This window comes from Aythya ferina (genome assembly GCF_964211825.1).
Source record: "Aythya ferina genome assembly, chromosome: 35".
Taxonomy (NCBI): Eukaryota; Metazoa; Chordata; class Aves; order Anseriformes; family Anatidae; genus Aythya; species Aythya ferina.
Window position 1 is genome coordinate 321,689 of NC_140332.1, and position 52,159 is coordinate 373,847.

The 52,159-nt window shown below is 61.5% G+C and overlaps 6 protein-coding genes across 7 annotated transcripts in view; 3 read left to right on the forward strand and 3 right to left on the reverse strand.

Annotated features, from left to right (window-relative positions):
* The window catches only part of AXL (AXL receptor tyrosine kinase), a 7,218-nt gene extending 4,943 nt beyond the window's left edge, over window positions 1–2,275 (reverse strand). The window contains exons 1-2 of the mRNA XM_084502020.1: window positions 2,122–2,275; window positions 5–169 (exon numbers count right to left, since the gene is read on the reverse strand). Of these exons, the coding sequence (XP_084358146.1) occupies window positions 5–169; window positions 2,122–2,194 (238 nt within the window). The 5' untranslated portion in view covers window positions 2,195–2,275. The remainder of the gene's footprint in view (window positions 1–4; window positions 170–2,121) is intronic.
* Window positions 2,276–7,925: 5,650 nt separating this feature from the next.
* LOC311425953 (uncharacterized protein) lies at window positions 7,926–20,867 on the forward strand. Its single transcript, XM_084502021.1, has 18 exons — window positions 7,926–8,433; window positions 8,531–8,693; window positions 9,603–9,752; window positions 9,842–10,002; window positions 10,086–10,262; window positions 11,218–11,359; window positions 11,435–11,622; window positions 12,673–12,814; window positions 12,896–13,074; window positions 14,522–14,782; window positions 15,269–15,487; window positions 16,860–17,172; window positions 17,251–17,411; window positions 17,525–17,704; window positions 17,792–17,933; window positions 18,013–18,200; window positions 19,882–20,023; window positions 20,127–20,867. The coding sequence occupies exons 1-18, from the start codon at window positions 8,260–8,262 to the stop codon at window positions 20,306–20,308; spliced, it is 3,264 nt and encodes a 1,087-aa protein (XP_084358147.1). The 5' UTR covers window positions 7,926–8,259; the 3' UTR covers window positions 20,309–20,867.
* A 1,489-nt stretch (window positions 20,868–22,356) lies between these two features.
* On the reverse strand, window positions 22,357–27,277 carry RAB4B (RAB4B, member RAS oncogene family). The gene is made up of 8 exons (XM_084501943.1): window positions 27,128–27,277; window positions 26,191–26,271; window positions 25,829–25,943; window positions 24,857–24,919; window positions 24,584–24,738; window positions 24,388–24,483; window positions 23,250–23,365; window positions 22,357–22,712 (listed from the first exon to the last, which is right to left on the reverse strand). The coding sequence occupies exons 1-7, from the start codon at window positions 27,141–27,143 to the stop codon at window positions 23,250–23,252; spliced, it is 642 nt and encodes a 213-aa protein (XP_084358069.1). The 5' UTR covers window positions 27,144–27,277; the 3' UTR covers window positions 22,357–22,712.
* A 785-nt stretch (window positions 27,278–28,062) lies between these two features.
* On the reverse strand, window positions 28,063–32,959 carry SNRPA (small nuclear ribonucleoprotein polypeptide A). 2 transcript variants are annotated; one of them, XM_084501889.1, is made up of 7 exons: window positions 32,940–32,959; window positions 31,821–31,900; window positions 30,856–31,028; window positions 29,228–29,377; window positions 29,012–29,140; window positions 28,682–28,770; window positions 28,063–28,571 (listed from the first exon to the last, which is right to left on the reverse strand). In XM_084501889.1, the coding sequence occupies exons 1-7, from the start codon at window positions 32,942–32,944 to the stop codon at window positions 28,412–28,414; spliced, it is 786 nt and encodes a 261-aa protein (XP_084358015.1). In that variant the 5' UTR covers window positions 32,945–32,959; the 3' UTR covers window positions 28,063–28,411. The 2 variants fall into 2 exon arrangements, with proteins under 2 accessions (XP_084358015.1, XP_084358014.1); XM_084501888.1 differs by lacking the exons at window positions 29,012–29,140; window positions 32,940–32,959.
* A 25-nt stretch (window positions 32,960–32,984) lies between these two features.
* On the forward strand, window positions 32,985–36,789 carry LOC311425954 (actin maturation protease-like; the record flags this gene model as incomplete). Its single annotated transcript, XM_084502022.1, has 7 exons — window positions 32,985–33,209; window positions 34,172–34,240; window positions 34,328–34,458; window positions 34,542–34,671; window positions 34,783–34,853; window positions 34,965–35,252; window positions 36,770–36,789. The coding sequence occupies exons 3-7, from the start codon at window positions 34,350–34,352 to the stop codon at window positions 36,787–36,789; spliced, it is 618 nt and encodes a 205-aa protein (XP_084358148.1). The 5' UTR covers window positions 32,985–33,209; window positions 34,172–34,240; window positions 34,328–34,349.
* A 62-nt stretch (window positions 36,790–36,851) lies between these two features.
* Window positions 36,852–46,819, forward strand: COQ8B (coenzyme Q8B). Its single transcript, XM_084501941.1, has 14 exons — window positions 36,852–37,035; window positions 37,273–37,377; window positions 38,083–38,143; window positions 38,862–38,927; window positions 40,335–40,433; window positions 41,085–41,170; window positions 41,250–41,390; window positions 41,487–41,568; window positions 41,659–41,752; window positions 42,903–43,044; window positions 44,151–44,258; window positions 45,186–45,251; window positions 45,333–45,419; window positions 46,451–46,819. The coding sequence occupies exons 1-14, from the start codon at window positions 37,021–37,023 to the stop codon at window positions 46,727–46,729; spliced, it is 1,431 nt and encodes a 476-aa protein (XP_084358067.1). The 5' UTR covers window positions 36,852–37,020; the 3' UTR covers window positions 46,730–46,819.
* The last annotated feature ends 5,340 nt before the right edge of the window (window positions 46,820–52,159 follow it).

The following is a 52,159-nucleotide window of genomic DNA, read 5'->3' on the forward strand; positions in this document are numbered from 1 at the left end:
TCGCTCAGCGGCACCTGCGCCTGGTCGCTGTCGGCCAGCTCGAGGGGCCGCCCGTCGCGCCGCCACCCCATTTCGGGGGGCTCGCCCCCCCCCCGAGCCCGGCACCGCAGCCGCACCGCTTTGCCCAGCGAGGAGGTGACGTTGGAGGGGTTCTCCAGGAACACCAAGCCTGGGGGGGGGGCATAAAGGGGGGGGGGGGGGTGGGAATGTCCCCCCCCCCCCCCTTTGGAAAGGGACCCCCTGCTTTAAAAAGGGACCCCCCCCAAAAAAAAAAAGGGAGTCCTGTGTTAAAAAGGGGACCCCCCTAATGCAAGGAGGGACGCCCCCCCCCCCCCCCCCGCCAAAAAGGGAGCCCCCCCAAAAAAGGGACGCCCTACTTTAAAAAGGGGCACCCCCCCAAAAAAAAAAGGGACCCCTACTTCATAAAGGGACCCCGCCCCCCAAAAAAAAGGACAACCCCCCCTTATAAAAGGGACCCCTACTTCATAAAGGGACCCCCCCCAAAAAAAGGGGCCTCCCCCCCCCAAAAGGGACACCCCCCCCTCCAAAAGGGACCCCTACGTCAAGAAGGGACCCCCCCCCAAAAAGGGACAACCTCCCCCTGAAAAAGGGACACCCCCCCCATCAAAAAAAGGACCCCTACTCCAAAAAAGGGACCCCCCCCCTGAAAAAGGGACCCCCCCCTCAAAAAGGGACCCCCCCCCCTCCAAAAGGGACCCCCCCTTAAAATTTGAACCCCCCTCCCTCAAAAGGGGACCCCCCCCAAAAATAAGCGACCCCCCCCCCCCCTCTCCCCAAGCCCTGATGGCAACGGGGGGGGGGGGCACCGGAGACACCACCTGGGTGCCGGGGGGGGGGTTTGGAGGGGGGGGGGGGGGGGGCGTGGGAAGGGAAGTGGGGGTCACGGCCCCGGCCCCGCCGCCCCTCCCCTGGGAGCTTTGAGGCATCCCCGGCATCTGGGACCCCCCCCGGGACCCCCCCCCCCCACTCCTCGTGTGTCCCCCCCCCCCCCCCCCCTCTATGGGGCGCCAGGGTGGGGCCGTAACCAGCCCCAGATGTTTGGCCCTGGGACATGGGCGGTGCCCCCCCCCCAAAAAAAAACACCCCCCCCACACCCTGTGACCCCCCCCACACCCTGTGACCCCCCCACACCCACCCTGTGACCCCCCCCCCCCCCCAAATTCCCACTTCCCAGCCTGGGGGAAACTGAGGCACGGAGGGGGTTGGGGGGGGATCCCCAAGCGCCCCCCCCCCAAAAAAAATAAAAAAAAAAATAAAAAAAAATAATTTCACAAAATTTTTCCCCAAAAAGCACCCCCCCCCCACCCAAGCTGTGTGCCCCCCCCTCCTGTGGTTGTCCCCAAAATAATGGGGACACCCCAAAAAAGGGGGGGGGGCCCAAGGGGTTGTCCCCAAAAGGACCCTTCTAAAGCCCCCCCCCCAAAAAAAAACTTCCCCCCAAAGTGACCCCACCAAAGAGCCCCCTCCAAAGAGCCCCCCCCAAAAGGGTTCCCCCAAAACCCCCCCTCCCAAGGACCCCCCCCAAAAAGACCTCCCCCAAGGCCCCCCCCCCAGAAAGGGACCCCCCCAAACCCCCTCTATGGGGGGGGGTCTCCCAAAAGAGCCCCCCCCAGGGCCCCCCCCCCAGGGGCATCCCCAAAGATTCTCCCCCCAAAACACCCCCCCGGGGCCCCCCCCCCTTAAAAAAGTCCCCCCCCATAAAATAATCCCCCCCCAAAAAACAAAAAATCCCCCCAAACCGAAAAATCCCCCCCAACAAAACAAAAAATCCCCCCCCCCAAAAAAAAAAACAACAAAAACCACCAAAAACCACCCAAACAAACCCAAAACCTCCCCCTTCGAGCCACTTTCCCCGTTTTCTCCGAGTTTTGCCCCAAAATGACCCCCCCCTAAAAAAAAATAACTCCCCCTCCAAAAGAAAAAATCCCCCCCCCTCAAAAAAAAAAAAAAAACAAAAACACCAAAAAACCACCCAAACAAACCCAAAACCGCCCCTTTCGAGCGACTTTTCCCGTTTTCTCCGAGTTTTGCCCCAAAATGACCCCCCCCTAAAAAAAAATAAGTGTCCCCCCCCCCCCGGTGCCCCCCCCCCCAATTTACCGCTCGGGGCCGGGTCGGTGCCGAGGGCGGCGGCCGCCAGCAGCGCCAGCAGCGCGGGGCTGAGTCGCGACATCGCGGCCGCTATCGCGACAGGGACCCCGCGAGCGGCACCGGCACCGGCACCGGGACGCGGGGGGGGGGGGTTCCTGGGGGAGGGAGGGGGGGGGCGGGGGGGGGCAGGGGTTAAGGGGGAGGAGGAGGAGGAGGGGGAGGAGGAAGAAAGTTGGGGCTGGGACGGCTCCGGCCGCGCCCGGGGGGGGGGCCCAGGAAGGGGGGGGGTGGGAGGGGGGGGGGGAACTGGGAGGGGGGAATCCGAACTGGGAGTGGGTAAACTGGGAGAGGGAGGGGGTAACTGGGATGGTGGGGGGGTAACTGGGAACGGGTAAACTGGGAGAGGATGGGTCCGGACTGGGAGAGGGGGGGGAAACTGGGAGGGGGGGAGTCCGAACTGGGAGTGGGTAAACTGGGAGAGGGAGCGGGCAAACTGGGAGGGGGAGGGGGTAACTGGGATGGTGGGGGGGTAACTGGGAGGGGGAGGGGGTAACTGGGAACGGGTAAACTGGGAGAGGATGGGTCCGGACTGGGAGCGGGGGGGGGGAAACTGGGAGGGGGGGAGTCCGAACTGGGAGGGGGAGCGGGCGAACTGGGAGAGTTTGGGTCCGAACTGGGAGAGTTTGGGTCCAAACTGGGAGACGGAGGGGGTAACTGGGAGAGTTTGAGTCCAAACTGGGAGAGGGAGGGGGTAACTGGGAGGGGGGAATCCGAACTGGGAGTGGGTAAACTGGGAGAGGGAGGGGGTAACTGGGAGATGGGGAGTCTGAACTGGGAGGGGGAGCGGGCGAACTGGGAGAGTTTGGGTCCAAACTGGGAGAGGGAGGGGGTAAACTGGGAGGGGGGAATCCGAACTGGGAGAGGTTGGGTCCGGACTGGCAGCGGGGGGGGGCGAACTGGGAGAGTTCGGGTCCAAAATGGGAGAGGGAGGGGGGAATCCGAACTGGGAGTGGGTAAACTGGGAGATGGGGAGTCTGAACTGGGAGCGGGAGGGGGTAAACTGGGAGCTGAAGGGGTGAACTGGGAGTGGGAGGGGGTGAATTGGGAGTGGGAGTGGGTAACTGGGAGGGGGGGAGTCCGAACTGGGAGTGGGTAAACTGGGAGAGGGAGGGGGTAAACTGGGAGCAGGAGGGGCGAACTGGGAGAGGGAGGGGGTGAATTGGGAGAGGGAGGGGGCAAACTGGGAGGGGGGGAGTCCAAACTGGGAGCTGGAGGGGGTAAACTGGGAGAGGGGGGGAGTCTGAACTGGGAGAGGGAGGGGGTAAACTGGGAGAGGCTGGGTCTGAACTGGGAGAGGTTTGGTCCGAACTGGGAGTGGGAGGGGGCAAACTGGGAGCTGGAGGGGGTAAACTGGGAGGGAGGGGGGTGAACTGGGTGCGGAGGGGGGGCAAACTGGGAGAGGGGGAGTCTGAACTGGGAGCGGGGGGGCCCAAACTGGGAACAAGGGCCCCAAACTGGGAACAGGGCCCCCCATACTGGGAGCAGGGCCCCCAAACCAGTCCAGGAGGCACCGGGGGGGGGCCCTGGGCACTTCCTGCCCCCTCTCATACCGAAAGGGGAAGGGGCCGTGCCCCCCCCCGGGGATTTTTGACCCCCCCCCAGGGGATTTTTGGGCCCCCCCCCGGGCTCCAGTTCCCCCCCGGGGCCCGATCCGGGGTGCTCAGAGCCCCCCCCCCAGGCAGGGCCCCCCCCCAGCTCCCGTGCACCCTGTGCAAGGCTTTGCACGCCCCGTGCACCACCAGCACGCCCCGTGCAAGGTTAATGCACCCCGTGCAAGGCTTGCACACTCGATGCAACACCAACGTGCCTTGTGCAAGCTCATTGCACCCCGTGCAAGGCTTGCACACTCCATGCAACACCAGCACACCCCGTGCAACCTCATTGCACCCCGTGCAAGGCTTGCACGCCCCGTGCAACACCAGCACACCCCATGCAACACAATCAGCCCCCGTGCAAGCTCATTGCACCCCAGTCAAGGCTTGCACGCTCAATGCACCACCAGCATGACCCGTGCAAGCTCAGTGCACCCCGTGCAAGCCTTGCACACTCAATGCACCACCGGCACACCCCGTGCAAGCTCGGTGCACCCCAATCAAGCTTTGCACACCCTGTGTACCACTGGCATGTCCCATGCAAGCTCAGAGCACCCCGTGCAACTCTTGCACACTCGATGCACCACTGGCACACCCCGTGCAAGCTCAGAGCACCCCGTGCAAACCTTGCACACCCTGTGCACCACCAGCATTCCCTGTGCAACCTCAATGCACCCCATGCAACTCTTGCACACCCTGTGCACCACCGGCACACCCCGTGCAAGCCTTGCACACCCTGTGCACCACCAACATGCCTTGTACAACCTCATTGCACCCCGTGCAACTCTTGCACGCTCAATGCACCACCAACACGCCCTGTGCAAGCTCGGTGCACCCCAATCAAGCCTTGCACACTCAATGAACCACCAGCATGCCCCGTGCAAGCTCGGTGCACCCCAATCAAGCCTTGCACACCCTGTGAAACCTCAATGCACCCCGTGCAACTCTTGCACACTCGATGCACCACTGGCACACCCCGTGCAAGCTCAGAGCACCCCGTGCAAACCTTGCACACCCTGTGCACCACCAGCACACCCTGTGCAACCTCAGTGCACCCCGTGCAACTCTTGCACACTCGATGCACCACTGGCACACCCCGTGCAAGCTCAGAGCACCCCGTGCAAACCTTGCACACCCTGTGCACCACCAACATGCCTTGTACAACCTCAATGCACCCCGTGCAACTCTTGCACGCTCAATGCACCACCAGCACGCCCCGTGCAAGCTCAGAGCACCCCGTGCAAGCCTTGCACACCATGTGCACCACCAGCACGCCTCGTGCAAGCTCAATGCACCCCAATCAAGCCTTGCACACCCTGTGCAACCTCAATGCACCCCGTGCAACTCTTGCACACTCAATGCACCACCGGCACGCCCCGTGCAAGGCCGCCGGGCCCCGTGTGACACCAGCAGCCCCCGTGCGACGCCGCGGCTTGCGCAACGGGCGGAGGCGGCGCGGGGGGAGCGCGGCTGCGCCGAGGCATTTCCTGCCACCCCCTCGCCAAGCAGCGCGGGTGCCCCCCCCCTCCAATTTGTCACCCTCCCCCCCCCCCCTTTTGGCACCGGGCGGTGGGTGCCATGCGGAAGACCCGTTTTTGCCGGGATCCACCCCAAAATCTGGCCGTGGTGCTGCTGTGGAGGGGGGGGGGCTCGGCACCGCGTGGCGCAGGGGCGCAGCGATGGGATGGGGACACGGGGAGGGGGACACGGGGAGGGGGACACGGGGATGGGGACACGGGGAGGGGGACATGGGGATGCAGCCACTTGGGGACGGGGGTCCCGGAGCCCCCCAGGGACCCCCCACCCTCCTTGCTGTCCCCCCCCCCCTCGCCTAGGAACTGGCTGCGCTCCCGGTGACGCCGGCGGCACCGAGCCAGCGGGGCCGGGGATGGGGCCAGGGCTCCTGGTGCCACCGGGACGGGGACAAGGGGACGGGATGGGGGACAAGGGGACGGGGAGGGGGACACGGGGTGGGTGAGAGAGGGCGCGGGCCGCGGTGACGGCAGCGTTGGCAGCGGCCCCGGGGGGTGACATCAGGCGGCGGCGGTGGCGTGCGCCAACCCAGCTGCGCCGGGAACGCCGGAGCTGAGGCCCCGAGGTGGGGACGCGGCGCTGGGGACACCGGGATGGGGTCACCGGGATGGGGTCACTGGGATGGGGTCACCGGGATGGGGTCACTGGGATAGGGTCACTGGGATGGGGTCACCGGGATGGGGTCACTGGGATGGGGTCACCGCAATGGGGTCACCGCAATGGGGTCACGGTGATGGGGTCACCAAATTGGGGACGTCGTGTTGGGGACACCACCCCGCGCGATGCCGTGCCGTCATCCGGAGATTTGGGGTCCCCTCGCTTTAGGGGTTTGGGGTCCCTTTTCTTAAGGGGATATTGGGGACAGGGGGGCCCGTCCCCTTTGTCACCTCTACGGGGGTGTTGGGGTCCCCTCCTGGGTGGCCTTGGGGACACCGGGGGATGGGGACAGGGACAGGGGTTTGGGGACATGGAGAGGGGTTTGGGGACATGGAGAGGGGTTTGGGGACATGGAAAGAGGTTTGGGGATATGCAATGGGGTGTGGGGGACACACAAGGACTTGGGGACACAAAGAGGGGCTTGGGGACAGGCACAGGGGCTTGGGGACATAAAGAGGGGTTTTGGGAAAAGAAGAGGGGCTTGGGGACATGGAGAGGGATTTGGGGACATGGAGAGGGGTTTGGGGTCACACAGGGGCTTGGGGACATAAAGAGGGACTTGGGGACATGGAGAGGGGTTTGGGGACATGCAATGGGGTGTGGGGGACACACCTGGAGACTTGGGGACACACAGAGGATCTTGGGGACATGGAGAGGTGTTTGGGGACACGGAGAGGGGCTTGGGGACAGGCACAGGGACGCGCACAAAGGCTTGGGGACGAGCACCAGGGGCTTGGGGACACGCAGCAGGACACGGGGCCACGGAAAATAGGACACAGGGACAGACACCAGGGCTTGGGGACAGACACCAGGACACGGGGACGGACACCAGGGCTTGGGGACAGACACCAGGACACGGGGACGGACACCGGGGCACGGGGCCAGCCTCGTGCCACCGCAGGTGCCGGTGTTGTTTGCACGCCGGGCGCTGCCAGCGGCTCACGTGGAGGGGCCCGGCCCCGTTGTGCAACGCCTGCACTGGAAATTTCCGTGCAAGGGGGGGGCCCCGAACCGTGCCGGACCCCCCCCCGGGGCCGAGGAGCCTCGAGTGTTTTCGGGAGCGAGCACAAAGGGATCGCCGGGGTTGCACAACCCGGCCGGCAGCGCCGAAACCCGGCCCGAAACCTGGCCCCCGGTGCCCCCCCCGTGACCCCCATGGGGGTTCTGACCCCCCCAGTGCATGGGGACCCCCTGCTCGGGGGGGGTCTGGGGCGGTTTCTGGGGGCCAGGATGGTTTATTTTCATAAAATGTCCCCAATTGGGTGTCCCCCATGGAGCATCCCCCATAAAATATCCCCCATAAAATGTCCCCATTTGGGTGTCCCCAATTAAAACTCTCCCATAAAATGTCCCCCATTGAGTGTCCCCAAATGAGTGTCCCCAATTAAGCACCCCCCATAAAATGTCCCCCATAAAATGTCCCCAATTGGGTGTCCCCCATGGAGCATCCCCCAGAAAATGTCCCCCAATTGAGTGTCCCCAGTTGGGTGTCCCCAATTAAACACCCCCCATAAAATGCCCCCCCGTTGAGTGTCCCCCATGGAGCTGCTTGGGGACAGGGTGCTCAGGGGACACGGTGCTTGGGGACATGCATGGCACGCTTCTTGGGGACACACTGCTTGGGGACACGCATGGCACACTGTTTGGGGACACGCTGCTCAGGGGACACGTGGCTTGGGGACATGCATGGCACGCTTCTTGGGGACACTCTGCTTGGGGACATGCATGGCATGCTTCTTGGGGACACCCTGCTTGGGGACACCCTGCTTGGGGACACAATGATCAGGGAAATGCATGGCATGCTTCTTGGGGACACGCTGCTTGGGGACACGGTGCCCATGGACACCCTGCTTGGGGTCACGCATGGCACACTGCTTGGGGACACTGCTTGGGGACACTGCTCAGGGACATGGCACTCGGGGAAATGCATGACACACTGCTTGGGGACACTGTTTGGGGACACACTGCTTGGGGACACTGCTTGGGGACACAGCTCGGGGCCACGCGTGGCCTGCAGCTCGCGGGCGCGCTGCTCGGGGATGCGCCGCTTGGGGACGCGCCTGGGGGACACGCCTGGCACCGCACGGGGACAACGCCTGGCACGCTGCTCGGGGACAACGCCTGGCACCGCACGGGGAGGGGACACTCCTGTCACCGCATGGGGAGGGGACACCCCTGACACGCTGCCCCCGGGAGAGGGGAGGGCCGAGCCTTGTGCAATACCTGGCCGGAGGCGCGGAGAGGGAGGGGGGGGGACACGGCGCATAAATAGCAGGGTGGTGGCCGGGGAGGGGACAAGGCCACCATGGAGGTGACAACAACCCTGCTGCTGCTCCTGGGGCTCTCCCTCCTCCTCTTGGTGGCCCTGCGGGGGTCCCGGGGGGACGGCGGCCGCCTGCCCCCCGGCCCGACCCCGTTGCCCCTGATCGGGAACCTGCTGCAGATCTCCCCGTCCCGCACCCTGCAGTCGCTCCTCAAGGTGGGCAGGGGGTGGCTTTAGAGGGGAGGGGACGGGGACGGCGACGCGGCGGGGGGTCCCCCCGGGGTCACCCGCCTCCCGTTGTCCCCCGTGCCAGCTGCGGGACGTCTACGGCCCCGTCTTCACCGTCTACTTGGGGACGCGGCGCGTGGTGGTGCTGTGCGGGCACGCGGCCGTGCGCGAGGCGCTGGTGGAGCACGCCGAGGAGTTCGCCGGCCGCGGGCGCTTGCCCACCGTGGAGAAGACCTTCAACGGGCACGGTGAGGGGCTGGGGGGGGGTCACCAAGCTCCCCCCCCCTGCTTGGGGACACCCCCCTGCTTGGGGACACCCCGGTGTTGTGGGGACATCGTCCTCCGTGGGGGCATCCCGCTATGGGGACATGCCGCCGTGGGGACGCTCCTCCTGTGGGGTCGGCCTTTCCGTGGGGACTTCTCGCCATGGTGATGTCCCCCCATGGGGTCACCCCACCCATGGGGTCACTCCTCGGTGGGGACACCCCACCATGGGGACACCCCTCCCGTAGGGTCACCCTTCCCATGGGGACAGCCCGGCACGGTGATGTCCCACCATGGGGACACCCCTCCCATGGGGTCACCTCTCTTGTAGGGTCACCCCTCCCTGGGGACATCCCTTCCATGGGGACACCCCTCCATGGGGTCATCCCCCCTATGGGGACACCCCACCCTGGGGCCATCCCACGGGGTCACCTCTCCCATGGGGACACCTCCCCATAGTGTCACCCTCCCCTGTGGGGGCACCCCCCATAGTGTCACCCTCCCCTATGGGGACACCCCACCCTGGGGACACCCCCTCCATGGGGTTACCTTTCCCATGGGGACACCCCCCCATAGGGTCACCCTCCCATTTGGGGACACCCCCCCCATAGTGTCACCCTCCCATTTGGGGACACCCCACCATGGTGACACCCCCCCATATTGTGACACCCCCCCATATTGTGTCACCCCCCATAGTGCCACCCCCCCATAATGTCACCCCCCCATATGGGGTCACCCCCCCACGGTGCCCCCCTCCCACCCCATTACCCCCCCATAAGCCCACCCCATTTCCCCCCAGCCCCCTCCCACCCTCGCGGCACCCTACCCCGCGGTGCGCCACCCCCCACCTATTGTTCTCTACCCCCCCCGACCCCCCTCCCCGACCCCCCCAGGGGTGGTTTTCTCCAACGGGGAGCGCTGGAAGCAGCTGCGCCGCTTCTCCCTCACCGTCCTCCGCGATTTCGGCATGGGGAGGAAGAGCATCGAGGGGCGCATCCAGGAGGAGGCTCAGTTCCTGCTGCAGGAGCTCCGCAACACCCAAGGTACCCGGGGACGGGGACGGGGGCACCACGGGGTTCGGGGGCGTCGAGGCCGTTCCGGTAGCTGATTTTTTTAATTTTGGCCCCAAAAGGGAAGCCCTTCGACCCCACGTACACGCTGAGCCGCGCCGTGTCCAACGTCATCTGCTCCATCGTTTTCGGCGACCGCTTCGACTACCAGGACGCCGAGTTCCTGGCGCTGCTGCGGATGATGAACGAGAGCTTTCGGGAGCTCAGCACCCCCTGGGCGCAGGTTGGGCGCTGAGCTGGGGTCCCGGAGCCTATGGGGGAGGCTTTCTCCCACCCCCTGCTCAATTTTTTCGCCCCCCCTTGAAGCTTTATGACATGAACGAGACCCTGCTCCAGTTCATCCCCGGCCCCCAGACCAAAATCTACAACCTGCTGGAGGGGATGCGGCGCTTCATCGCCCGCCGCGTGCGCGCCAACGCCGAAACCCTGGACCCCAGCTGCCCCCGAGACTTCATCGACTGCTTCCTCCTGCAGATGGAGAAGGTGCGGGGGCCCTGGGGGTGGGAATCAAGCCCCCCCCGGGGCGATCCCGCACCTCCCCGCCTTGTTTGCGCACTTTGGGGTTGATCCTGCACGTCCCGGCTTGCTCGCGCGCTGTGCCGGTTGGTCCTGTGCCCTCTGGGTTGTTTGCATGCCCCAAATGAGCCTGCACCCCTGGGTCCCAGCCTGCACCCCTGGGTCCCATCCTGCACCCATGGGTTCTGTCCTGCACCCATGGGTCCTATCCTGCACCCCCACCACCCATGCACACCCCAAAACAATCCTGCACCCCCAGGATCCATCCTGCACCCCCATCACCCGTGCATGCCCCAAAACAATCCTGCACCCATGGGTCCCATCCTGCACCCCTGGGCTCCATCCTGCACCCCCGGGTTCCATCCTGCACCCCCACCACCCACGCACGCCCCAAAACAATCCTGTATCCATGGGTCCCATCCTGCACCCCTGGGTTCCGTCCTGCACCCCCACCACCCATGCACGCCCCAAAATAATCCTGCACCCCCAGGATCCATCCTGCACCCCTGGGCTCCATCCTGCACCCCTGGGTTCCATCCTGCACCCCTGGGTTCCATCCTGCACCCTGTCACCCGTGCACGCCCCAAAGGAATCCTGCACCCCATCATTTTTGCACGCCCCGGCTTCCATCCTGCACCCCGTCACCCGTGCACGCCCCGAAGTCATCCTGCACCCCTGGGTTCCGTCCTGCACCCCGTCACCCGCGCACGCCCCAAAACAATCCTGCTCCCCATCATTTTTGCACGCCCCAAAGCAATCCTCCGCCCCTGGATTTCCTCCTGCTCCCCGCCACCCGCAGCAATCCCGCGCCCCGACACTTTTGCACGCCCCGGATTTCGCCTTCACCCCAACACCCCGGCACTCCCCCGGGCCTGACCTTGCACCCGGCCCCCTCCCACGCCGCATTTTCCCCCCCCATAAGGAAAAAGAGAACCCGGACTCGGCATTCAACATCAAGGACCTGGAGCTCACCACGCTCAACCTCTTCTTCGCCGGCACCGAGACCGTCAGCTCCACGCTGCGCTACGGCTTCGTCCTGCTGATGAAGCACCCCGGGGTGCTGGGTGAGTGAGGGGAGCCCCCCGGGGGACCCCCCTCGGCGGCCCGGTGCCGAGCGGGACCCTCGTTTCGTGCCGCAGAGAAGGTGCACGAGGAGATCGACCGGGTGATCGGGCGCGACCGCGCGCCCACCGTGGAGGACCGCAGCCGCATGCCCTACACGGACGCCGTCATCCACGAGATCCAGCGCGTCAGCGACCTCATCCCCATGAACGTGCCCCACACCGTCACCCGGGACACCCTCTTCCGCGGCTACCTGCTGCCCAAGGTGACCCCGGGGTCCTGGGGGGGTTGGGGGGGGACGGGGGGGGGGCTGCGTCCCGTGGCCCCACGCGCCCCGCTCCGTGCGCCCTGCCCCTTGCACCTTGCCCCCTGTGCGCTCGGCTCCGTGCTCGCTGCCCCCGTGCTCGCTGCCCAGTGCACGCCGGACTCTTGCATGGCTCCGTGCATGGTGTGTGAGCACGCTGCTCTGTGCATGTTTGCGTGCTGCTCCTGCAGCCTGCTGCATGCGCCTTGCTCTGTGTGTGTCCTGCTGCATGCATCTTGTTGCACGTGCACCCTGCTGCATGCACCTTGCTCGACATTCAACCTGCTGCATGCACCTTGCTGCATGCACACTGCCCCTGCACCCTGATGCATGCACCTTGCTGTGTGTGCACCTTGCTGCATGCACCTTGCTTGACATGCAACCTGCTGCATGCACCCCGCTGCATGCACACTGCCCCTGCGCCCTGCTGCATGCACTTTGCTGCATGCATGCTGCCTGTGCACCCCACTGCATGCACCCTGCTGCACACATGTCACCTGTGCACCTGCTGCATGCATCTTGCTGTGTGTTCATTTTGCTGCATACACGCTGCCCCTGCATCCTGCTGCATGCATGCTGCCTGTGCACCCCGCTGCATGCACCGTGCTGCACGTGCATCCTGCTGCATGCACCCTGCTGCACGCATGTCACCTGTGCACCCTGCTGCATGCATCTTGCTGTGCGTGCACCTTGCTGCATATCCCTTGCTGCATGCACGCTGCCCCTGCACCCTGCTGCATGCACCTTGCTGTACATGCACCTTGCTGCATGAGCACCCTGCTGCATGGACACCACCCCTGCATCCTGCTGCATGCACCCTGCTACAAGCACCCTTCCTGTGCATCCTGCTGCATGCACCTTGCTGTACGTGCTCCCTGCTGCATGCACCTTGCTGCATGCACCCTGCCCCTGCCCCTTGCTCCATGCACCCAGCTCCACGCACCCCCCCCCCCCCCCACGCTCCCCCTGCCCCAACCACGCCACCAAACCCCCTTTTACCCCCCCTCCCAGGGCACGGACGTGTACCCCCTGCTCAGCACGGCCCTGCACGACCCCTCCATGTTCAAGCACCCCCACACCTTCAGCCCCGAAAACTTCCTGGACGACAGCGGCCGCTTCAAGAAGAACGACGCCTTCGTGCCCTTCTCCTCAGGTAGGGGCAGCAAACCGGGGGGGTCCCGCACCCCCCCCAGGCCCCGTGCACCCCCATAACCCCCCCACTTTGTGCTTGCAGGCAAGCGTGTGTGCCTGGGGGAGGCCCTGGCGAGGATGGAGCTCTTCCTCTTCCTCACCACCATCCTGCAAAACCTCCGCCTGCAGCCGCTGCAGCCCCCGGAGGAGCTCCCGGACACCCCCTTGGAGAGCGGCTTCGCCAACATCCCCCCCATCTACCAGCTGTGCATGCTGCCCCGCTGACCCCCCCGCTACACCCCGTGCCCCCCACCCCGAATAAATTTGCAGCTGCTGCTGTTTTGCTTGGTGGCTTCGACGCGTGGAGGGTGCTGAGGGGGGGTTAGGGGGGTGCCGGGACCCCCGGCGCTGTCCCATGGGGTGTGCAAGGAGCCTCGGGGGCGTGCAAAGCCGTGCAACGCCCGAAACGGGGTGTGCAAGACACGGGGAGCTGTGCAAAGCCCTGAATGAGGCAGACAAAGCGTGCAAAGCCGTGCAAAGCCGTGCAACGCCCCCAGTGCGGTCGTGCAGAACCCCAGGGCCAGCACCCAAAGGTGCTCCGCGGTGCACAGCCCCGAGCTGGGCTCGCAGGGAGCACGCAGAGACGTGTGAGCAAAGCCCAACCCAAGCGTGCAGAGGGTGCAGCTGTGCAAAGCCCCGAGCTGAGCATGCAGAGCCATGCAAAACCCCAAAGCAACCCCACAGAGTGTGCAGGGCCATGCAAAACCCCAAGGGAATCCCATACAGTCCTGTAGGGCCATGCAAAACCCCAAAGCAACCCCACAGAGTGTGCAGGGCCATGCAAAACCCCAAAACACACATGCAGTGTGCACGCAGGACCATGCAAAACCACAAAGCAAGCATGCAGGGAGGATGCAGGGCTGTGCAAAACCCCAAAGCAACCCCACAGAGTTTGCAGGGCCATGCAAAACCCCAAAGCAAGCATGCAGAGAGCACTCAGGGCTGTGCAAAACCCCAAGGGAATCCCACAGAGCCATGCAGGACCACACAAAACCCCAAAACAACCCCGCAGAGCCGTGCAAAGCCATGCAAAGCCCCAAAGCAACCCCACAGAGTGTGCAGGGCCATGCAAAACCCCAAAGCAAGCATGCAGAGAGCACGCAGGGCTGTGCAAAACCCCAAGGGAATCCCACAGAGCCCTGCAGGACCATGCAAAACCCCAAAGCAATCCTGCAGAGTCATGCAAAGCCATGCAAAACCCCAAAGCAATCCTGCAGAGTCATGCAAAGCCATGCAAAACCCCACAGCAATCCTGCAGAGTCATGCAAAGCCATGCAAAACCCCACAGCAATCCTGCAGAGTCATGCAAAGCCATGCAAAACCCCACAGCAATCCTGCAGAGTCATGCAAAGCCATGCAAAACCCCAAAGCAATCCTGCAGAGTCATGCAAAGCCATGCAAAACCCCAAAGCAATCCTGCAGAGTCATGCAAAGCCATGCAAAACCCCACAGCAATCCTGCAGAGTCATGCAAAGCCATGCAAAACCCCACAGCAATCCTGCAGAGTCATGCAAAGCCATGCAAAACCCCAAAGCAATCCTGCAGAGTCATGCAAAGCCATGCAAAACCCCAAAGCAATCCTGCAGAGTCATGCAGGACCATGCAAAACCCCAAAGCAAGCATGCAGGGAGCATGCAGGACCATGCAAAACCCCAACGCAATCCTGCAGAGCCATGCAGAGCCGCGCAAAGCCCCCCAAAAGACGCGCTGCGGTGGCAGGAGGCGGGGAGGTGGCCGTGGGGTGGCACTGTGCGCCCCCCCCCGCCCGATGCCCATGGGTGCCAGGAGCTGCGGCTCGGCCTCGGTGCCGTTCAAGGGCACCCCGGGGACCTGCAGGGAGGGGACGGGGCTTGCAAAAGAGGGGTCAAGGGTTGCAGGGAAGGGGCAAGGTTCGAGGCAGAGCAGCGAGGCTTGCAGCACCGGGGGAGAGGTTGGAAGCATTTGGGGGGGGGGCTGCAAGAAGGGGAGGGGGGATGGAGCATGGGGAGGGGGGGATGGAGCATGGGGAGGGAGGGATGGAGCTTGGGGAGGGGGTCTGTGGGAAAGGGAGGGGGGTTCAAGGTTGGGGAGGGAGGCTGCAGGTTGGGGAGGGGGTGTGTAAGAAGGGGAGGGGGTCTAAAATGTGGGGAGGGGGTTTAGAGGATGGGGAGAGGGATTAAAGGTTGGGGAGGGGGTCTGCAAGAAAGGGAGGGGGGCTGCAGGCTGGGGAGGGGGTCTAAAATTTGGGGAGGGGGCCTAAAATTCGGGGAGGGGGCCTAAAATTTGGGGAGGGGGCCGCAGCAGAGGACCAGGCTTTGCACAGAGCGCCGGGGGCGCACCGGGTGCCGCCGCCACCCTTGGGTGCTGCTGGGACCCAGCTGCCCCTTGCCCCCCCGGGGTGCCCTGACCCCAAACCCAGCGACCCCTTTCCCTGCAGCACCCCGGGGTGCCGGGGTTCACCCTTGGGTGCCACACCTTCAGCATGGAGCTGCTGGGTGCCACCACCCTCCTCCTCCTCGCCCTGGTGACGGTGGCCCTGGTGGCCCGGTGGCAGAAGGAGCGGAGCCGAAATTTGCCCCCGGGGCCGCTGGCGCTGCCTTTCGTGGGGAACCTGCTGCAGTTGGGGACCGGACCCACCCATAAAGTTTTTCGCAAGGTGAGGGGTGTGGGACCCCCCCGGGGGAGCACCCTAGGGTGCTGGGGGAGGGATGGGGGGACCCCAAGGGGGTGGGTGGCCCATGTGGAGCTCAGAGATGCGGCAGAGCCCCAGGGATGCCCCAAGGACACCCCAAGGACACCCTAAGGATGCTTCATTACCCCGTGAGGCACCCTAAGGACCCTGCAGCACCCTAAAGACACCCCATGAGGCACCCTAAGGATGTTGCAGCACCCTAAAGACACCCTATGGGGCACCCTAAGGATGTTATATTACCCCTTGAGGCACCCTAAGGATGCTGCAAAACCCCAAGGACATCCCAAGGACACCCCAAGTGGCACCCTAAGGATGCTGCATTACCCCAAGAACACCCCATGGGGCACCCTAAGGACCCTGCAGCACCCCAGGGACACCCCATAGGGCACCCTAATGATATTACATTTCCCCATGGGGCACCCTAAGGATGCTGCAGAACCCCAAGGACACCCCAAGGACACCACATAGGGCACCCTAAGGACCCTAGAGACCCCTAAAGACACCCCACAGGGCACCCTAAGGACCCTACAGACCCCTAAAGACACCCCATGGGGCACCCTAATGACCCTGCAGCACCCCAGGGACACCCCATAGGGCACCCTAATGATGCTGCATTACCCCATGGGGCACCCTAAGGACCCTGCAGCACCCTAAAGACACCCCACAGGGCACCCTAAGGACCCTACAGCACCCCAAGGACACCCCATGGGGCACCCTAAGGATGTTACATTACCCCATGGGACACCCTAATGACCCTGCAGCACCCCAGGGACACCCCAAGGACACCCCAAGTGTCATCCTAAGGATGCTGCAGCACCCCAGGGACACCACCTAGGGCACCCTAAGGACCCTACAGACCCCTAAAGACACCCCACATGGCACCCTAAGGACCCTACAGACCCCTAAAGACACCCCACAGGGCACCCTAAGGACCCTGCAGCACCCCAAGGACACCCCATAGGGCACCCTAATGATGCTGCATTACCCCAGGGACACCCCACAGGGCACCCTAAGGACATTGCAGCACCCCAAGGACACCCCATGGAGCACCCTAAGGACCCTGCAGCACCCTAAAGACACCCCATGGGGCACCCTAAGGATGTTACATTACCCCATGGGGCACCCTAAGGATCCTGCAGCACCCTAAAGACACCCCACATGGCACCCTAAGGACCCTGCAGCACCCCAAGGACACCCCACAGGGCACCCTAAGTATGTTACATTACACCATGGGGCACCCTAATGACCCTGCAGCGCCCCAGGGACTCCGGGTACCCCGTGCAGCACCCACGGGCGCTGAGCACCCCGGGGCGGGATGTCTCCCTTCTCCCCGCAGCTGAGCGAGAAGTACGGCCCCGTCTTCTCGCTGCGCTTCGGCTCGCAGCGGGTGGTGGTGGTCTTCGGCTACGAGGCGCTGCGGGAGGTGCTGGTGACGCGGGGGGACGAGTTCACCGCCCGCGGCCGCTTCCCCATCGCCGAAAAAGCCAACCAAAACCTGGGGCTCTTCATGAGCAACGGGGCGGCGTGGGCGCAGACGCGCCGCTTCACCCTGGCCACCCTGCGCGATTTCGGCATGGGCAAGCGCGGGCTGGAGGAGCAGGTCCAGGAGGAGACGGGGCTGCTGCTGCAGGAGCTGGCGAGGACCCAAGGTGGGCGGCGGGGATGGGGCTCGCGAGGTGGGGAGGCGCGGACCCCGAGACCCCACGCTGGGTCCCCGAATGGTGCAGGGCGTCCCCTGGATCCTGGCACGCTGCTGACGGCGGCCGTGGGCAACAGCATCTGCCGCATCCTCTTCGGGCACCGCTTCGACTACGGGGACGAGCAGTACCTGGACGTGCTGCGGCGCGTCGCCCAAAATTTCCTGCTGGAGAGCTCGGCCATCGGCAAGGTGAGGTCTTAAAAAGTTGGGTTGGGGGGCTCGAGGCGCAAGGAAACCCCCCGGGAACCCCCCGGGAACCCCCCGGGAACCCCTTGGGAACGGCTCCGGGCGTCTCCTCGCAGCTCTACAACATCCTACCCGGCCTCCTGGAGCTCCTGCCCGGCTCCCACTGGACTTTTTTCCACAACACCTTCTTCGTCCAAGACTTCTTGACCAAGAAGGTGGAGGAGAACGCGGTCACCGGCGAGCCCACCACCGCCCCCCGCGACTTCGCCGACGCCTTCTTGCGGAAGATGGAGCAGGTAGAGGAGGACGGGCGCAGGGCGAGGGGGTTACAGGGGTCGAACCCCCTTTTTTTTTTTTTTCTTTTTTTCCCCTTTTTTTTGTAGGAAAAGGAGAACCCCGAGACGGCCTTCACGCAGGACAACCTGCGGGTGACGGTGTTCGACGTCTTCCTGGCGGGGACGGAGACCACCAGCATGACCCTGCGCTACTGCCTGATGGTGCTGCTCCGGCACCCCGACGTGGCAGGTGGGGGGACCCCCGGGGACATCGGGGGGGACACCCCGGGAGGTCCCCACCGCCCCAACCCCGCCGCGACCCCTTCCAGAGAAGATCCATGAGGAGATCGAGCGGGTGATCGGGACGGAGCGGCTGCCGGCGCTGCGGGACCGGGCGGCCATGCCCTACACCGACGCGGTGATCCACGAGGTGCAGCGGTACCTCGACCTCATCCCCCTCGGCTTCATCCGCACGGTGCAACGCGACACGCCGCTCGGCGGCTTCACCATCCCCAAGGTGTGGGCGCGCCGTGGGTCGATCGCTCGCGTGCTTCGTCGTTGAGTGCTAATTGCACCACGTGCTTGATTGCCGATGGCTTGCACGGCGGGCTTGGTCAACGGTGTTGGTTGCACGGCGAGCTTAAGGGGTGTTGAGCGTGCAATGGTCTTCGTTGCTTGTTGATTGCATGATGGTCTTTGTTGCTTGTCCATTGCACGACGTTCCTCATTCCTTATTGATTGCATGATGGGTCTTCATTGCTTATTGATTGCCCAATGGTCTTCGTTGCTTGTCCATTGCACGATGGTCTTCGTTGCTTATTGATTGCACAACGGTCTTTGTTGCTTGTCCATTGCACTACAGTCTTCGTTTTCGTTGCTTATTGATTGCACGACAGTCTTTGTTGCTTATCAATTGCACGATGGTCTTCGTTGCTTTGCATGACGGTCTTTGTTGCTTATTGATTGCCCAATGGTCTTCATTGCTTATTGATTGCACAATGGTCTTCGTTGCTTGTTGCTTGTGTGATGGTCTTCGTTGCTTATTAATTGCATGACTTTTGTTGTTTATTGACTGCATGACCATCTTCGTTGCTTGTCGATCACATGATGGTCTTTGTTGCGTATCGATTGCACGACAGTCTTCATTGCTTATTGATTGCACGATGGTCTTCGTTGCTTGTTGATCGTGTGATGGTCTTTGTGCTTATTGATTATGTGATGGTCTCCATTGCTTCTAAGTTGCACAACCGTCTTTGTTGCTTATTGATTGCACGACGTTCCTCTTTCCTTATTGATTGCACGATGGTCTCCATTGCTTATTGATTGCCCAACGGTCTTCGTTGCTTGTCCATTGCACGACGGTCTTCGTTGCTCATTGATTGCATGACCTTTGCTGCTTATTGCTTGCACAACGACCTTTGTTGTTTATTGATTGTGCGATGGTCTTCGTTGCCTGTTGATCTCCTGATGATCTTCGTCGCTTATTGATTGTGCAACGGTCTTCGTTGCATATTGATTGCACGATGGTCTTCATTGCTTATTGATTGCACGACGGTCTTCATTACTTATTGATTGCATGATGGTCTTCGTTGCTTATTGATTGCACGCTTCATCGCTACTAATTAGACGATTTGCATAATTATTGATTGCACAGCATGGTCCATCATTGGTTATTACTCACACGATTGGCTTATCGATGCCGTTGATTGCACAGCATGCTTAATTGTTATTAATCCTGTAACGATCATTGGTTCTTAAAAAAACATCATCTGATTGCTTATCAATTCCACGTGAGCTTCGTCAACGAGCGTTAATTAGACAACGTGCTTCGTCATCGTTCATGGATCGTGACCATGGACTGTGTTCCTCGCTTCATGGCTGCAAAATTGCTTCGTCACTGTTTGCTAATTGCCTCGTCACCGTTGATAGCGGGCGCTCCACCATTGGCCGCTAATTGCGTGGCCGCGCGGCGTGCTTAGTCATTGTTTATTAATTAATTCCCCGCTCGCACGACATAATTAATCATTGACTGCAATTGCACCGCGTGCCCGGCGGCCGCGTACTGATGACGTTGGGTTAATTATTAATTATTGTTTGCCCGGCTTGTTTGCCATCAATACCCGCGGTTAATTATTGCCTGTCAGGCTGGGCGGGGGCATCCAAAATGTCCCCATGGTGTCCCCCCCCCCCCTAATTAGGGCTGCACCATCTACCCCGTCCTGAGCTCGGTGCTGAAGGACCCCCGGTACTTCAAAAACCCCGAAACCTTCGACCCCCAACACTTCTTGGACGAGAAGGGGGCGTTCAAGAAGAGCGAAGCCTTCATCCCCTTCTCTGCAGGTGGGCCGGGGACCCCCCCCCGTAAATCCGAGGGGCGTGGGGACCCCCCCCGATCCACGGGGGACCCCCACGGAGGGTGGGTGACGGCCCCGTGTCCCCGCAGGGAAGCGGATGTGCCTGGGGGAGAGCATGGCGCGGACGCAGCTCTTCCTCTTCCTCACCGCCCTCCTGCAGCGCTTTCGGCTGCGGATCCCCCCCGGGGAAGCCCCCCCGGATCTCAGCCCCCGGGTCAGCGGCATCTCCAACGTCCCCTGGGCCTTACGGGTCTGCTTCTGCCCCCACTGATGTGCCCCCCTCACCCCCCGAAAACGCCGCGTCCCAAAGCCTGGCGAGGATGGAGACGCCGAAAATGCCTCAAATCATGGGTAAAACCCCCCAAAATGCCTCAAATCATGGGTAAAAACACCCAAATCCCATATCCCAAATCCTGCTGGGGTTGGAAACGTCGCATCCCAAACCCTGCCAAGGATGGAGACCCCCAAAATGCCTCAAATCATGGGTAAAACCCCCCAAAATGCCTCAAATCATGGGTAAAACCACCCAAATCCCGTGTCCCAAATCCTGCTGAGGATGGAGACCCCAAAAATGCCTCAAATCATGGGTAAAACCCCCAAAATGCCTCAAATCATGGGTAAAACCACCCAAATCCCGTGTCCCAAACCCAGTCAAGGATGGAGACCCCACAAATTTTGCATCCCAAGCCCTGCCGAGGGTGGAGACCCCAAAAACGCCTCATCCCAAACCCTGCTGAGGATGGAGACCCCAAAACCCCTGCATCACTCACGGCACACCGAGGACGGAGCCCCCCGAGCCCCCTCCCCGTACCCCCAACACCCCAAATAAATCAGCATTTCCCCCCCCAACACGAGCAGAGCTGGGCGAGGGCTTGTAGGGTTTTTATGGGGTCGCCCTCGGTGTGGAGGGTGGATGAGGTCAGGGGGACCCTATAGGAGAGGAGGGGGTCCCAAAAACCCGTGCCCCCCACCCCGTACCGGGGGAGGGGGCCAGGAGGGCGTCGTTGTGCTTGTAGGGCCCGATCCCGTCCCGAAAATGTTTGGGGTCGAAGGCTTGGGGTGATATTGGGGTCCTGGGGGGGGCGAGGGAGAGGGGTTTTGGGGGGACACGGGGCTGAAGGGGGTTGAGGGGGATTTAGGGGGGATTTGAGGGGGTCTGGGGGGAATTTGAAGGGTTTTGGGGTGATGAAAGGGCTCGGGGGGGATTTGGGGAGGATTGGAGGGGGTCTGCTGCACCCCAAAAGTGCTTGGGGGGGATTTGGGGGGGATTTGGGGGGGATTTGAGGGGGATTAGGGGGGATTTGGGGGGCTTGGAAGGGGTCTTCTGCACCCCAAATGTGCCAGGGGGGATTTGAGGGGGATTTGAGGGAATTTGGGAGGGATTAGGGGGGATTTGGGGGTGATGAAAGGGCTTGGGGGGGATTTCAGGGGGACTTGGGGGGCTTGGACGGGGTCTTCTGCACCCCAAATGTGCCAGGGGGAATTTGGGGGGGATTTGAGGGGATTTGAAGGGGATTAGGGGGGTTTTGGGGGGGTTTTTGGGGTGATGAAAGGGCTTGGGGGGGATTTGGGGAGGATTTGAGGGGGTCTGCTGCACCCCAAAAGTGCTTGGGGGGGATTTGAGGGGGATTAGGGGGGATTTGGGGGGCTTGGAAGGGGTCTTCTGCACCCCAAATGTGCCAGGGGGGATTTGAGGGGGATTTGGGGGGGATTAGGGGGGATTTGGGGGGCTTGGAGGGGGTCTCCTGCACCCCAAATGCACCGGGGGGAGCTGGGGGAGATGTGAGGGGGTCGGGGGGGAATTTGGGGGGGATTTGGGGGCGCCCCCCCCCCAAAACACGCATCAGGAGCCGGGCGCTGGAAAACACGAACCTTTATGGACCCGAGTCACATTTCCACAGCCTGCAGCTGGACGAAAAGTTGCTTTTTTTTCCTCTTTTTTCCCTTTTTTTTCTATTTTTTTTTTCTTTTTTTTTTTCCAAGAGAACGCGTCCGACACCGCCCGGGACCCCCCCCCCCAGAACCAGCTGCCCCCCCCCCCACCCCGTGCAAGTGCAATAAATAACACGAAGAGAAGCCAGAAAAAAAAAAAAAAGCCCCCCCCCCCCAAAAAAAAAAGCCACCCCCTGGGGGGGTCTGGGGGTCCTGGGGGGGGGTCTGGGGGTCCTGGGGGGGTCTGGGGGTCCCCCCCGGGGTCCCCAAGGGGTTGGGGACAAAGGTGGGGGGGTTTTTTTTGGGGGGGGGGGGGGGGCACAGGCTAGCAGCTTCCAGCAAAAGGCAAATTAAAGTCCCTGGGGGGGGCGGAGTGCTTCACATCACCCCCCCACAAAAAAAAAAAACACCATTTTTGGGGAGAAAAATGCAAAAATAAGGGGTGGGGGGGGGCGTTTTCACCATTCCCGCCCCGATTTGCACCCCCCCCCACTTCATTCAGGCACCCCCCCAGCCCCAAATCGCTGCCGTCAGCCAGCGGCAGCGCTCGGGGGGGGGTCACAAATGAGCTGAGACCCCCCCTGAGATGCTCTGGGGGGGGGGGACACGGGGATAAGACCCCCCCCCGGCATGATGGGGACGGAAGGCGCCGCGGTCGGGGGCGTCGAGGGTCCTGGGGGGGGTCACGGGGCCGGGGGGGGGCTCCGGGGGTCGCGGGGGGGCTCGGCGAGAGGCACGTGGTCCTGGGGGGGCAAAAGGAGAAAAAAAATTATTTGGGACCCCCCCCGGAGGGGGAAGGAGCCGGCGCTGGAGGTGCAGGGTGAGGGGTTCTGGGTGGGGGGGGGGCGTGAAATTGGGGGTGTGGGGGGGGATAATTTTGGGGGAATTTGGGGATAATTTGGGGATAATTTGGGGATAATTTGGGGATAATTTGGGGATAATTTGGGGATAATTTGGGGATAATTTGGGGATAATTTGGGGATAATTTGGGGATAATTTGGGGATAATTTGGGGATAATTTGGGGATAATTTGGGGATAATTTGGGGATAATTTGGGGGGTATTTCGGGGGTAATTTGGGGGGTATTTCGGGGGTAATTTGGGGGGTATTTCGGGGGTAATTTGGGGGGTATTTCGGGGGTAATTTGGGGGGTATTTCGGGGATATTTGGGGGGTATTTCGGGGATAATTTGGGGATAATTTGGGGGGTATTTGGGGGTATTTCAGGGATAATTTGGGGATAATATGGGGGATATTTGGGGGATATTTTGGGGGTCTCACCTAGCAGCTGCACTGCTGCCTGCTGGGCGCCTGCGCCCCCCGGGGCTGCCGGAGCTGGCGCAGGGAAGCGTCCCCGTATTGGATCCCCGACCCCATCCGCTCCGGGTCCAGCTCGCCTGCAAGGCATAAAAAAATCCCCCAAAAATATCAGGGAGGGGTTGGGACCCCCCAAAAAACACATCCCGAGACCCAAAAGAACCCCAAAAGTCCCAAATCCTCGTCCTTACCTGACTCAGTTTTATTCAGGGTGGTCCTGGCGCATTTTAGGAACGCTTCCTCCACGTTCTCCCCCATCAAGGGGCTGGAGTCCCCCAAAACCCCCCCAAACCCCCTCCAAACCCCCCCCAAGACCTCTCCAAGACCCCCCCAAAACCCAAAAGAACCCCAAAAGTCCCAAATTCCCGTCCTTACCCGACTCAGTTTTATTCAGGATGGTCCTGGTGCATTTTAGGAACTCTTCCTCCACGTTCTCCCCCATCAATGCCCTGGAGCCCCCCGAACCGCCCCCGAAACCCCTCCAAGAGCCCCCTAAAACCCCCTTGAGACCCAAAAGAGTCCCAAAAGAACCCCAAAAGTCCCAAATCCCCGTCCTTACCCGACTCAATTTTATTCAGGATGGTCCTGGTGCATTTTAGGAACGCCTCCTCCACGTTCTCCCACCTCAAAGCACTGGAGTCCCCCAAAACCCATCCAAAACCCCTCCAAGACCTCCTCAAATCCCCCCTAAGACCTAAAAGAACCCCAAAAGTCCCAAATTCCCATCCTTACCTGACTCAATTTTATTCAGGATGGTCCCAGTGCATTTTAGGAACGCTTCCTCCATGTTCTCCCCAGTCAAGGGGCTGGACATCCCCGAAATCCCCCCGAAACCCCTCCGAGAGCCCCTTAAAACCCCCTTGAGACCCAAAAGAGTCCCAAAAGAACCCCAAAAGTCCCAAATCCCCGTCCTTACCTGACTCAATTTTATTCAGGATGGTCCCAGTGCATTTTAGGAACGCTTCCTCCACGTTCTCCCCCATCTACACGCTGGAGCCCCCCAAAACACTCCTGAAATCCCCCTGAGACTCCCCCAAAACCCCTCCAAGACCCCCCCCAAAACCGAAAAGAACCCCAAAAAGTCCCAAATCCCCATCCTTACCCGACTCAATTTTATTCAGGATGGTCCTGGCGCATTTCAGGAACGCCTCCTCCACGTTCTCCCCCGTCAAGGCGCTGGTCTCCAAGAACATCAGCTCTTGGGTGACGGGCAAAAAAAAATCCAAAACTCATTAACTCAGCGCTAACGAACCCCCCGGGGGGGAGGGGGATAAAATTTGGGATTTGGGGTCTCTCACCGTTCTCCTGGGCGAAACGGGAGGCCTCGAGGAAGGTCACCTCCCTGTCGGCGTCCAGGTCCTTCTTGTTCCCGCAGAGGATGATGACGATGTTGGGGCTGGCGAGGGTGCGCGCGTCCGTCAACCAGTTGGTCAACGCGTTGTAGGTCTCCCGGCTGGGTTTTGGGGTTAGAAAGGGAACAAAAAGGGTTCAAAGGAGGACTCGAGGGGGTTAAAAGGGTTTTTTTTGGGGTGCTGGGGGGGTTTTGGAGCCCCCCGGGGTGTGGGGTTTACCTGGTGATGTCGTAGACGAGCAGCGCGCCCGCCGCGCCGCGGTAATAGCTCCTCGTCACCGACCTGAAGGGGGGAGGAAAATGAGGGTGTGGGGGGGCCCTAAAGATCTTTTTTGGGGGTTGAATGGGATGTGGAGACCCCCCCAGGTAAAAAAAATTGGGGGAGCTCCTTAGCAGGAGGGAAAATGGGTCCAAAAACGGCATTTTTAGGACTTTTCCATGAGTTGATGCAGATCCTTGGCCGTTGACATACTCAACGGGTTGGGGTCTTCCCAAATTTTGGGTATGGGGGCTTTGAAAAGAGCCCCCCCAAGAGTGTTTTACCCATTTTTGGTGTAAATAAACCTGATAATCCCAAATTTTGGGTACGGGATGCTTCAAAGAGAAGCCTCCCGGAGATGTTTTATCCATTTTTGGTGTTAGTAAACCCAATAATCCCAAATTTTAGGTACGGGATGCTTCAAATGGAGCCCTCCCAGAGGTGTTTCACCCATTTCTGGTATAAATAAACCAAATAATCCCAAATTTTGGGTAAGGAATGCTTTGAGAAGAGCCCTTCTGGTGATGTTCCACCCCCTTTTGGTGTAAATAACCCCAATAATCCCAAATTTGGGGTACAGGATGCTTCAATTGGAGCCCTCTCAGGGATGTTTTACCCATTTTTTGTAAAAATAAACCCGATAATCCCAAATTTTGGTATGGGATGTTTCTAAGAGAGCCCTCACGGAAGCGTTTTACCTATTTTTGGTGTAAATAACCCCAATAATCCCAAATTTTGGCTAAGACACTCTTCCAAAAGAGTCTCCCCAAGGGTGTTTCACCCCCTTTTGGTGTAAATAACCCCAATAATCCCAAATTTTGGGTATGGGATACTTCAAATGGAGCCCTTCCAAGCCTCTTTCACCCTTTTGGGGTACAAACAAAGGCTCCCAAGACCTGGGGGACCCCAAAATCACCCGGTGTCCCCCTGTACCTGAACCTCTCCTGCCCGGCCGTGTCCCAGATCTGCAGCTTCACCGTCTTGCCGCCCACGTTGACCACCTTGGAGCCGAATTCCACCCCGATCGTGTGGTTCGAGTCCTGCTTGACTGCGGGGCAGCGGCCGTGAGACCAAAATGGGGCAAAAACGTCATTTTTTGGTTAATTAACCCCCCCAGAAATTTGGGAAATAAGAGGGTAAACAAGGATTTGGCAGAAAAAACAAGGCAGCCCCCAAAAAACCTTCCCGAACCCGCCACCAAATCCCACGGGTATCAAAGCGAGGGAGGTTTGGGGATTAAAAAATGCCCCTTTTTGGGGGTTTTTTCCCCAAAAAGCGAGGCGGGAGGTGCTTACATTTGTTCTCGATGAACTGGTGGAGCAGGCAGGACTTCCCCGTGCCCGCGCTGCCGATCACCAGGAACTTGAAGAGGAAATCTGCGGGGAAAAAAGGGGGGGGGGGGGGAGTTGATGCTTGGCTTAACGGGCGCCGTTCGTTAGCGGGGAGGGCTTAACGAGCTGCCTTAATGGGGCTGGGAAGGCTCCGAGCTCGCTGGGGTTTTCCCCAGCCCCAAATAACCCACATAGGGCCCCCACAGACCCTATAGGGGCCCCACAGAACCCCATAGGACCCCTGCCCGATAGGGAGCCCCACAGACCCCCTATAGGGTCCCCATCCCATAGGGAGCCCCCAAACCCCCCCCCATAGGGCTCCTGCCCCATATAGAGCCCCACAAACCCCCATGGGCTCCCCTATAGGGCCCCTGCCCCATAGGGAGCCCCCCAAGCCCCCCACAGGGTCCCTGTCCCATAGAAAGCCCCACAGCCCCCCTATAGGGTCCCCATCCCATATAGAGCCCCACAGCCCCCCAAGACTCCCCATAGGGCCCCCACCCCTCCCCCACAACCCCAAATACCCCTCCAGCCCCACACAGACCCCATAACCCCCCCCCCAAGACCCCAAAACCTCCCCCAGGACCCCCAAATCCCCTCAGAACCCCCCAAGACCCCCCCAAAAAACCCCAAACCCCCTCCACAGGGACTCAGAGGCCCCCCAGGACCCCCCAAAACCCCCTCAGAACCCCAAAATCCCCCTCAGGACCCCCCACACCACCCCAGGGCCCCAAAACCCCCTCAGGACCCCCCCAAATCCCCACAAACCCCCCCAAGACCCCCCCCAAACCCCCTGCAAAGGGCCTCAGGGGCCACCCCAGGACCCCAAAACCGACCCCAAAGACCCCAACCCCCCCCCCTCAGGACCCCAAAACCCCCCCCGAGCCCCCCCCCCGCCCACCGTAGGTCTCGGACATGGCTGGAGCCGGGCCGGGCCCCGCCGCCGCCGCCTCCGGTCCGTACGGAAGGGGAGCGGGCACAATATGGCGGCGCCCAGCGGAGCCGCTTCCGGGCCGTACGGAAGCGATGGGGAAACAATATGGCGGCGCCCAACGGAACCACTTCCGGTCCTTATATACAAGGAGGGAGGGCACAATATGGCGGCGCGCAACGAAGCCGGTTCCGGTCCGTATGGAAGGGGAGAGGAAACGCAATATGGCGGCGCCCAGCGGAGCAACTTCCGGTCCGTACGCAAAGGATAGGGGAGGAATATGGCGGCGCCCAGTAGAGTCACTTCCGGTCCGTACGGACGGGGATAGGAAACACAATATGGTGGCGCCCAGAGGAGCCGGTTCCGGTCCATACAGAAGGGAAGGGGGAGCAATATGGCGACGCCCAGCGAAGCTACTTCCGGTCCGTACAGGAAGGGGAAACACAATATGGCGGCGCCCAGCGGAGCGGCTTCGTGCGTTGTGCGCCTGCGCAAGGGAGGGTGTGCCAATAGAGGGGCGTGGCCAACGAGGAACTTCGGTGCTAAGCAGCGTGGTCAGACGGTGTGGGCGTGGTTAGGGGCGTGGCCAGATGGATGTGGGCGTGGTTAGGGGCGTGGCCAGCGCAGTGGAGAGGAGCCTGGCCCCATAGGACCCCCCCCGGCCCCATAGACCCCCCCCAGCCCTATAAAACCCCCCCAGACCCCTCCCAGCCCCATAAATCCCCCCCCAGTCCCCCAAATCCCCCCCCAGCCCCATAAATCCCCCCCTGACCCCATAAATCCCCCCCCAGCCCCCCAAATCCCCCCCCAGCCCCATAAATCCCCTCCCCAACCCCATAAATGCCCCCCCAACCCCATAAATTCTCCCCCCAGCCCCCCAAAAAATGCCACAGGGCCCCCCCCCGTGAAAAAAAAACCAGGGGGTTTTATTCCAGCAAGCGCCAGGTGCAATGTCTGCCCCACAGACCCTGGGTACAACGCTCGGCTTGGGGACACCCCCGTGTCCATGTGTGTCCCCCCCCCCAAAAAAAAGGGTCGCTGGCACCTGGGGGGGGGCACAGCAGCCCCGTGCGGCCCCCCCCCCGGAGAAAAAATTTGAAAAAACGGAGGAAATTTGGGGAGAAAGGGGGGAGTTTGGGGACAAACTTACCTCCTAGAGGGGGGAAAAAGGGGGGAGAAACCCAAATTGGGGAGGGGGGGGGCAAGAAAATTTGGGGGGGGGTCGTGGGGGCGGGGGGGGCGGCTTTTTTGGGTTCATTTCTTGGCGAAGGAGATCTTCATGGCGTTGTTTTGGGTGATTTTGAAGCCCTGCAGGGCATCGCGGGCGGCCCCCGCCTGCACCTCGGTGTCGAACTCAACGAAGGCGATGTCGTGGCGGCCGGGCACCAGGCGGACCTCTTTGAAGCCTGGGAACCTTTTTGGGGGGGTTAAAAAACACGGGGGGGGTTAAAAATTATGGGGGGGGGTCCAGGAGGTGTGGGGACCCCCCCCCCTAATTAAAAATCCCCCCCCCACCACACTTACTGGTTGAAGAGCATGGAGAGCATCAGCTCGTTGGTCTCCTCCGGGAGGTTGGTGAGGAAGAGGATGTGGTTGGGGGGGTTCTCGGAGAGCTGGGGGGGGGAAAAAATTTGGGGGGGTGAACGTTAAGGCCCCCCCCCACGATCCTAAAATGTAACCGGGTGTGAGAGACCCCCCCCCGCGGGAAAAAAAAGCACCCCCCCAAAAAAAAACCACGGGGTGCTGCCCCCACCGCATGCCCCCTGACCCCAAAATCGGGGTTTTTTTGTGTGTTTTTTTTATTTTTTCTCGAGGGGGGGGCAAATTTTGCGCCCCCCCCTTTTCTAAACTCACCGTCTGCGGGGGGGGCATCTGCCCCGGCATCACCTGCTGGGGGGGCAAGGCCCCGGGGGGGGGGATCATGCCCGGCGGAGGCATGTAGGGGGGCATCGCGCGGGGCGCCTGGCTCAGCGGCGGCATCCCCTGCGGGAGAGAGACGGGCTCAGCGCCCCCCCCCCGCCCCCCCCCCATTAAAAAACGACCCCCCCCCACCGTCGCCGTGGCCCCCACCGGTGTGGCGGCCCCCCCCGGGGCGGTTTTCTTGGCGGCGGGGGGGTCTTGGCCCTTGGGCTTCCGTTTCTCCCGCTTGCGGTCGCGCTCGACGAAGGTGCCCTTCATCTTGGCGATGATGTCCGAGTCGGTCTTGGCGTACTGGATGCGCTGGGGGGGGGGAAAAATATTCAGGGGGGGGCGGAAAAATATTTGGGGGGGGGTGAGGAAATAGTTGGGGGGGGCTGGGGTATGTTTGGGGGGGGAATCGGCGTGTTAAAGGGGGGATAAATCGGTTTATTGGGGGAAAAGATGGCAAAATGTGGTGGTGGGGGGGATTAAAAATATCTGGGGGGGGGGAAAAATAGTGGGGGGGTCATGAAAAATATTTTGGGGGGGTCAGGAAATAGTTAGGGGGGGTTGGGGTATGTTTTGGGGGGGAAATCGGCGTTTTATAGGGGGGAAAAATCAATTTATGGGGGGAAAAGGTGGCAAAATGTTGAGGAGGAGGGTTTAAAATATTTGGGGGGGGTCAAAAAATAGAGAGGGGGTCATGAAAAATATTTTGGGGAGGGGTCAGGAAATAGTTGGGGGGGGTTGGGGTATGTTTGGGGGGGAATTGGCATGTTAAAGGGGGAAAAAGTCGGTTTATTGGGGGAAAAGATGGCAAAATGTGGTGGTGGGGGGGCTTAAAAATATCCCGGGGGGGTCAAAAAATAGAGGGGGGGTCATGAAAAATTTTTGATATGTTTTTACCAACCCATTATTGGTAGAAAATCCTTTGGGGGGGGGGGGAAATCCCATTGTGTGGGGATGAAATCCCATGGGGGGGGGGCAAAAATGAGATTATTTGGGGCAAAAATGAGATTATTTGGGGCAAAAATGAGATTACGGGGGGAAAATCCTATTATTGGGGGGAAATTTCATTCCGGGGGGGCTCATCGTAGAAAGGGAAGCCCTTCATTGGGGGGGGAATGAGATTACAGAGGAGATAAAAGAGATTAAGGGGGGGGGAAATGAGATTATTGGGGGAAAAAATGAGATTATGGAGAGGAAAAATCCCATTATAGGGGAAAATCCAATTACGGGAGACGGGAAATGAGATTACGGAGGGGAAAAATAAGATTAAGAGGAGGAAAAAGGAGATTACTGGGGGAAAAATGAGATTACGGAGGGGAAAAATCCCATTTTGGGGGGGGAATGATTACAGAGGGGAAAAATGAGATTATGGGGAGGAAAAATTAAGTTAAGGGAGGGAAAAATGAGATTACAGGAGGAAAAATGAGATTATGGAGGAGAAAAATGAGATTATAGGGGAAAATGAGATTAAGGAGTGGGAAAAATGAGATTAAGGGGGGAAAAATGAGATTGAAAGGGGACAAAATGAGATTAAGGGGGGAAAAATGAGATTATGGAGGGGAAAAAATGAGATTAAGGGGGGAAAAATGAGATTAAGGGGGGAAAAATGAGATTAAGGGGGGGGGAAATGAGATTAAGGGGGGAAAAATGAGATTAAGGGGGGGAAAAAATGAGATTAAGGGGGGAAAAATGAGATTAAGGGGGGAAAATGAAATTACACGGTAGAAAAACGGGATTATGGAGGGAAAAATGAGATTATGGAGGGGTAATTTCAATCCGGGGGGGCTCACCATGGGCTTGTCGTAGAAGGGGAAGCCCTGCATGGAGCGCAGCGCGTTGGTGGCGCTGCCCAGCTCCTTGAAGATGACGAAGGCCTGGCCCCGCATGCGCAGGCTGCGCGACACCAGGATGTCCAGGATCTGCCCAAACTGCGAGAAGATGGCGTACAGCGACTTCTTCAGCTCTGCGGGCGGGATTACGGGGTTATTCCAGGGATTACGGGGTTATTTGAGGGGATTAGGGGATTATTTGGGGGATTAGGGGGGAGAGAGAACCACCCCGGGTCCCCACCGTGCTCTTTTCAGGTCCCTTGCGGGTAGCCCGAGGTCCTCAGGGATTTTCTTGGAGGATTTGTGGTGATTTAGGGGATTATTTAGGGGATTTAAAGGATTATATGGAGGATTAGGAGATTATTTGGGGGATTAGGGGGAGAGAGAACCCCCTCGGGTGTCCCCTCTGCGCTCTTTTTGGGTTCCTCTTAGGGATGTCCAAAATCTGCCCAAACGGCAAGAAGACAGCGTACAGCGACTTCTTCAGTTCTGCAGGTGGGATTATGGGATTATTTGGGAGATTAGGGGATTATTTAGTGGATTTGGGGCTTTAGGGTGGAGAGAGAACCCCCCAGGTCCCCACCGTGCTCCTTTTGGGTCCCTCGCGGGGAACCCACATCCCTTGAGGGCTTTCTTGGGGACTTGTGGGGATTTAGGGGATTATTTACAGGATTTGGGGGGATTATTTAGGGGAATTTAGGGATTATTTAGGTGATTAATGGGATTATTTAGGTGGTTAATGGGATTATTTATGGGATTTAGGAGCCCACGTTCCTCAAGGGGTTTTGGGAGGGTCTTTTGGGGTGTCCCCGTCCCTTGTGGGGATTTGGGGGATTATTTATGGGACTGGGGGGGGGTTACTTAATGGGATTAAGGGATTATTTAGGGGAATTAAGGGATTATTTTGGGGGCGGGTGGCCCCTCACCATCTTTTTTGATCTTCTCGTTGAGGTTGTTGATGTAGATGGTGTGGTTGGGGCGCGCCTCCTGCACCGCCATGCTGCCTCTGGGGGGGGGGACACAGCAGGGCCACGGTCAGCAAGGGGTTAACGCCCCCCCAGGACCTCCAAATCCCCCCCGGGACCCCCAATTCCCCCTCAGAGACCCCCCAGGACCCCTAAATTCCCCTCAGGACCCCCCCCTAGGGCCCCCAAATGCCCCTCAGGGCCTCTCAGGACCCCCCCAGACCCCCAAATCCCCTCCAGGCTCCCCCCCAAGACCACCAAATGCCACTGGGGGTCTCCTAGGACCCCCCAAATACCCTCAGGACCCCCCCAGGACCCCTCAGGACCCCCAAATCCCCCTCAGGATCCTTCAGGACCCCCTTGAGCCCCCCTAGAACCCCCCAAAATACCCCCTAATACGACTGGGGGTCCCCCAGGACCCCCAAATTTCCCCTAGGACCCCCCAGGACCCACCCAAGAGCCCTCAGGGTCCTTCAGGACCTCCCCAAGAGCCCCAAATCCTCCCCAGGACCCCCTCAGGACCCCCCAAATCCCCCTAGGACCCCCAAGGCCCCCCCCAAGCCCCCCCAAAACCCCTCAGGACCCCCCCAGGACCCCCTAATGCTACTCAGAGTCGCTCAGAATCCCCCAAAATCCACCTCAAGACCCCCAAATCCCCCCAAAATCCCCTCAGGACCCCAAAATCCACCCAAATGCCCCCAAAATCCCCTCAGGACCCCTCGGCGCCCCCCCAAACCCCCCTCAGCCCCCCCCCAAACCACCCCAAACCCCCTCAGGACCCCCAAAACCCCTCCAATTCTCCCCAAATCCCCTCCCAGGATCCTCAAATCCCCCCCAAACCCCTTCAGAAACCCCAAAACCGCCCAAATTCACCCCAAAATCCCCTCCCCCCCCCCCGGCCCCTCACCGCCGCCGCCGCCTCGCCCCGCGCTCCTCCGCGCGCGGCTGCGCCCGCCCCCCGCCGCCCTCCTCCACCAATCCCCGCGTGGCGCCGCTGCCCGCCAGCCAATCGCAGCGCTCCCCAGCCTTCCGACCCAACCAATAGCCGCGCGACCTCCTCTCCCTGCCCCACCCACCCACCCCATCTTAGAAACGGAAGAGGCGGGGTTACAACCGGAAGTGTGCACCCTCCATTCCGTTCCGACCACCCTCTCCCAGTGCGATCCTGGCCCCGTTACCGCCGCCGCCCCCCTCGGGGCCCCCCCCGGTGCCCCCCCCGCCGCCGCCGCCGGGGCCCCCCCCGCCGCCGCCCCCCCCCCGGGCCTGGGCCCTCCGCGAGGCCTTGGAGCGGGCGGCGGCGGCGGGGGAGGGCGAAGACGTCCGGGAGGTGCTGAGGAGGCGGCGGGAGAGGTGCGGGGGGGGGTCGGGGGGGGCGGGGGGCAACGGGGGGGGGCGGGGGGGGGGGCACCGGGCCCGGTTTTGGGGGGGTCCGGGGGGTTCCGGGGGGGGCCCGGGCCTGGTGCGCCCCGGGTCCGGCGGGGAGTGGGGTCCGGCGGGGAACGGGGGAGAGGGGGGAAGGTTCCGGGGGGGTTAATGGGGGAGGGGTTAATTGGGGGGGGTTAACTAATTGGGGGGGGGTCTCTTTAATTAAGGGGGGGCATTAATTTAATTGTGGGGGCATTAATTTAATGAGGGGGGCATTAATTGGGGGGGTCTCTGTGATTGGGGGGGCTCTAATTTAATTAAGGGGGGGTCCCTTTAATGGGGGGGGCTTTAATTAAATGGGGGGGTCTTTAATTTAATTGGGGAGGCTTTAATTAATTATAGAGGTATTAATTTAATTGGGGGGGGGGGTCCCTGTGATTAGGAGGGCTCTAATTTAATTAAGGGGGGGGTCCCTTTAATTGGGGGGGGGGGTCCTTTTGATTGGGGGGGGCTTTAATTAATTGGGGGGGGTCTCTGTGATTGGGGGGGCCTTCAAGTAATTGGGTGGGGGTCCTTTAATTAATTTGGGGGGGTAATTTAATTGGAGGGGCTTTAATTAATTGGGGGGGGGGTTCCCAAAAATGGGGGAGGTCTCAAAATCCCGGGGGGGGGGGTCCCCAAAAAAATTGGGGAATCCTAAAAATCTGGGGGGGGGTCCCAAAAATCGGGGGGGGGTCTAAAAAGGGGGGGGGGCAATCCCTAAAAGGAGGGGGGCACCCCAAAAAGGGGGGGTCCTAAAAAAATGGGGGGGGTCCCAAAAAAATATTGGGGGAATCCTAAAAAATGGGGCGGGTCCCAAAAACCAGGGGGGGCCCTAAAAATGGGGGGGGGGGTCCCAAAAATTGAGGGGGGGGTCCCAAAAACCTTTTTTCTGGCCCCCCCCCCAGCCTCACCCCCGACCTCCTCTGGCTCCTTCTCCACCGCCGTGCGCCCGCGCTGATCCAGGACGGCCCCCAGTGAGTCCCCCCCCACCCCAAAAAAATTAATTAATCCCCCCAAAATAATTAATTACCCCCCCCAATTAAAAAAACCAACCCCCCCAGGTGCGGGCTGGTGGCTTTATGGATGGGGGGCACCCTCCTGGGCCCCCCCCCCCCTCCCCAAATCCCCTTGGAGACGGTGGCGCAGGCGGCGAGGGCGCACGGCTTCACCCTGCAGGGCGAGATGTTTTCGGGTAAGAAACCCCCAAAAAAGTTAATTTCAGATTTTTTTTCAATTGGGGGGGACACTTTTTGACCCCCCCGGGGTGTTTTTTAGCCGCTGCCATGGCCACCTTGGCCCAGGAGGTTTTTCCTTGCCGGGCCGAGCTCCTCCGAGGGGGGCTCGGGGGGCGCAACCGGGAGCGCGTCCTGCGCCACCTCGCCGCCGGGTACCCCGTTTTGGTGCCGTATCCTTTAAATTTTTGGGGTTTTTTATTTTTTTGGGGACACCCCCACAATCTTTGGGACCCCCCGGACCCCCCCCATAAAAAAAATTTGAGGTCTTAATGAGTTTTAAGCTACGATGAGGACAGCAATCACGAGCCCTGCGAGCGCCGCGGGCACCGTGCGCACTGGGCGGTCGTCACCGGTAAGATTTTGGGGACCCCCCCCCCCCCAGCCCTAAAAACGCCCCCCCTGACCCCAAAAATTTGTTATGGGGTCCGGGGGGGGCTGAGGGTGATGTTGCCCCCCCCCCCAGGGGTGGTGCTGGGGGTGAGGAGCGCGGCGCTGGGTCCGGAGTGGAGGAGGGACGGCGAGATCCCGAATCTCTACCATCGGGTGACCCCGGGGGGGTCCCCAAATCTGGGGGGGCCCCAAGGTCTTGGGGGACCCCAAAATCTTGGGGGACCCCAAAATCTGGGGAGCCCTCAAGATTTTGGGGGATCCCAAGGTCTGGGGGGGGCCCAAAATCTGGGAGGATCCCAAAATTCAGGGGGACCCCAAAATCTGGGGAGCCCCCAAAACACAGGGGGACCCCAAAACTTGGGTAGACCCCAAAATCTGGGGGAATCCCAAAACTTGGGAGGACCCCAAAATCTTGGAGAACCCCAAAATTTGGGGCCTCCCCAAGCTCCGGGAAGACCCCAAAATCTGGGGGACCCCAAAAACCTAGGAGGACCCCAAAATCTGGCGTCACCCCAAGGTCTTGGGGAACCCCAAAATCTGAAGGGACCCCAAAATCTGGGGGAACCCCAAAATCTGGGAGAACCCCAAAATCTGGGGGTACCCCAAGATCCTGGGGGTCCCCAAAACCTAGGAGGACCCCAAAATGCGGGAGAACCCCAAAACCTGAGCACACCCCAATCCCCCCCGGGGCTTTTAGGGCCATCGGGGGGCGCCCCCTTGGCTTTTGGGGTTTCTGGGGGGGGGGGAGGCTTTTGGGGGCGTCCCCCCCGAGTTTTGGGGTGCCGTGGGGGGGGCGCTGGTGGTGGCACAGCAGGGGAAGAGCCCCCGCTGCCAGCTCTGGCCCTACGAGCTCCTACGGGACAGCAACGCGCAGCTCCGGGAACTCAGCCCCCGACGCCTGGGGGGCGACCCCAAAAGCGTGGGGGACCCCAAAACGGGGTCAGGGGGCACGGGGGGGCAAGGGGGGGGCTACGTGGTGCCCCCCGGGGGGCTGGAGGAGGGGTTGTGCGGCCAGGCGGTGCTGCTGTACCCCAAAAATGAAGGGGATTAATGGTTTTGGGGTTTAGGGTGTGGGGTTTTTTATGGGGTCGGGGGGGTTTTGGGGGCACAAGGGGTTTTTTTGGGGTTATGAGGGGGTTTTGGGGGTCAGAGGGGGGATTTTGGAGGGTGTGGGGGGGGGTTGGGGTTGGGGTTTGGGGGTTTGAGGGGGGATTTGGGGTCTTTGAGGGGGATTTTGGGGTTTATGGGGGGGATTTGGGGTCAGAGGGATTTGGAGTCGGGGGAATGTTTGGGGTGGGGGGGATATTTGGGGGCTATGGGGGGGATTTGGGGTCATTGGGGGGGGGTTTTGGGGTGTGTGGGGTTTTGGGGTGTCCCCCCCCCCTGCTCCGCCCCCTGTTTTTGTATGGGGCTGGGGTAATAAAAGGGGTTTTGGGGTCTGAGCCCGGTGTCGTTGTTTTGGGGGGGGGGGGTTTGGGGTGGGTGCGAATTTGTGGGGTGGCATTAATGGGGGGGGGGCTGTGGGGCGCTATGGGGTGCCATGGGGCGCTATGGGGTGGCCATGGGATGCTATGGGGGGGTGTGGGGTGCTATAGGGCGCTATGGGGTGGGTGCTGTGGGGTGCCATAGGGTGCTGTGGGGCAGCCATGGGATGCTGTAGGGCGCTATGGGGTGCTATAGGGTGCCATGGGGTGCTGCAGGGTGCTATGGGGGGGGGGTATAGGGCTCTATGGGGTGCTATGGGGCACCGTAGGGCTCTATGGGGTGCCATAGGGCACTATGGAGGGGCATAGGGTGCTATGGGGTGGGCGCTATGGGGCGCTGAGTGTGCCATAGGGCGCTATAGGGCCGCTATGGGGTGCTGGGGGGGGAATATAGGGCGCTATGGGGCGCTATAGGGCGCTATAGGGCTCTATGGGGCGGCCATAGGGCTCTATGGGGCTCTATGGGGCGCTATGGGGCGGGCGCCTGGGCCCTGCCCCGCCCCTCCCGCGCATGCGCCACGCCCCCCGGGGGGGGGGGGCGGGGCCTCCTCATCGTCCTCCTCCCTCCCCATTGGCCGCCGCCGCCGCGCGTTGCCATTGGCCGAGAGCGCCGGGGGGCGGGGCTTCGGACCCGGAAGCGGCGCGATGGCGCGGAGAGCGGTGAGCGGGGCCGGGGGGGGGGGGGGGGCCGTGACCTTTGACCCCCCCGGGGTCACGCCCTTTGACCCCTGACCCCTCCCTTTGCCCCCTGACCCCCCCTTGAACCCCCACGACCCCCCCCGGAGCCCTCGCCCCCCCCCCACCTCCCCCTTTCCCCTCCCCCACCCTTGTGCCCCTCCCCCCCGGCTTCTTTGCCCCTCCCCCCTCGGTGACCTTTGACCTTTGACCCCCCCCCAGGCCCCCCACGTGACCCTGCCCCTGAGGGGGCTGCACCGGGCCCCGCCCCTCCGGGCTGCGCCGGGGGGGGAGGGGGGGGAGGAGGAGGAGCCCCCCCGGGGGATGGTAAGGGGGGGGGAGGGGCGGGGGGAGGGGCAATGGGGAAGGGGGAGGGGCAATGGGGATGGGGGAGGGGCATGGAGGAGGGGGAGGGGCCATGGGAAAGGGGGAGGGGCAATGGGGATGGGGGAGGGGCATGGAGGAGGGGGAGGGGCATGGAGGAGGGGGAGGGGCCATGGGAAAGGGGGAGGGGCATGGAGGAGGGGGAGGGGCCATGGGAAAGGGGGAGGGGCAAGGGGGGAGGGGAGGGGCTTAGGGGAGGGGGATGTGGGGGAGGGGCGAGGGGAGGGGCAATTTGGGAGGGGGGAGGGGCAACGGGAAAGGGGGAGGGGCAATGGGGATGGGGGAGGGGCCATGGGTGGTGGGGGAGGGGCATGGAAGAGGGGGAGGGGCAATTTGGGAGGGGGAGGGGCAAGGGGGAGGGCAAAGGGTGGGGGGAGGGGCAGAGGGGGAGGGGAGGGGCAAGGGGTGGGGGAGGGGCAATGGGGAGGGGCTTGAGGAGGGGGAGGGGCAGCAGGGAAGGGGGAGGGGCAAGGGGAGGGCTGGGGGAGGGGCCATGGGGCAGGGGGCGGGGCAATGAGGAAGGGGGAAGGGGCAGGGAAAATGGGGAAGGGGAGGGAGGAGGGGAGGAGGGGGAGGGGCAAAGGGGGTGGGGGAGGGGCGGGGGGGTTTTAGGACCCCCCCCTCCCCCCCCTTCCCCTCCCCCCCCAGGCGCTGTCCCGGCAGAGCCCCGTGCCCAGCACCCGCCTGGGCCGGCTGGCGGCCATGGGGGGTACGGGGGGGGCCCTAAAAAGGGGGGGGGGTCCCAAAAATGGGGGGGGGGTCCCTAAAAGGGGGGGGGTCCTAAAAATTCTGGGGGGGTCCCAAAAAAAATTGAGGGGTCCTAAAAAGCCGGGGGGGGGCCTAAAAAAATGGGGGGGGGGTCCTAAAAATGGGGGGGGGTCCTAAAAAAAAATGGGGGGGGGTCCTAAAAATGGGGGGGGTCCTAAAAAATGGGGGGGGGTCCTAAAAAAAAATGGGGGGGGGTCCTAAAAATGGGGGGGGTCCTAAAAAATGGGGGGGGCTATAAAAAGGGGGGGGGGTCCCTAAAAGGGGGGGTGTCCTAGAAATGGGGGGGGTCCCCAAAAATGGGGGGGGGGCTATAAAAAGGGGGGGGTCCTAAAAAAAATGGGGGGGTCCTAAAAAAATGGGGGGGGTCCCAAAAAGTGGGGGGGGCACCCCAAAATGGGGGGGTCCTAAAAAATGGGGGGGGGTCCTAAAAATTGGGGGGGGTCCCAAAAAAAATGGGGGGGTCCTAAAAAGCCGGGGGGGTCCCAAAAACCGGGGGGAAAACCCCAAAAAGGGGGGGTCCTAAAAATAAGGGGGAGACCCCAAAAATGGGGGGGGGTCCCAAAATGGGGAGGGGGACCCTAAAAAGGGGGGGGACCCTAAAAAGGGGGGGGTGACCCCCAAAATTTTGGGGGGGGTCTCACTGTGCCCCCCCCCCCCAGGTGTGGCCGCGGGGCTGGGGCTGGAGGCGCTGGGGTCAATGCTGAGGGGGGGGCGCCCCCCCCATGGTGAGTGAGGGGATTTGGGGTCGGGGGGGGTTATTTAGGGTCAAGGGTTTATTTGGGGTCAGGGGGTTATTTAGGGTCGGGGGGGGATTTGGGGTCGGGGGGGGCATTTAGAGCCAGAGGGTTATTTAGGGTCAGGGGGTTATTTAGGGTCGGGGGGGGCATTTGGGGTCGGGTGGGGGATTTAGGGTCAGGGGGGTTATTTAGGGCCAGGGGGTGATTTAGGGTCAAGGGGTTATTTGGGGTCAGGGGGGTTATTTAAGGTCAGGGGGGTTATTTAGGGTCGGGGGGAGCATTTGGGGTCGGGGGGGGCATTTAGGGTCAGGGGGGTTATTTAAGGTCAGGGGGGTTATTTAGGGCCAGGGGGTGATTTAGGGTCAAGGGGTTATTTGGGGTCAGGGGGGTTATTTAGGGCCGGGGGGGATTTAGGGTCAAGGAGTTATTTGGGGTCGGGGGGGCATTTAGGGTTGGGGGGGATTTAGGATCAAGGGGGTTATTTAGGGTCAAGGGGGGTATTTAGGGTTGGGGGAGGGATTTAGGGTCGGGGGCGGATTTGGGGTCGGGGGTTATTTAGGGTCGGGGGGGCATTTAGGGTCGGGAGGGGATTGGGGAGGCATTTAGGGTCAGGGGGTTATTTAGGGTTGGGGGAGGGATTTAGGGTCGGGGGGGTTATTTAGGGTCGGGGGGGATTTGGGGTCAGGGGGGTTATTTAGGGTCAAGGGGTTATTTAGGGTCGGGGGGGCATTTAGGGTCGGGAGGGGATTGGAGAGGGCATTTAGGGTCAGGGGGGCATTTGGGGTCGGGGGGGTATTTAGGGTTGGGGGGGCTACTTAGGGTGGGAGGATATTTGGGGTCAGGGGTTGTTGGGGGGGGCATTTGGGGGGTGTGGCATTTAGGGTCAGGGGGTTATTTAGGGTCGGGGGGGCATTTAGGGTTGGGGGGGCACTTAGGGTCGGGGAGTTATTTAGGGGCGGGGGCTCATTGGGGGGTCATTTTTTGGGATGGGGTGGTTATGGGGGGGGTTATTTGGGGTGGGGAGGGTTATGGGGGGGTTATTTGGGGTGGGGACGGTTATGGGGGGGTTATTTGGGGTGGGGGGGTTATTGGGAGGGTTATTTGGGGTGGGGAGGTCACTGGGGGGTTATTTGGGGTGGGGGGGTCATTGACGGGTTATTTAGGATGGGGGGGTCATTTTGGGGTGGGGGGGTTATTGGGGGGATTATTTGGGGTGGGGGGGTCACTGGGTGTTTATTTGGGGCGGGAGGGTTATGGGGGGGTTATTCGGGGCAGGAGGGTTATGGGGGGGCTATTTGGGGTGGGGAGGGTTATGGGGGGGTTATTTGGGGTGGGGGGGTCACTGTGGGGGTCATTTTTTGGGGTGGGGGGGTCACTGGGGCTCTGTCCCCGCAGCCCCCCCCCTGTCGGAGGCCAGCGCCCGGCGCCTTGCGGCCGCCCTGTGCCGCCTGCGGGGAGCGGCCCTAAAAGTGGGGCAGGTCCTGAGCATGCAAGGTCGGCCCTATAAGGACCCTATAGGGGATCCTATATGGGGGGGGGGGTATTTGGGGTCGGGGGGGGGCTGGGGACTCTATATGGGGGCTGGGGAGGGGGATTGGGGGGGTGTTATGGGGTTTGGGGGGGCTCGGTGGAGCGTCCAAGGTCGGCCCTATAAGGATCCTATAGGGGATCCTATATGGGGGGGGGGTATTTGGGGTCGGGGGGGGGCTGGGGACCCTATATGGGGGCTGGGGAGGGAGATTGGGGGGGTTTGGGGGGGCTCAGTGAGCATCCAAGGTCGGCCCTATAAGGATCCTATAGGGGATCCTATATGGGGGGGGGGGTATTTGGGGTCGGGGGGGGCTGGGGACCCTATATGGGGTCTTGGGAGGGTCGGGGGAGTTTGAGGGGGTGTTATGGGGTTTGGGGGTCTCCTTGATTTTGTGATCAGGGTGGGATTTGGGATTTGGGATTTGGGGTCTCCGTGGTGCCACGATTGGGGTGGGCTTTAGGATTTGGGATTTCTGCCTCTGCGGGGCTGCGATCGGGGCGAAATTTGGGATTTGGGGCCTCCTCGCTGCTGCGCTTGGGGTTGCCCTTTAGGATTGGGGATTTGGGGTCCCGGTGCCGCGTTGGGGGGCTTTTAGGATTTCGCCGTCCCCCCAGACCCCGCAGCGCTCCCTCCTCAGCTCCGCCGCGCCTTGGAGCGTGCGCGCCAGGGCGCCGACTTCATGCCCAGCTCCCAGACCTCCGTAAGCCCCTTTTTCCCCCCTTTCACCCCATTTTGGGGCCAAACCTTGGGATTTTTGGGGCTGACCTTTGACCCCACAGCGGGTGCTGGCCGCCGAATTGGGGTCGGGGTGGCGGGGGCGCCTGGGGGCGTTTGAGGAGCTCCCGTTCGCCGCCGCCTCCATCGGGCAGGTTCACCGCGCCGCCCTGCCCGACGGCACCCCGCTGGCCATCAAGGTGCAGGTGAGCCCTTTTTTGGGGTGAAATCTTCCCATTTTGGGTTTTTACACCCCCAAAAATCCTTTAAACCCCCCCTTTTTTTCCTCGCCCCCCCCCCAGTACCCCGGCGTCGCCCGCAGCATCGCCAGCGACGTCTCCAACCTGCTGGCGCTCCTCAAGGTGACCCCGGGCTTGCCGGAAGGTAAGCTGGGAATTTTGGGGTGAAAAAGGGGAAAATTGGGTCTTTCCAAATTTGGGGACCCCCCCCCATGTGTCTTCGCCCCCCCCCCAGGGCTGTTCGCCGACAGGACCCTGCGGCTGCTGCAGGAGGAGCTGCAGTGGGAGTGCGACTACCGGCGCGAGGCCGGCTGCGCGCGCGCCTTCAGGTGGCTTTTGGGGTCGTCCCCGCGACCCCATAAGGTCCCCGTGACCCCATAAGGTCCCCGCGACCCCACAAGGTCCCCACAAGGTCCCCACGGGGTCTTTATGGGGTCACCAAGTCCCCGTGTCCCTGTGGCCCCCCCGCCACTGCGTGCGCAAAGCTCGCCAGTGTCGCCGTGCGCACCCTGGGGTCTCCATGGGGTCACCGTGGGGTCCCCAATGTCCCCAAGGGGTCCCCGGTGTCCCTGATGATGTCCCCAATGGTCCCCCAAATCCTCCAATGTCCCCTTCATGTCCCCAACGTCCCCAAGGTCCCCAGTGATGTCCCAATGTCCCCAATACCCACCAATGTCCCCCAATGTCCCCTAATATCCCCCAATGCCCCCAATGTCCCCCAATGTCCCCAGTGTCCCCAATATCCCCTGATGTCCCCAATGCTCTCAATATCCCCTTAATGTCCCCAATACCCCCAATACCCCAGTGACGTCCCCGATGTCCCCAATGTCCCCATGTCCCCAATACCCCAGTGATTTCCCTGATGTCCCCAATGTCCCCGTGTCCCCATATCCCTCAATGTCCCCCAATGCCCCCAATGTCCCCAATATCCCCAATACTCCCAATGTCCCCGTGTCCCCCCAACGTCCCCAATACCCCAGTAATGTCCCCGATGTCCCCATGTCCCCAATACCCCAGTGACATCCCCAATGTCCCCATGTCCCCAGTACCCCAGTAATGTCCCCGATGTCCCCATGTCCCCACTACCCCAGTAATGTCCCCATGTCCCCAATACCCCAGTGACGTCCCCAATGTCCCCAATGTCCCCAATACCCCAGTAATGTCCCCGATGTCCCCATGTCCCCGATACCCCAGTGACGTCCCCAGTGTCCCTATGTCCCCAATACCCCAGTGATGTCCCCGATGTCCCCGTGTCCCCAATACCCCAGTGACGTCCCCGATGTCCCCATGTCCCCAATACCCCAGTGACGTCCCCAGTGTCCCCATGTCCCCAATACCCCAGTGATGTCCCCAATGTCCCCGTGTCCCCAGTACCCCAGTAATGTCCCCATGTCCCCAATACCCCAGTAATGTCCCCAATGTCCCCATGTCCCCAGTACCCCAGTAATGTCCCCATGTCCCCGTGTCCCCTGTCCCCAGGCAGCTGCTCTCCTCGGACCCGTTCTTCTCGGTGCCGCGGGTGGTGCAGGAGCTGAGCACCCGGCGCGTCCTCGCCATGGAGCTGGCGCCCGGCGTCCCCCTGGAGCGCTGCCGCCACCTGCCCCAAAAAACCCGGGACGAGGTGGGGACCCCAAATCCCAACGGGACCCCCCCGTGTCCCCATGTCACCCCCAGTGTCCCCATGTCCCCCCCAGTGTCCCTGTGTTGGCCCCATGTCCTCCCCAATGTCCCCATGTCCCCCCCATTGTCCCCCCTGGAGCGCAGCCGCCACCTGCCCCAAAAAAACCCCAATGAGGTGGGGGACCCCAAATCCCAATGGGACCCCCTGGTGGCCCCATATCCCCCCCAGTGTCCCCATGTCCCCCCCGGTGTCCCTGTGTCACCCCCGGCGTCCCCATGTCCCCATATCCCCCAGGTGTCCCCATATCCCCCCCTGGTGTCCCCATATCCAGATCAATAGGGAGGTGTTTTGGGGGGGCTTTTGGGGTCGGGGGGGGCACACCCCATATAGGGGATCTCTTTAGGGTCGCTGACCCCCCCCAATTCATTTTACCCCCCCTTCTAGTTTTTAGGGGCTTTATGGGGGGGCTTTTGGGGTGCTCCCCATTATAGGGGATCTATGGGGAATGGGGGTTTTGGGGTGGGCTTTTGGGGTCGGGGTCCCCCAGCCCCTGACCCCCCCCCCGTTTTGGGGTTCCCCCCCCCCCCCAGGTGTCCCCATATCCCCTTGGTGTCCCCATAGGGTCTCTATGGGGGGGTTTTTGGGGTGGAATGGGCTGCGCCCCGTTATAGGGGATCTATGGGGAATGGGGGTTTTGGGGTGGGCTTTTGGGGTCGGGAGGGGCACACCCCATATAGGGGATCCCTTTGGGGTCGCTGACCCCCCCCCAATTCATTTTACCCCCTCCTCTAGTTTTTAGGGACTTTATGGTGGGGCTTTTGGGTTGGAATGGGGTGCGCCCTGCTATAGGGGATCTATGGGGAATGGGGGTTTTGGGGTGGGCTTTTGGGGTCGGGGTCCCCCAGCCCCTGACCCCCCCCCGTTTTGGGGTTTTTCCCCCCCCAGGTGTCCCCATAGGGTCTCTATGGGGGGGCTTTTGGGGTGGAATGGGCTGCGCCCCGCTATAGGGGATCTATGGGGAATGGGGGTTTTGGGGTGGGCTTTTGGGGTCGGGGTCCCCCAGCCCCTGACCCCCCCCCACTTTTGGGGTTTTTCCCCCCCCCCAGCTGTGCACGCAGCTGCTGCGCCTGTGCCTGCGGGAGCTGCTGGAGTTCCGCCTGCTGCAGGGCGACCCCAATTGGGCCAACTTCCTCTACGACCCCACCCGGCACCGCGTGAGCGCGGCCCCATAACGGGCTGACCCTAAAAAGAGAGGGGTGACCCCAAAAGGGGGGGTGGTACTAAAAGGGAGGCTGACCCCTAAAGGGAAATCTGGTGTGAAATGGGGGGTGTGGGGCTAAATGGGAGGTGTGACCCTAAAAAGGGGGGCTGGCCCTAAATGGGGGTCTGACCCTAAATAAGGATCCTAGCCCTAAAAGGGTGCCTGGCCCTAAATAAGGATCCTGGCTCTATAACAGAGTCTGACCCTAAATGGGGAGCCTGGTCCTAAAAGGGAGTCTGACCCTAAAAGGGAGTCTGACCCTAAATAGGAACTATGACCCTAAAAGGGAGTCTGACCCTAAATAGGAACTATGACCCTAAAAGGGAGTATGACCCTAAAAGGGGACCTGACCCTAAATAGGAACCATGACCCTAAAAAGGGGGGCTGACACTAAAAGGGGGGGTGGTACTAAAAGGGACGCTGACCCCTAAAGGGAAATCTGGAGTGAAATGGGGAGGGTGGGGTTAAATGGGAGCCGTGACCCTAAATAAGGAGCCTGACCCTAAATAGGAATCATGACCCTAAAAAGGGGGGCTGACCCTAAAAGGGGGGCTGACCCTAAGTAAGGAGCCTGGCCCTGAAAGGGAGTCTGACCCTAAATAAGAATCCTGGCCCTAAAAGGGAGTCTGACCCTAAAAGGTAATCTGACCCTAAATAGGAACCATGACCCTAAAAAGGGGGGCTGACCCTAAAAGGGAGTCCAACCCTAAATAGGGGACCTGGCCCTAAATAAGGACCCTGACCCTAAAAGAGAGACTGATCCTATATAGGAAACATGACCCTAAATGGGGATCCCAACCTTAAATAGGACCCATGACCCTAAAAGGGAGGCCAGACCCTAAAAGGGAGCCCCCACCCTATAACCATGCCCCCCCCCCAGATGACCCTACTGGACTTCGGGGCGAGCCGCTCTCTGGACAAGGACTTCACCGACCACTACGTCGAGGTATGGGGACCCCAAAAAAAAAGAAAAAAACCCTTTTTGACCCAAAAAAACCCTTTTTGACCCCAAAAAAAACCCCTCCAGGTGATGCGGGCGGCGGCGGACGGGGACCGGGCCAAGGTGCTGCAGAAATCCCGAGACCTCAAATTCCTCACGGGATACGAGAGCAAGGTGGGGCTTATAGGGTCGGGGGGGGCACACCCCATATAGGGGATCCCTTTGGGGTCGCTGACCCCCCCCCAATTCATTTTAACCCCCCCCATTTTTTTTAGGGGCTTTATGGGGGGGCTTTTGGGATCGAGGGGGGCAGACCCTGCTATAGGGGATCTATGGGGGTGTATTTTGGGGGGGCTTATAGGGTCGGGGGGGGGCACACCCCATATAGGGGATCCCTTTGGGGTCGCTGACCCCCCCCCCGGTTCCTTTTATCCCCCCCTCATTTTTTTTAGGGGTTCTATGGGGGGGCTTTTGGGATCGAGGGGTGCACCCTGCTATAGGGGATCAATGGGGAATGGGGTTTTTGGGGGGGTGTTTTGGGGTCAGGGGGGGCCACACCCCATTATAGGGGCCCTCTGGGGGGGCTTTTGGGGTTGAGGAGGGGCTTTTGGGGTTTGGGGGGGCTTTTTGGGGTTTGGGGGGGCTTTTGGGGTTTGAGGGGTGCACCCCTATATCGGGGCTCTGGGGGGTCCTTTTGGGGTCTGGGGGGAGTTTTTTGGGGTTTGGGGGGGGGTTTTGGGGTTGGGGAGCCTCACCCCTTTATAGGACCTCTTTGGGGGGCCTTTTGGGGTTTGGGGGCACTTTTGGGGTCGGGGGTCCTCACCCCTTTATAGGACCTCTATGAGGGGTCTTTTTGGGGTTTGGGGGGGCTTTTGGGGTTTGAGGGGTGCACCCCTATATCGGGGCTCTGGGGGGTCCTTTTGGGGTCTGGGGGGGGCCTTTTGGGGTTTGGGGGCACTTTTGGGGTCGGGGAGCCTCACCCCTCTATAGGACCTCTTTGGGGGGGCCTTTTGGGGTTTGGGGGGCCTTTTGGGGCCGGGGGTCCTCACCCCTTTATAGGACCTCTATGGGGGGGCCTTTTGGGATTTGGGGTCACTTTTGGGGTCGGGGGCCCTCACCCTTTTATAGGACCTTTTTGGGGGGGGTGCTGACCCCTTTCCCCCCCCCCTTTTTATTATTATTTTTTTTCCCCTTTTTGGGGCCAGGAGATGGAGGAGGCTCACGTGGAGGCGGTGCTGCTGCTGGGGGAGCCTTTTTCGGGGGGGGGGCTTTGGGATTTCGGGGCGCAGCGCACGGCCCCCCGCCTGCGGGCGCTGCTCCCCCACCTCCTGCGCCAGCGCCTGGTGCCCCCCCCCGCCCAGAGCCTGGCCCTACACCGCAAACTGGCGGGGGCTTTCCTGGCCTGCGCCCACCTGGGGGGGCGCGTCCCCTGCCGAGACGTCTTCGAGGAGCACTACGGGCGCTACTGGGGGCGCCCCAAATAAATTGGGGGCACCCCAAATAAATTGGGGGGCATCCCAAATAAATTGGGGGGGTGGGAGTTGGGAAGGGGGGAGGTGGAAATGGGCGTCCCCAGCGGGCAATAAAGGGTTAATTGTTCCCCATTGGTGAGTTGTAGGGGGAGTTTTTCCCAAAAAGGGGGGAAATTGTCCCAAAAAGGGAGAAATTTTCCCAAAAAGGAAGAAATTTTTCCAAAAAAGGGGGAGTTTTTCCCAAAAACAAAGAGATTTCAACCAAAAAGGGTAATTTTTTCCACCAAGAGGGGGAGTTTTTCCCAAAAAGGGGGCAATTGTTACCAAAAAATGGGGAATTGTTACCAAAATGGGGGAGTTGTTCCCCAAAAAGAGGGAATTTTCCCCAAAAAGGGGGAATCATTACCAAAAAGGGGGAATTGTTACCAAAAAAAGGGGAGTTGTTCCCCCAAAAGGGGGAATTTTCCCAAAAAGGGGGATTTTTTCCCCAAAAGGGGGGAGTTGTCCCCTGCCGAGACATCTTCGAGGAGCACTACGGGCGCTACTGGGGGCGCCCCAAATAAATTGGGGGGGGTGCCCCGAATCCATTGGGGACATCCCAAATCCATTGGGGGGCATCCCAAATCAATTGGGGGGCGCCCCGAATCCATTGGGGGCATCCCAAATAATTTGGGGGCGCCCCAAATAAACTGGGGGGGGAGTTGGGAAGGGGGGAGGTGGGAAAGGGGGGGCTGCGCGTCCCCAGCGGGCAATAAAGGGTTAATGGTTAGAGGAATGGGGACTTATAGGGTGTTTTTTTTCCAAAAATGGGGGATTTTTCCCCAAAAGGAGGGAGTTTTTCCTGAAAAGGGAGGAATTGTTACCAAAAAATGGGGAATTGTTACCAAAAAGGGGGATTTTTTCCCAAAAAAGGGGGAATTGTTACCCAAAAAGGGGGAATTGCTCCCAAAAAATGGGGAGTTTTTCCAAAAAAACAGGGAATTGTTCCCCAAAAAGGGGGAGTTTTTCCCAAAAAAGGGGGAATTGTTACCAAAAAAGGGGAGTTGTTCCCCCAAAAGGGGGAATTTTCCCCAAAAAAGGGGAATTTTTCCTCAAAATGGGGATTTTTTCCCTAAAATGAGGGAATTGTTACAAAAAATGAGGAGTCGTTCCCCATAAAGGGGGAATTGTCCCCAAAAAGGGGGAATCTGTCCTTATTTTTAGGGGTCCCATTTTGGGGCTGGATTCCCTGTTTTGGGGTCTCCGCCCCCATCACTCCCAGACGGGGACCAGACAGAGGGGGCGTGGTCAGTATGCAAATTAACACGGGATGTTGATTTACATAACCCCGCCCATCCACACGATGCACTCGCTCATCCCAACGGGGAGGGGAGCGGGTTGGGCCTTATTTGCATATTCATGAGCGCGCAGCCAATAGGAGCGGGCGTCGCCGGGTGGGGAGTGGAGGGGGCGAGCGGGGCCGGCCGGAGCCGAATGAATCCGAATGGAGCCGAAGGGACCCGAACGGAGCCGAACGGGGCCCAAGCGGAGCCGAATGGACCCGAACGGAGCCGAAGGGACCCGAACGGAGCCGAACGGGGCCCAGGCGGAGCCGAACGGAGCCGAAGGGATCCGAAAAGAGCCGAGCGGAGCCGAAAGGGCCCGAACGGAGCCGAGCCCCGAGCGCTGCGGCGGGGTAAGGCTGAGCCCCCCCCCCAGGGGGGATTTGGGGGGGGGGGGCACAGTTTTTTTTGGGAGGGGGTTTTGGGGAGGGGGGCACGCGTGGGGGCTCAGGGGGCTCGGAAAGGGGGGGCTGGGGGTTTTATGGGGGGGTCCCAGGACACTCAGGGGGGTTGGGGGGGGCAGAAATAATGGGGGGGGGGCAAAAATAATTGGGGGGGGGCAAAAATAAGAGGGGGGGGCAAAAATAAGGGGGGGGGCAAAATAAATGGGGGGGTAAAAAAAAATAGGGGGCATCTATAAAGGATTTTCCCTCCCCCATTCTGCTGGGCTCTTGTGCAAGGCCCTCGTGCAAAGCCCTCGTGCAAGGTCCTCGTGCAAGGCATGCAAAGCTCTTGTGCAAGGCATGCTGGGCTCTTGTGCAAGGCCCTCGTGCAAGGCCCTTGTGCAAGGTGTGCAAAGCCCTCGTGCAAGGCGTGCCCAGCCCCGGTGCGCAGCGTGCAAAAGCCTCCTGAGGGCCCCTTCGCGTGTGCAGCCCTCGTGCACAATGTGCAAAGCCCTGGTGCAAGCCACGCGGGGCATTGTGCGAGCTCCTTGTGCAAGATGAGCAGCACCCTCGTGCAAGCAAAGTGTGCAAGGTCCTCGTGCAAGACCCTCGTGCAAGACCTTCATGCGAGTCGTGCAAGCTCCTCGTGCAAGGCATCCCGTGCCCTCATGCAAGCCACACGGGGTGTCGTGCAAGCTCCTCGTGCAAGGCGTGCAGCGTCCTCGTGCAAGACCCTCGTGCAAAGCGTGTGAGCTCCTCGTGCAAGGCATGCAACGTCCTTGTGCGAGACCCTCGTGCGAGACCCTCGTGCAAGCTCCTCGTGCAAGGCCCCGTGCAATACACGGCCCTAGAGCCCCCCCCCCTCCTGTTTCTCGTCTGCTTAATGGGGTTTTGGGGGGGGCGGGGGGTTATGGGGGGACTATGGGGGGGGGTTATAGGGGATGGGGGGGTTGTAGGGGGGTCTATGGGGGATATGGGGGGGGTTATGGGGGGAGTTATAGGGGATGGGGGGCTATGGGGGAGTTATAGGGGGGTTATAGGGGGGTTATAAGGGGTGGGGGGGTCATAGAGGGTGTATAGGGTTATGGGGGGGGTTCTAGAGGGATCTATGGGATTGGGGGGGGTCTATGGGGTTGGGGGATGTATGGGGTCGGGGGGGTCTATGGGGGTCTGGGGGGGATTTATGGGGTCAGGAGAGGGGTCTATGGGGTCTGGGAGGGGTCTATAGGGTTGGGGGGGATTTATGGGGTTGGGGGGGTCCTATGGGCTCTGGGGGGGGGGTCTATAGGGTCTGGGGGGTGTCTATGGGGTCTGGGAGGGGTCTATAGGGTTGGGGGGGATTTATGGGATCGGGGGGGGTCTATGGGATCTGGGGGGGATCTGTAGGGTCAGGGGTTTCTATGGGGTTTGGGGGGGGGGTCTATGGGGTCGGGGGGAAATTATGGGGTCGGGGGGGTCCTATGGGGTCGGGGGGGTCCTATAGGGTCTGGAAGAGGTCTATAGGGTTGGGGGGGATTTATGGGGTCTGGGGGGGGGAGATCCCATCCGGGGGGGGTTCCCGGAGTGGGGGGGGGGCTCCGTGGGCTTCCCACGCGTGGCGGCGGAGGGAGGGGGGGGGGGGGGCCGGGCCTCCATTTCCCAGGATCCGGGGCGTGGGGAGGGCTCAGCCGCCCGCACCGGCCCCGGCCCCGGCCCCGGCCCCGGCCCCGGTCCCGGTCCCGGTCCCGGTCCCGGCGGAGCCCCCCCCCCCCCGGAGGATGAGCGAGGCACCGGGGGCATGGCCGCGGCCGTGCACAACCCGCTGAAGGCGTGAGTGGGGGCGGCACCGGGAACGGGGACCGGGGATGGGACCGGGGATGGGAACGGGAACGGGACCGGGACCGGGAGAGGCACCGGGAACCGGGGATGGGACCGGGGATGGGACCGGGGATGGGACCGGGAGAGGAACCGGGAACCGGGAATGGGATCGGGAACGGGGATGGGAACGGCACCGGCACCGGGAACCGGGAACCGGCACCGGGAACGGGACCGGGGATGGGAACGGGAATGGGACCGGGAGAGGAACCGGGAACCGGGAATTGAACCGGGAACGGGACCGGGAACGGGACCGGGGAATGGGAACCGGGACCGGGAACCGGGAACCGGCACCGGGAACGGGGATGGGACCGGGAGAGGCACCGGGAACGGGGACCAGGGAATGGGACCGGGAACGGCACCGGGAGAGGCACCGGGACCGGGAACCGGGGAACGGGGATGGGAACCGGGTAATAGGACCGGGACTGGGAACGGCACCGGGAACCGGAGACCGGGGACTGGGGACCAGGGAATGGGACCGGGAACGGGAACGGCACCGGGAGAGGCACCGGGAACGGGAACCGGGGAATAGGGAACGGGAACGGGAATGGGAATGGGAACGGAACCGGGAACGGCACCGGGGATGGCACCGGGACTGGGACCAGTTACCGGGAGCGGCACCGGGACTGGGACCGGTTACTGGGAGCGGCACCGGGAACTGGGGATAGAACCGGGACCAGCACCGGGGACCGGGAATGGCCCCGGGAATGGGACCGGGACTGGGACCGGTTACTGGGAGCGGGCACCGGGACTGGGAGCGGCACCGGGGGGTCCCCAAGGAATTGGGGTGCTGGGGGGGGGTCGGGGGAGGGGGACACGGGGGTGTCGCTGTCTGGCGCCGTGTCCCCAGGGGGGGGTGGCCCGGGGGGGTCACCACCCGGTTCCCAAATGTCCCCAAATGTCCCCAAATGTCCCCAAATGTCCCTAAATGTCCCTAAATGTCCAGGTCCTGGTGTCCCCGGGGGGGTCACCGCCTGGTCCCCAAATGTCCCCAAATGTCCCCAAATATCCAGGTGCTGGTGGCACCGGGGGGGGGGTCACCACCGGTGTCCCCATGTCCCCAGGTGCTGGTGGCCCTGGGGGGGGTCACTGCCCTGTTCCCAAATGTCCCCAAATGTCCCCAAATGTCCCCAGAAAGTGTCCAGGTCCTAGTGGCCCCGGGGGGGTCACCGCCTGGTCCCCAAATGTCCCCAAATGTCCCCAAATATCCAGGTGCTGGTGGCTCGGGGGGGTCATGTCCCCCCCCCCCCATTGTCACCCATCACCGGGGGGTCCCCACCCTGGGTGTGTTTGGGGGGGGGGGGGGGAGCCCCTTAACGCCCCCCCCCATCCTATAGCGAGGGGGGGGGGCACAGGCAGCAGAGCCCCCTCCCCTCTTTGACTGACACCCCCGCCACCCAATCAGAGCGGGGGGGGGCGGGCCTTGGCCCGGGGCATGCTGGGAAATGTAGTCCCCAGCATCCCCCCCCCCCCCTTTTGGGTATCGGGGGGGGGGGGGGGGGCGACAAAGGAAAAGGGGGGGGGGGGCACCGAGATTGGGGAGGGGGGGGGCAGGGGGGGAGGAGGAGGGGGGGGGGGAGGGGAGGGGGCTCCCTAGGAACCTCCCCGGGGGGGGGGGGGGGGAGGGAAAAAAAAAAAAAAAAAAAAAAAAAAAAGAGGGGGGGGGACCCAGGGCCTTGGGGGTGGGGGGGGGGGTGGGGGGAGGTGCGGGGGGGGGGGGGGGAGGGGGGGGCTGAACCCCGCCGCCCCCTCCCCGTGCCGGAGCGGCCCCGGCGGCGCAAAATGGCCACGGCGCTGCACAAACCCCTCAAATGGTGAGTGAGGGCTCGGGGCGGGACCCCCCCGGGACCCCCCCACTTGGAGAATATCCCCCCCCGAACCCC

What these genes read in the sequence shown, in the direction of transcription:
- LOC311425953 (XM_084502021.1), top strand. Translation starts at nt 8,260, where the DNA reads ATGGAGGTGACAACAACCCTGCTGCTGCTCCTGGGGCTCTCCCTCCTC. An exon ending in GCGGCTACCTGCTGCCCAAG is followed by an intron (nt 11,623 to 12,672) that starts GTGACCCCGGGG and finishes CCCCCCTCCCAG; the next exon opens with GGCACGGACGTGTACCCCCT. An exon ending in AGCTGTGCATGCTGCCCCGC is followed by an intron (nt 13,075 to 14,521) that starts TGACCCCCCCGC and finishes GCAATCCTGCAG; the next exon opens with AGCCATGCAGAGCCGCGCAA.
- SNRPA (XM_084501889.1), bottom strand. An exon ending in CGAGAAGATCAAAAAAGATG is followed by an intron (nt 31,029 to 31,820) that starts GTGAGGGGCCAC and finishes TCCCGCCCGCAG; the next exon opens with AGCTGAAGAAGTCGCTGTAC. An exon ending in CCTTCTACGACAAGCCCATG is followed by an intron (nt 29,378 to 30,855) that starts GTGAGCCCCCCC and finishes CCCCCCCCCCAG; the next exon opens with CGCATCCAGTACGCCAAGAC.
- RAB4B (XM_084501943.1), bottom strand. An exon ending in GCCGGGCAGGAGAGGTTCAG is followed by an intron (nt 24,920 to 25,828) that starts GTACAGGGGGAC and finishes TCCCCCCTTCAG; the next exon opens with GTCGGTGACGAGGAGCTATT. An exon ending in CCTGAATAAAATTGAGTCGG is followed by an intron (nt 23,366 to 24,387) that starts GTAAGGATGGGG and finishes TATGCCTTGCAG; the next exon opens with GCGAGCTGGACCCGGAGCGG.
- COQ8B (XM_084501941.1), top strand. An exon ending in ACGACCCCACCCGGCACCGC is followed by an intron (nt 44,259 to 45,185) that starts GTGAGCGCGGCC and finishes CCCCCCCCCCAG; the next exon opens with ATGACCCTACTGGACTTCGG. An exon ending in TCACCGACCACTACGTCGAG is followed by an intron (nt 45,252 to 45,332) that starts GTATGGGGACCC and finishes AAACCCCTCCAG; the next exon opens with GTGATGCGGGCGGCGGCGGA.